The 63,141-nt window shown below is 33.4% G+C and overlaps 5 protein-coding genes across 6 annotated transcripts; 2 read left to right on the forward strand and 3 right to left on the reverse strand.

Annotated features, from left to right (window-relative positions):
- Positions 1-17,290: 17,290 nt before the first annotated feature.
- LOC137810871 (uncharacterized) lies at positions 17,291-20,211 on the reverse strand. Its single transcript, XM_068612348.1, has 7 exons — positions 19,980-20,211; positions 19,821-19,881; positions 19,637-19,731; positions 19,520-19,553; positions 18,833-18,887; positions 18,700-18,742; positions 17,291-17,529 (listed from the first exon to the last, which is right to left on the reverse strand). The coding sequence occupies exons 1-7, from the start codon at positions 20,196-20,198 to the stop codon at positions 17,458-17,460; spliced, it is 579 nt and encodes a 192-aa protein (XP_068468449.1). The 5' UTR covers positions 20,199-20,211; the 3' UTR covers positions 17,291-17,457.
- Positions 20,212-33,358: 13,147 nt separating this feature from the next.
- On the forward strand, positions 33,359-35,262 carry LOC137809168 (uncharacterized). The gene is made up of 5 exons (XM_068610305.1): positions 33,359-33,783; positions 34,126-34,337; positions 34,553-34,839; positions 34,915-35,106; positions 35,185-35,262. The coding sequence occupies exons 1-5, from the start codon at positions 33,359-33,361 to the stop codon at positions 35,260-35,262; spliced, it is 1,194 nt and encodes a 397-aa protein (XP_068466406.1).
- Positions 35,263-36,799: 1,537 nt separating this feature from the next.
- Positions 36,800-37,645, reverse strand: LOC137809169 (protein MAIN-LIKE 1-like). The gene is made up of 3 exons (XM_068610306.1): positions 37,412-37,645; positions 37,222-37,339; positions 36,800-37,179 (listed from the first exon to the last, which is right to left on the reverse strand). Exons 1-3 carry the CDS (start codon positions 37,643-37,645, stop codon positions 36,800-36,802), a joined length of 732 nt encoding a protein of 243 aa, XP_068466407.1.
- A 5,404-nt stretch (positions 37,646-43,049) lies between these two features.
- LOC137810872 (chaperonin 60 subunit alpha 2, chloroplastic) lies at positions 43,050-49,575 on the forward strand. Of its 2 annotated transcripts, none has more exons than XM_068612349.1 (9): positions 43,050-43,164; positions 43,252-43,414; positions 44,184-44,305; positions 44,404-44,611; positions 44,697-44,842; positions 45,234-45,540; positions 46,884-47,134; positions 48,005-48,205; positions 48,884-49,575. In XM_068612349.1, the coding sequence occupies exons 1-9, from the start codon at positions 43,084-43,086 to the stop codon at positions 49,169-49,171; spliced, it is 1,767 nt and encodes a 588-aa protein (XP_068468450.1). In that variant the 5' UTR covers positions 43,050-43,083; the 3' UTR covers positions 49,172-49,575. The 2 variants fall into 2 exon arrangements, with proteins under 2 accessions (XP_068468450.1, XP_068468451.1); XM_068612350.1 differs by having other exon boundaries at positions 43,065-43,164; positions 44,184-44,285.
- Positions 49,576-57,134: 7,559 nt separating this feature from the next.
- On the reverse strand, positions 57,135-59,368 carry LOC137809170 (uncharacterized). Its single transcript, XM_068610307.1, has 6 exons — positions 58,814-59,368; positions 58,530-58,724; positions 58,396-58,415; positions 57,982-58,131; positions 57,550-57,889; positions 57,135-57,467 (listed from the first exon to the last, which is right to left on the reverse strand). Exons 1-6 carry the CDS (start codon positions 59,366-59,368, stop codon positions 57,135-57,137), a joined length of 1,593 nt encoding a protein of 530 aa, XP_068466408.1.
- Between the last annotated feature and the right edge of the window lie 3,773 nt (positions 59,369-63,141).

Below are 63,141 nucleotides of genomic sequence, written 5' to 3' on the forward strand. Positions count from 1 at the left end.
GGTGATATCCTATCACATATGAGAAATAATCCACTTCATCTTTATCTATGCAAGCTTCTTTTAAAGACTCTTCTTTTTTTATTATGCTTGCAAGTGTTCCTTTACAAGAGGTAAGGCTAGGTTGTTCAACAAGAAGCATGTTTTCAAAGGTATTTTTAATTTGCTTGTCTTGTTGAATGACCTTGTGGGAAGGAACACTCTTCTCCCACACCTTTTGTTTCCCAAGGGTTTTCTCTTTCTTTTCTATTTTTATATTTTCATCACACTCACTAGCTTCTTTTTCTTGGCTACTATTCTCATCTTTGTCCCTTAAGATCATAGATCTTTCATTGAAACATTGAGATGCTAATTGATCATTGCCAAGGTATTCTAAACATGGAATTTCTCTAGCTTGAGTGTGAGAGATATGCTTGGTTAGGTTTTGGGAAAGTTCTAGAGATGTTTCTTGTATATGTTTTTCCCCTCTATGGAACTCATCCTTGCATAAGATACATAGTATGAACTTTGTTTTTGACTTGATTGTTTTCTTAAAATTTGTTTTTCAACTTTAATGCTAAGTTGAATCAAGTCATTTAAATCTCTATAAGGTAAAAGTTCAACTTTGTTTCTTATCTCAAGTTTGAGACCACTTAGAAACCTAGCTATGGTGGTATGGTTGTCTTCGTTAATCCTTGCCCTCTCAATATATGATATCATCTTTTGCCAATATTCTTCTACACTCATATCTTTTTGATGAAGTCTTTGGAGCTTTTCCATCAACTTCCTATTGTAATGTGAGGGAATATGGCGACATCTCAAGGCTCCCCTAAGGTCATTCCAAGATGTAATGGGAGGGTCCTTGTGGAGATGTCTCTCTCTTTTTAGGGCATTCCACCAATACATAGCATCACATTGAAAACTTAAGGTAGCTAAGGGTACTTTCTTTTCTTCACTCACATGGTTGTAAGCAAACAATTGCTCTACCCTCATCTCCCAATATAGATATGTTTCTACATCTTCTTTTCCATAGAAATGAGGTAGCTCTACCTTAACCTCCTTTAGGTCTTCTTGTCTCTCTTTTCTAGCTCTCCTAGGGGGTGGTTCATTTATCCCAAGACTTTCTTCCCCAAAAGAATCATAAACTTGAGAGCTATATGCGTGAGAATGTAATTTTTTTGAAATTTGAGACTTCTCATCCTTTGCTTTAGTCGATTTATTAGTTTTGGCCTCATTCTCCAATTGTTTAGATGAAATTGATTGAATATCTTTGGAAAGTTGTTTCAAAAGGTATTTGATGGATTTCATATCACTTTTCATAGACTTTGAAGAATGAGAAGACATGACTAGAGCTTTGTGTCTAGAAATGTTTTACTTTGAGAAAAATGAGGGAAGTTAAATAAGGTAGTTTTCCAGGTAAGAGAGGTGAGTCACAATGGACTACTTAAATACCAAGTCTTGCCTTAGCCAAAAACTATCCCTCAATGTCTTCACACAAATCTTTCTCTTGGTAAACCACTTAAAACACAATTAAGTTGGAGAAATCAAATTTTTAATGCAAGAAAACAATGCAAACTATCTAATCAACCAAGCAAAGTTAACAAAGCTTAAACAAGACAAAACAGTTTGATAAGCGTAGCTAATTAAAGGTAAAAAGATGCAATTAAAAAATTAACAATTGCTAAGCTAGATAGTTCTAAACTAGTCGGCCCTAGGTGAGGCTTCTTGGACACTTGGAGCCCTTGAAGACACACTCATCGTCTAATTGCGTAATTAAACAAGTAATTAACAAGAGTTAAGTTGCAAAGAAATTAGATGGAACTCCCTTTGTTGATTTTCTATTAGCAGTCCCTTTGTTGTCTCCTCTTTGTTGGGCCTTCCAATGTATGTGGTGTATTTAGAAAGTGTTTGTTTCTGCCCCTTGCCTTTGTTCCTCTTGGAATTAGGTAATTAATTCTTCAATCCAACACCTATTAAGCAAACTAGAATCCCCTCAAGTCAATCCCCACTCAATCAAGTACCAATTGATAATTAATCCACCACCAAGCTTAGAGGTCAAATAATTAAAGCAAGAAACAAATTAATTTGAAAAACAGTACCACACAAATGGAATTAAATGTGACAACTAGAAAGAGTTCCAATGAAATTAGACAAGCAAATAAAAAGGTACTTAAAGAAAGGATGGCACACAAAATGGAACCTATAGAATAACACTAGATTTGATTTCAAAATCAAAAAACAGCACCAGTGAAATAGTTGTTGTGGTCCAGAGAGCGTGATTTTCACTGATTTATGTTGAGCTGGCCTTTTAATATTTGCTTCTGAAAATTTATATGCAAACAAATCAAGATCTTAAAAAAATTATGGCGTTGGTTTCATTCCAAACGCATGCACCATTTTTTTTTAATAAATTTTCTAAAATCAGTGCTCAGTTACGCCAGTTGTAGCGTCAGGATTGCACACTGTTTTTATAATATTAATCATTTTTTTCTATTTGTTTTTTTGAACTGATTCTTTTTTTGTCCTTTCTCTAACACCTCAATCTTGCAAAACCCAGAGGCTCATAATTTTATTATGTGGGAAAATAATTTTCTTAAGCAAAGCAGCCAGCACAGAGTTATGCAAAACAGAGGATTCTGTAAATCTGGAAAAAACAGCAAGATATACCATAAGAAAAACACAATGGAATTGGTGAAATGGAATTTGTGTAGATCTAAACACAAATATGAACTCAAGCTAAAAATAAAAAGCACCAAAGGATAAAAAAAACACAGCAGATTCAGATCAAGCATTTATACCAAAAACAAGAAACAAATAAGCTAAACAAAGTATTACTATGATTTGATGACATTTTTGGAAGAAACATGACTAGACAAAACACATATAGATTCAGAAATTAAAAGACTCAAATGAACATAATATGAACCAATTAAAATTGCAATAATGACTCAAATACCTAAAATAAAAAACAGCAACACAAACTATATGGAATCCTACCAAAAATTGCACAAACATTGCTCAAGAACAATTGAACAAGATGCACCGATTGGAAATTCCAAACAGCACACCAATTCAAAACGAAAATTAAAACAGCAAGACAATATGGATTACAGATAAACAACTAGGAAATAAGAATAACTCAAAAAGAAAAACACAAAGAGATACTCATCTTTGAAGAACCATAGCTCATGATACCAAATGATGGATTTCCTATGAGCTCTTCTTGGATGTTTGTAGAAGATGGTGCGGAAGCTAATGGATGAGAGTGGGCAAGGTCCTCCTAAGAGGTGTGGTGACCTTGAAGGTGCATGAAAGGTAGGGAAGATTGAAGTGGTTCGGCCATCTCCATTTGGTGTGAAGGTTTGAAGATTAAAAGCCTATTCCTAAGAGAGTTTAGGCAAGGGGTGAGAATGACACAATTTTGGCAGCATTTCACTATTCAATTAATCTTGCAAATACATGAGCCAAGCCCTCTTATTTATAGTGTTTAGAGGGTTGGAAATTCAAAAGAAAGTGGAGGGAAATTCAAATGAGAAGCATTTGAATTTGGAGCCAATTCCTAGTCACAAGGGAAGTGTGACTTGGTTTCTATTTTTGGCACCTCCTAAATCTATACCTACACCTTCTTTTGTGTCACATGGAAGGTGTGACTTAGCTTTATACATTTGCACCTCTTATATTTATATCTACACCTCCCTTTATATTATACTAAAAATACTCAAAAGTAATTACAAAAGAAAGACATCCAATGATGCTTAGTTTGCCCATATCTTCTATTTGTTGGGCTTGAGTTGAAGCTTGAACTTGTATTTGGGCTTGGGCTTGGCCTTTTTCTATCATGGGCTTGGGCCTCTTCCATCATCCCCTCCCTCTTGAAAAGGATTTGTCCTCAAATCCAATGCTTCTTCTTCATCATCATTATGTGGATGTATGTGGCTGGATGGTTTCCATCAGCAAGGGCACATAAAAGCAAATTGCCCAAACAAAAACAAGGAGAAAAAGCCTAGCCACAAGGAAAAGAAGGGCAAGACAAAAAGAGCTTACATAGCTTGGGATGAAAATGAGGTATCCTCATCAAGTGAAGATGAAAGAGCAAACATCTGCTTGATTGCTGAAGGAGATGATGAATCTTGCAGCTCAAGTGAAGTAAGTTCTTGTGCTTCTTTAAATGAACAAAATTATAGTGAATTGCTTGAAGCTTTTCAAGAAACTCATGGTGAAGCTAATCGATTGGTTCTTTCAAACAACCGATTGAAAGAACTTAACAGCTGGCTGGAAAAGAGAGAGAAGGCACTTGAAGAAGAGCTAGGAAAATCTAAAAAAGATTTTAAAAATCTTGAAACACATTTCAAAAACTCTTCTTGCAAGTGTAACACTCTCATTTGTGAAAATTCTGAAAACCTTAAGAAAGTGCATTATCTTGTTAAGACTGTGGATAAGCTTTCAAAAGGAAAATCTAACTTTGAGAATGTCTTGGCATCTCAAAACTGTGTTTTTGGAAACACTGATTTAGGTTTTAATCCACAAAACAAACAAGATAAGTTTTCAAAAAATATTTCAAGAAAGCCAGAAAAACAACCGATTGTTAAGTCGAAACAACCTGTTGTTACATGCTTCTACTGCATGAAAAAGGGCCATTCGATTAGATTCTGCAAAATAAGAAAATTTTTTGTTCCAAGAGGCTTCATGAAATGGATTCCTAAAGGATGTGAGGTTTCAAATGAGAAAAAGAAATCAATTGGACCCACATTTGTGAAGGGGCCAAATCTTGTTGCTTGAACTCATGTTTGTGTAGAAAATCTAGAGAAATGTGAGGGACTGAGTCATTTGATCAAGTTCTTGGAAGAAAAAGGTTAACATTGAAGCTGAATCAATGTTTTGTATCTGTCCAAAGGCTCTCAATGGTCAAAAGGAGACTTCTTAATCAAAAACATATGGCTCAATGAAGGAACATCACAAAGGATAAAACCTTCCTTATCTCTAACCTTTATTCTTGTTCAAGTCTATACTCATGCTTAAATATCTCTTTTAAAATGTTCAAATTCATCTGCTTTGAACTCTTTCTGCTTAAAATTAAAAATTCAAAATCAGGTTTACTGCTACAGAAAAACAACTGATTGTTTCCTCGAAACAACCGATTGTTTTGTGCCTGACAGCACTGTGAAGAAATCAATTTAATTCTTTTTTGAATTTCTATCTGTTGTAGATCAAATTAAAGAAAGAATTCTTGGTCAATGAACTTGTGTTGAAACTGATCACGCTCAGAAAGAAGTTACAACAATCATAAAGGAATATATTCCACAATCTTGAAAATTTAAGAGCTTTTATGAGTAGTCAAAGATCACATGTGATGACCATGTGATTTTCTGCTTTTTCTGACATTTTCTGTGCAGGGCTTGGTCAAGTCTTTTCTCTCTGAAAATCTGGTACCCACTCACATCATTGAATGCATTATGATTTTGTTTTTGCTTTAAAATCTGTTGCAGCTGACCTCTTTCACAAGAAAGACCAATTGGGCCATCTCGTGCAACATCTCTTGCAATTTTTGTGTGAGTTTTTCTCTGCTCCTTCTCTGCCTTCATGAAATCAATTCCTCCCACCTCAAAGAGAGTTAAAACCATAGCAGTAAGGTCTGGAGGAAGGCTAGAAGGATGGTTTTCTGGTGATAATGATCTAATTGAAAGGTATAGGTTTGAGACTATCACAAAGATGATAAACAACCCCAAAGTTGTGTGCTTTGATTGGCTGAAAAGCCAAAAGTTGGATAATGTAAGGAGGTTGCTTAAAGATCAATCTCTCATAAAGTTCTTGGAGATGAAGGGGAACATCTACCTAGATTTGATTAGAGTGTTCTACACAAATCTCAAATTTGAGGAAAACAACCTTGTGTCTCATGTGAAGGGTGTAGATATGAAGATCACCTATGATGTGTGGACTGCAGTGGCGGGTCTAAAGTATTTTGGCCTCAAAATCAACAAAGGGAACCTTGGTGTAGTGGAGGATTTCAACAAAGTCCAATACTACAAGAGTTGTTTGAAGAATCAAAATGCTCAAGTTAGGACTTGTTCGGTTGGAGGCTTGAGGCTTGATGAAAGGTTGTTGGCCCTTATTGTGACTTGGATTCTAACTCCAAGGGGGAGCAATCATTTTGTTCTTACAAAGGAGGACCTTGTGTATATCTACTGCATAATGAAGAAAATCAAAATCAATTGGATCCACATCATCAAGGAGCACATGCAAAAGACAATAAGGTTAAGTGACTATCACTATCCATATGTTGTTTTGATATCTAAATTTGTGCTGTATTTTGAAGTGAACCTGGAAGATGAGACATCTGAGTTGGTTAAGTCAACTCAAGAGATGAACAATGGATCTCTCGGCAAAATGGGATTCACCAAAATAGGTGACAAATGGATAAGCAAAGATGGTGACCATGGTGCCTCATCAAGTGTTGCTGCTGATCTTGATGAAGAGGAGCATGCTGCTGATATGGATTTTCAACATGGATCTTGATGAAGGAATGCCAACCATGTCTTCTTTTGAGAGATACATGGTCAATAGGCTAGATGGATTTGCGGAGAATCAAAGAAATCTCCATGATCTGTGTATAAGCAACTTCCAGAGCATTGATAACAGGTTCAACAACATGGATGCACGCTTCATGATTTTGGATGAACAGATTGAAGCAGTCCATAATCAGATTTTTGATCTACAATATGCCAAAGATGATTAAAGAGGAAAAACAACTGGTTGATGTCACGGAACAACCGATTATTTTTATGGCTTGTATCAGTTTCTTCTGTTTTCTACTTCTGCTCTTTAATTCTGTTTTTATTAAGAACAATTATCCTTTTATCTCTTCTTTTTGTCTATTTGTGAAGACAAATAGAGGGATATTTATGTTGTGTGTTTGTTTTTCGTTATTAATTTCTGCAAAACAATTTGTATGGTTGGTTAAAGCCTTATAGGTTTTTGCTTTGATATTTTGCTCTGATATACTGTTTATGTTTCTGTACTAACCATATATAAGAAGTTTTATGCTTTGCTTAAAAATGTGTCTTGCAGGAACTGCTTCAGATTCAATCCAACACAAGCAATCAGAGATTTATCTTCATCAAATAGGGGGAGATTGTTGAACTAAGTGTCTTCAAGCTTTGAAGAATCCAAACCCTTTGAATGATGATGAAAGGCTAGTTGTGCTTGTTGTTGTTGAATTGTCTTTTAGTTAGGATCTGGGGTAGATTTTATGTATAATGCACTATTGATTGAATCCAAAGCATAAGCATTCTTAATCCTTTTAAAAGAAAAGTGTTTTTCAAACTAAGTGAAAAACAACCTGTTGTTTTGTCGAAACAACCGATTGTTTAATACTTAGGAGTTTTTAGAAAGGTTGAAAATTGTTTTTAATGGTTGACTTGCTGTCAAAACCAAAACAACTGATTGATTCGTGAAAACAACTGATTGTTTGTTTTGGTAGCATAACATAAAACTGTTTTGTGCTTTGACTGAGCATTAAATGATTTTCTAACTGTTTACGCTCCAGTTTTTAATGTTTTGACCAATCTTTAAATGAAATGAATAGTTTGTTAAAATTTGATAACAAACAACAACTTTGAATATATACAGAAAAACGGATTTGAGTTTTTCAAGAGATTGAGATTTTGAAAAGTTGAGAATTGCTTAGAGATTAAGTTTGATCAAAGAGTGTGAGATAGGATTTTTCATCTTGTATTGATTTCAGATTTGTTCTGTAACAAGTATAATCTTTTGTATCTTTTGAAAGAACCTTGTGTGTTTGCTGAGAAGTGTTGTGTGTTCTTGAGGGGATCAAGATCAACATTCTTAGTGTAGTTGTGTTGGACCAAAGGAAGTGTGTGTCTTGAGGGGATCAAGGTCACTTCTTTGGTTGTGTTGTAAGTGATCTAGGATTAATTGCTTAGTGGATTCTCCAGTGGTTTCTGGGAAGACTGGATATAGCTATGGGTTTAGAGTGAACCAGTATAAACCTCTGTGTGCTTTTCTCTCTATCCTTAATCTCTTTAAATTCAGTTTTGTTATTTGTAAACTGGTATAAACAACTGATTGTTTCTACGAAACAACCGATTGTTTTTCTGGTGCTGTGATTTTTTGCTTTGTGTTTTGGCAAACTGATTTCCTTATCAACGGTTTCTCGAAGTAATTTCATTCTTGACTTAAAAGTTTGTGAAAAATCTATTTAAACCATTACCCCCCCCCCCCCCTCTAGTTTAAAGTCATAGATTCTTACACTGTTGTGTGCTATTGAGGTTGTCAATATCAACATTCTTGGTGGTGTTTGTGCTGAGCCAAAGGAAGTGTATGTTTTGAGGGGATCAAGGTCACTTCTTTGGTGGTGTTTGTAAGTAATCTAGGTTTGGTTACTTAGTGGATTCCCAGTAGTTTTTAAGAAGATTGGATATAGCTCTTGGTTTAAGAGTGAACCAGTATAAATTGTGTGTGCAATCTCTCTCTCCCTTAAACTCTTTAATTTCAGTTTTGTATATTTTAACTGGTATAAACAACCGATTGTTTTTTTGATATTGTGCTAAATTGCTTTGTGTTTTTGGCAAACTGAGTTCTGAATCAAGTTTTCTCAAAGGAATTTCATTCTAGACTAAAAAGTTTGTGAAAACCCTCTTTAAACCATTCACCCCCCCCCCTCTAGTTTAAAGTCATACAACCTAACAATTGGCATCAAAAGCTTGGTTCTTGAAATTTATTCAAGTGTGATCCTAAAACTGTTTTTATATGGCTGATAGATTACCCTTTGGGAAGGGTGCTTCAATCAATAGACCACCTTTGTTTTGTGGTTTGAACTACCAATTTTAGAAAGTCAAAATGAAAATCCTAGTTGAATCTTGACAAAGGAATTTGGGATGCAATTTAAAGTGGTCATTTTGTTCCAAAATTTGAAAAAGATGGATCTTCCATTGAAAAACCTTGGTCTCAATGGACTGATTCTGAAAGCAAGAAGGCCAAATTTGATTGCATTGCTAAAAACATAATAACTTTTGCCTTGAATTCAGATGAATTTTTCAGGGTCTCTCAATGCAAATCAGCAAAAGAGATGTGGGACACCTTGGAGGTAACTCATGAAGGTACCAATGAGGTGAAGAGAGCCAAAAAGCATACTCTAATCCAAGAGTATGAAATGTTCAGAATGCTCAAGGGTGAGACTATTGCTGATGTTCAGAAGAGGTTCACTCACATCATCAACCACCTCATGAGCCTTGAGAAAACCTTTGAAAAAGAAGAGCTAAACATCAAGATCCTCAAATGTCTTGATAGATCTTGGCAACCTAACGTAACTGCTATATCTGAATCTAAAGATCTAACATAATTGAGTATGGCTTCTTTGTTTGGCAAACTTAGGGAACATGAGTTGGAGATGAATAGACTCAATGTTCAAGAAAGTGAAGACAAGCATGTGAGGAGCATTGCCTTAAAAGCTGTCAAGCACAAAAAACAAGCAAGAATCCAGTGATGAAAGTGATGAAGAGAACCTTAGTTTGCTATCTAGAAAGTTTAGCAAATTCTTGAAAAGGAACCGCAACAAAGACATCAACAAAGAAAGGTATGGAAACAAAAAATCCAAAGATTTTAATTCCAATAACTATACTTGTTTTGGTTGTGGTGAGCAAGGGCACATACAGGCAAATTGCCCAAATAAAGAAAGCAAGGAGAAGAAGTCAAGTTACAAAGAAAAGAAGGGAAAGTCAAAAAGGGCATACATAGCTTGGGATGAGAATAAAGTCTTCTCATCAAGCTCATCATCAAGTGAAGAAGAAAAGGCAAACATATGCTTGATTGCTTAAGGAGATGATGAGTCATGTAGCTCAAGTGATGTAAGTTCATGTGCTTCTATAAATGCTGAAAATTATATTGAATTGCTTGAAGCTTTTCAAGAAACACATGAAGAAGTTAATTGATTGGTTCTTTCAAACAACCGATTAAAAGAGCTTAACAGCTGGCTTGAAAAGAGAGTTAAGGCACTTGAAGAAGAGCTGGAAAAATCAAAAAGTGATTTTGAAAATCTAGAAACTCATTGCAAAAGCTCTTCTTGCAAGTGTGACACTCTCATTTGTGAAAATTGTGAAAATGTTGAAAAGAATGTGCATTATCTTGTTAATATTGTGGATAAACTTTCAAAAGGAAAATCCAACTTTGAGAATGTCTTGGCATCTCAAAACTGTGTTTTTGGAAGAGTTGGTTTAGGTTTTAATCCACAAAACAAGTAAGATAATTTTCCGAAGAATTTTTCAAAACAACCAGTAAAACAACCGATTCTTAAGTAGAAACAATCGTTTGTTACATGTTTTTATTGCATGAAGAAAGGTCATTCTGTTAGATTCTGTAAAATAAGGAAATATTTTGTTTTCAAATGCTTTATGAAATGGATTCCCTAAGGTTGTAAGGTTTCAAATGTTAAAAATAAACCAAATGGACCCACATTTGTAAGGGGACCAAACCTTGTTGCTTGAATTCATGTTTATGCAGGGAATCTAGAAGACCATGAGGCTCTGAGTCATCTGATCAGGTTCTTGGAAGGAAAAGATTAACATTGAAGTTGAATCAATGTTATGTACCAGTCCAAGTTTCTCAATAGTCAAAAGAGGCTTCTTGATCACAAACAAATGACTCATTGAAGGAACCTCGTAAAGGATAAAACCTTCCTTATCTCTATCTTTAATTCTTTTTTAAAGTCAAATTCATGCTTAAATATCTGATAGCTCTTGTTTTGCTGTCAAATTAATATGATTCTAGCGTAGACTTGTCTAACACTAGAGGGATGATAGTATAATTGTGGACAAATGTCCCCAAGTCGTCTCCCAACGAATCCAATAGTAAAATCAGTTGATCAGGGTTTAAAATCTATCTGCAAGCAATAAAAGTTAGCAATAACAATAAAGATAAAAAGGGGGTTTGAGATAGTTGTGCAGAAAATATAAAAGAGATTAAAATAGCAAATAAAAAGTGGTTGATCCCAAGTTCTTCCACCGTTGAATTTTTCACAGGTTCTCTAAAGGTTAATCTTTTCTCAATCCTCCAACAGAGTTAAACCAGATTGAACATGCGCCAATCTAATTCAACTGAAACTCACTAGTAAAACATGTGTCTACTAGTTTAATCAATACCCACTTTGTTCCATGCGTATACTCCATGGGAATGCTTACCTCCTCTTCCATGAATCATGCGCCCAAGAAATTAATTAGAACAATGCGAACTAACTAAGAAAACAAAGTTTAAGATAAGGAAGACTCTCAATCATGCGTTCAAGTACAACCTCTCACAAAAACCAGTTTTCCAGGAGATTAGACAATAAAAAAAACTGCTATAGAGAATTAAAAATCGAAACTTTTATTGAACAAAACCTCAGAATTCAATGGGAAATTACAAAGGAATCAACAAAAAAGGTTTAGCCTTCCATGCGGAGGCAAAACAAAAGAATTACTAAGACGAAAATAAACTAAGAAAACCCTATGAAGCTCTCTCTTTTCTCCTTGATGCTTGTGTCCTTTTATAGGGCTTTTCTGCTCCAAGGATCTTGGGAAAATATTGCAGTTTAGATTTTGAAACAGTTTCCACTTTCCATAATTCTTTTTATTTTGTAGAAGATTTGCTTCCAATTCTGTTTCTGGAATCTTGTAGCTTTTATTTTCTCTTTCTTCTCAGAATATTTTGCCTGTTTTGGTTCAAGAAGCAACTTGGACTTTTACATATTTGGCCCATTCACAAAGCTAGATGCTTCCTCTGGATAATTTACTCTAAAAACACAAAATTAACAATAATAATAGTTAAGGCCCAAATAAACCTAATTATAAGAATATTAATTAAAACAATGGATTTATTTATTATTATAGTCCAATAATCTATGAATAAGGCTAGTGAGTGTGAATAAATATATGCTCATCAATATCTCTTGTTAAATGTTCAATTACATCTACATTGAATCCTATCTGCTCATTCTTAATAATTCAAAATTTGTTTTACTGCTGCAGAAAAACAACCAATTGTTTCCTCTCTGACAGCACTGTGAAAGAATGAATTTAATTCTTTTTTGAATTCTTTCTGTTGCAGATCTCAACTTTGAAAGAATCATGAGTCAATAAAGCTGTGTTGAAAGCCTGATCTGGTTCTAGAGGAAGTTACAACATGTCATAAAGGAATATATTCCAAAATCTTGAAAATTTAAGAGCCTTTATGACTAGTCAAAAATCACATGTGATGACCATGTGATTTTCTGCTTTTTCTGAGGTTTTCTGTGCAGGTCTTGGTCAAGTCTTTTCTATTTAAAGACTGAAACTCACTCACATCAATTGAATGCAGTATGGTTCAATTTTTCTTTAAATTCCGGTGCAACTATTCTCTGTCACAAGAACAATCAATTGAGCCATCTCTTGCAACATCTCTTGCTCTCTTTGTGTGAGTCTTCTTTGCCTCTTTTTCTGCTATCATGGAATCCACTCTTCCTACATCAAAGAGGATCAAAACAAGAGTTGTGAGGTCTGGAGGGAGACTAGAGGGCTGGTTTTCAGGAGACAATGAGCTCATTGAAAGGTATCGCTTTGAAACTAGCACAAAGGTGATCAACAACCCCAAAGTTGTTTCCTTTGATTGGCTAAAAAGCCAAAAGGTAGACAATGTGAGGAAGCTTCTCAAGGACCAGCTGTTGGGAAGGTTCTTGGAGATGAAGGGAAACATATACCTGATTTGATTGATTCGGGTATTCTACATCAATCTCAAGTTTGAAGGAAACAATCTTGTTTCTCATGTGAAGGGTGTTGACATGGAGATCACTCATGATGTGTGAACTGCTGTAGCTGGCCTGAAATATGCTGGTCTAAGGATCAACAAGGGAAATCCTGGTGTAGTGGAGAATTTTAACAAAGTCCAATACTACAAGATTTGCTTGAAGAATCAACAAGCCCAAGTGAGAACTTGTTCGGTTGGAGGCTTGAAGCTAGATGAAAGGGTGCTTGCTCTTATTGTAACTTAGATTCTTACTCCAAGGGGGAGCAACCATTCTATCTTAACAGAAGAAGACCTTGTATACATCTACTGCAACATGAAGAATATCAAGATCAACTGGATCCATATCATTAAAGAACACATGCAAAAATCCATGAGGTTAAGTGATTACCACTATCCCTATGTTGTTTTAATCTCTAAATTCTTGCTCTATTTTAAAGTGAATCTTGAAGATGAGACCTCTGAGTTGGTTAAGTCAACACAAGAAATGAACAATGGCTCTCTAAGCAAGATGAGAATCACCAAAACAAATGGAAAATGGGTGAGCAAAGATGGTGATCATGGTGCTTCATCAAGTGCTGCAGCTGCTGATTTTGATGAAGAAGATCAAGCTGCTGACATGGATATTCACCATGAAGAACAACCTGCAACCAATTATGGTGATGGAACCAGTGCAGGAGATCAAGGAGATGAGATATCATCCATGTCTTCTTTTGAAAGATACATGGTGAATAGACTTGATGACTTTGCTGAGAATCCAAGAAATCTCCATGATTTGTGTGTGAGCAACTTCCAGAGTATAGACAACAGATTCAACAACATGGATACACGGTTTATGACCTTGGATGAACAGGTTGAAACTGTTCAGAATCAGATCTTTGAACTCCTGTATTGCAAGGATTATTAAAGGAAAAACAACCGGTTGAAGGCTCGAAACAACCGACTGTTTTTGCCCTATATCAGTTTAAGTGCTTTTGTTTTTTCAATTCTGTATAATCTGGAACAATTGTGTTTTATCTCTTCTTATTGTCTATTTGTGAAGACAAATAGGGAGAGATTTTATGTTGTGTTGTCTTTTATTGTCTTTTATTTTCTGCAAACTGTATGTTGTGTTTAAGTGTGTAAGTGAGCTTTATTTCTGCTGATTTTTCTGCTGATAGACTGGTTTTTAATACTGCTGATATGTTGTTTTCTATCAGAGATATTGTGCTTTGCTTAAGCATTGTTTTGCAGGAACTGCTTCAGATTCAATCAAATCCAACACAAGCAACCATGATTTGTCTTCATTAAATAAGGGGAAATTGTTGAATCAAGTGTGTTCAAGCTTTGAAGAATCCAAATCCTTTGAGTTTGATGGAAGGCTGTATGTGCTTGTTGTTGCTGAGGTGTTTTAGAATAGGATATGGAGTAGATTATCTGTGTAAATCCACTCTTGATTGAATCCAAAGCTTAAGTATTCTTAAACCTTTTGAATTGAAAGTGTTTTTTAAACTAAGTGAAAAACAACCTGTTGTTTTGTCAAAACAACCGATTGTTTTATACTTAGGTGTTTTGAAAAAGGTTGAAAACTGTTTTTGGTGGTTGACTTGTTGTCAAACCAAAACAACCGATTGATTCGAACATTCAATCGATTGTTTGTTTTCAAATCATAACATAAAACTGTTTTGAGTGTTGACTGAGCTTTAAATGATTTTATAATTGAATGCTCTCCTGTTTTAAATGCTTTGACTAGTCTTTGAAAGCTATAAAGAGTTTGTTCAACCTTTGTAACAAACAAGAACTAAGATTTAATCATAGAAAAACATATTTGAGTTTTTCAGTGATTTTGCTTTCAAGAGTTGAAGATTGCTTTGAGATTGTTTTGATCAAGAGAGAGTGAAATAGGATTTTCATTTGTATTGATTTCAGATCATTCTGTAACAAGTGTAATCCTTATGTACCTTGTGTAAACTCTGGTATGTTAGGCCGAGAAGTGTTGTGTGCTCTTGAGGTTGTCAAGATCAACATTCTTGGTGGTGTTTGTGTTGAGCCAAAGAAGTGTGTGTATTGAGGGTATCAAGGTCACTTCTTTGGTGGTGTGTGTAGGTAATCTAAGTTTGGTTACTTAGTGGATTCTCCAGTGGTTTCTGGGAAGACTGGATGTAGCTCTTGGTTTAAGAGTGAACCAGTATAAATTGTGTGTGCAATCTCTCTCTCCCTTAAACTCTTTGATTTCAGTTTTGTATATTTTAACTGGTATAAACAACCGATTGTTTTTCTGCGAAACAACCGATTGTTTTTCTGGTGTTGTGCTAAATTGCTTTGTGTTTTTGGCAAACTGAGTTCTGAATCAAGTTTTCTCAAAGGAATTTCATTCTAGACTAAAATGTTTGCGAAAACCCTCTTTAAACCATTCAACCCCCCCCCCCCCCATCTAGTTTAAAGCCATACAATCTAACAACAAGGCTCTACTATGGACGACATTGATGAACATTTTGCATTGTTGAATACTAATCTTCAACAATGTGTTTCATTAATGAAGGATGAAAATGAAAATGCCTCTCAGTTGGTGAATATTGCTTGTGCACAGGCAACGACAGCTCAAGATATAGTTGCCGAAATTAGACGAAGAAACGACTTATATGCTGAGCATGTACACCACCATTGACGTCATGCCTCATACCAATACTCAGAGTCTGATATTTGGGCAATGCTGGTGGAGCTTAACATCCCGGACGAACAAGTCATGGATCAGTGCTACGAGTTCTTATGTGAGCATCCAGGAAGAGTTAAGCAACTATTTGGGATGTCATATGAGCGTCGCATGACCAAATTGTTTGCATTCATTACTAGGCGTTGATTTCCTATTTCATGCGTGAACGGTTCCTCCATATCTTCTACTTCAGTTTATGATGTCTTAATTTGATTTTACTTGGTCTGTAATTTGTTTCTGTATGTTTCTTGTTGGACAATTATCACTAGAACTGTTATTATTGGCAATTATCACTATAATTGTTATTATTCACTTTTGCACTTCTACTATTGTGTTTGATAACTATATTTAATTGGTTTATGATATTGTGATAATTTTCCTTTACTTAAAATTGAGTTTCATATTTGATGTCATGAATATTTAATTTTTTCTATATATTGAATTATTTGTATTATAGATGGCATCATCATCCCAGGAACGCCACAGAACCCGTTAGGGTAAAGAGCCAACAGAAGGTCATGTCGTTAATCCTCCACCAGTAACGGGGATTGAAGAAGTACTTGATTATTCAAGATACTTTACTTCAAAACGGCAAATGATAGTCTTTGAAAAAATGTTTCATGGAAAACCAGTCATAACTCTCCTTTTTTTTGTTGCACCAGTGTTTGAATTTCAAAAGCTTCTAAACTTCCAACACTTACAAACTTTCCTTGGAATGAAACTTCCCTACTATGAGGAATTGGTGTGAGTGTTTTATACAAATCTGAAGATCACACCTCTTGGTGAACTTGCCATTGAGATTTGTGGCAAGCGGATACACATCAATGAAATGGATTGGATGAATATTGTTAATCTGAGGTATGGCGGTGTTAAGTTAACACTTGGGACGATCCCTGAGGAATGTAATTTTGATCGAGCCTTGTTTTAAGCTGTAATTTTTTCAAATGGTACAATGAAGACGTTGTCGATGACAAAGATGTAATCATTATCACACAACGGAATAAAATATGCCTTCTAGAAACACGTTTGAGGATTTCCACAAGAAGGGTTAAAATGTTATTATGTCTTTTCTTTTTCTAATTAACATTATTATGTTTTTAAGTTTTGCATAATTTCAAATTAACATGTATTTATTTCTCTCTATATCAAATGTAATGACTTTATATATTTTTTTGCAAACTAATTAATGTTCATGACATCTTTTCTTAAATTATATACTTTTTATAATAACATAACATTTATTAAATAATCATTAATAATAATAAAATTATCTACAAACAAAAATTTAACTAACACAAATTTTTTCAATTAATAAAATTAAAAATGAAGAAATCATATTTCATTTTTATATTCTATTTTCTAATTCATTTCAATTTTATATTATGTTTTAAGTTATAATTCAAACTTACAATTATTTTAATTATCAAAATTATGTAAAAAATTAATAATCTTTTTTTATTATTCTTTTACACATGGACAAAAGTATACTCATATAATGTAATAAAAATTAAATAATATAATACTAATTATTTTAATTAACTTAAATATCCTTTAAACTAATTAATATTTCATTTTTCTATTTATTTATATACTATGGTAAATTTGTAATCTTACAATTTACATTATTCAAAATATATTAAAATACTCTCACAACTATCACATCATTCACATTTTGCAATAAATTTTCTTCACACATCCACTCTAACATCTCCCAATCCAAACACCCTCAACTTTCTCCACACTTTCTTCACACTTCCACTTCCCCACACCCTCAACTTTCCACTCACCCACAACCTCTAATCCAACTTCGTCAAAATATTAAGAGGGTGTTAGTGTAATTTACAGTAATAATAATTAGTTGTAATACTTCTTTGCATTAAATGATCATATCATAATGCTCTTCAAAGTTGAGTATATATTCAGATTACATTATCTAAAAAAGGTAGATTGTAGCACAAATCCTGCTGTAAATTACAGAGCAAGTTTCCAAAAGCGAGATAAAGAACACAGAGCTTAAAACCTCATATTCCATTAAGAGTGACAACAACTCTTCGTGAGGTAGGATGATCTCGATGCTCGCATAGCCATATACCCTAAAACATAAAAGAAGAAATACGTTATTAAATTGGATATTACATTAAACCAAACCGTGAGCACCCAGATCCTATAATAAAATATTCTAAACCATCATCAACTATAGATATTAAACACTTCCATATTAAATAGGATTTATATGTCGAAATATAGTCAAAATTTCCCCCCTTTTTTACCTCTACACTATTATCCTTCCTTTAATTGTGTGAAAAACATCAACCAAAAACAACCTATATATATAGACCTCTGTATTACCCAAAAACTAGATTACATTTTGCATCCCAGTAATGGAAGTTGTAAATGTAAAAAAAAATGCAAGGGAAGTTTGTATAATTTTCTCTATTAAAACTGAGTTTCTCAAATTATAAAAATTAATTTCATTTAGGAAAACCCTAATGCACAATGATAGTATATGAAATTTCTTACTTCTTAGCAGAAATGTTTATAAACAATTTAAAATAATCAGTTTCCATTATTTATATTGTTCACAATCAAGCCCAAAGAAAATCAGTTTTTCATTTGCTCTCACAGGAGATAACCTACTCAGTCAAAATTTGTAATTTTATCTCCTCACGGAATTTTACAAATAAACTCTACGCTTTCATCCATGAACTTAATCTCCAGTTCGGGCATCGAGTAGGAATAGGCTATTCCAAGTCAAAATGAATTGAGAAACTTTCGCATAGACAATGTGAGGACTATCAATCTCGAAGGAGAATATTATGGAATTTCAAAATTGTTAGTCAAATAATAGAAGGGTTTTCCTAATCACAGTTAGTGTATCATGTATCAACCATTATGAAATATATTCCATCAGGGTATGGCCTCAATAGTGAATTACTGGAGGCAACAGCTTTGAAACACTATCCACAATGAAAGAATTGCTTTAACCCCTTGAATGTGCACATGCATAAGCATATGATAAACTTGGATAGCCAATGATTTTTTTAGTCAGGGCATGATGCCTACGAAAATTGGATAGCAATTGGATTGTTCCTCTTGGTTTCAAAAATACTCCAAAAGTGCTGAAAAAAAATTTGGTTATCCAAGTGTACTTTAACTCAGCACTTTAAAGTTGTACTCCCTCCCTTTCTTCCTCATTCACTCTGTATATAGAACCAATATAAACTTGAATGAATGAAGATCATTGCACACATGAATTTTATTACCTGCCACGTCCCCATGTTAAGCTTCCCATTTGTAATTGGTATCCTAAAAATAAAAGAAATCAGTAGATGATATTAGCATAGTCATAACTTTTCAGCATGATGAATCAAACTGAAACACTGTAGTATTTCTCACGTGAGTGCACAACCAAGCATCGATGATTTAATATGAGCCGGCATGTCATCTGGCCCTGAAAAATTTTCAAATCCAAATTAGATTTCCCGTTGCCACAGAAGCAAAACATAATACATCACTACAAAAAAACATATCAATATTATAAAAAGAAAAGCAATAGCTCCAAAGGGGCTTATTCGAATCAACTTCTCCATAAGAAAAAATCATATCAGTTTCTCCACAAGTTAAAGTAAAATTTAGTTTATACACAAATTAAAAAAAAATGAAAATTTAGAGAAATAATATGATAAAGCTTCTATAAATTAGCCTATGCATGAGCTAATTTTAATTTATGGAAATGCTCATTCATTTTTTTTCTTATCTCTCTTCTAAAAGTGCTTATGGAGAGAAACATGTCCAACGATAAGTAATAACTGACTTTGCTATGAAGTTATTTATGACGAATACAAGTAGGCAAAAAACTTAGCACATAATCTTCAATTAGAATTTCTACATCTAATACGAAAAGCAAGGATCATAATGGTATCCAATCAGAGAAGCTTTCTGAAGGATATATAAAGTAGAATAAGGACTAAAAATACTAAAGCTGGATCCATGGACATCAGAGTCGTAGATATTAAAAACATTAAGAAAACGATTATATATATATATATAGGTAATTAAAAAAAGAGAGAAAATAATACTAACCCTCAAGAGTATGCTTCCATGGAGCAGATGATCCCTGCAGCAGACATTAACTAACACATTAAAATTAGATATAAAGAAATTACATGACTAGAAAACATTAATGGACGAGAAAGAAACCTCAGGAACTATCCGATTGAGGAAGGTTTCGGTATCATCGCGAACATCAGAGTCGTAGTTCTCATTGATGGTGAGAGAAGCACTGGTATGCTGCACTGTCGTTTTGTTTCCCATGACAATTTCCAAGTTCAGTGAATAGAAAACAAATCATGCAACAGCTACGTGTGTGTGTGAGGATACTCACAGAAGAGATGAGCGAGGCCGCACTTGAATCCGGAGAGGTCTGGTTCGATTTCTTTCACAATCTGAATGGGAGCGAAATCCAGCAGAAAAGAAAAAATGAAAAGGGTTAGGGTTTTGGGAAAAGGAAAAATGAAGGAAGAAAAGGAAGAGGAAAAGGGACCTTGGAAGTAACTAGATGGCAGCCCCGCTTGAGAGGGGGCAAGCTAACGGTTTTCTGGGCCCACTTAGGGACGGTAGACTCCGCCATCGAATCCTTCTTAACGGTTGGGATTTGCGCCCTTACACCGAACGATGAGGCTTGCATCGTGCTTTTGATGTTTCCCAATTTTAAACCCAACGACAAAAGCAAGGGGATTATGCACCACCAGGTTACATCCATTTCTTATTCCACCTCCATAAATTTATTTATTGATACGCAGTTAATAAATATGAAAATTTAGATTGTAAAAAATACGTAATATATAAAAACTTTTAGACCGTAAAATTTAGAAATTATTTTTACTTTTTTTTAATTGTATAATTTGAATGACTTCCATCATCTTAATCTTATTTGTTATCTTCTTTAATAGTATTTGTTATTCAAAAAATTTTAATTATCAATTTTAATTTGAATGTTGTATTTGTCGGAGTCGAACCGACTGATGTCATTCAGTATTGGTGATCGGATGAGTTGGTTATATTAATCAATAAATAAAGAGATACAAGACATGTTAAGTAATATCCTATAAATTTAAATAAACATTCTATAAATCTGGTAATCATGTAATAAATCAACTATTACTCTTTTATTATAGATACATGTCAGATATAAATTTAAATAAACATTCTATTGTTTGTTACACAAGAGTAAGGTACACATTTATCAATATATCATTCACTCTTATATAAAACACTTAACCTTTTGCAGGTTAACTTCCGACCAAGTACTAGAGTAAGATGAAGGAGAAGGAGGAGCACGAGAACAAGGAAAAGGAGAAGCAATTGAGAGATAAAAAATAATTGTTCAAGTCGGTAGCAAGTATTATCTGTAGGAACTAATTGAAGGAAATAAGAGAAGACAAAAGGTTGTAGCAACTGATTGAACGTAATTGCACAAAATTGCAAAACTGGTCTTATACATTTTGATTTATTCAATCATATATAATAAAATTACAATTACTGGAAGCTATAAAATAGAGATACTAACAGACCTGTAAATTGACCATTAATGCAATATAACGGTAAAATAGTTTAAGGGTAATAAAATCTGAATTAATAATAATAAAATCTGAATTAATAACCAACATCCTCCCTTATGGGGTGTTGAATGGCATCGGCAAGTCTCACAGGTTCTGATTCTGCAAGAAAAGCAAAGTGAACCAAATATCCATTGTCATCAACTTCATCATCAAGATCTACTTTGCAATTTTGAAGATGTACAGGTTGTCGTTGCTGCCTTCTTGGTCGCTCCATCATAGTTGCAATTGGAGTTGCAACATCAGGTTGAATTACAACTTCAAGCTGAACTGCAGCTTTAGGTTGAACTGTAGGTGCTTCAAGAGTGACTTCATCTTCCACATCATCGTTCAAAACGTAAATATATCGTTTTTTCGAATCTATTTCAGTTGCTGCATTTCATTGTCATTCCTCATCTTCGGCAAATGTAACATCACGACTAATAATCACATTCTTTGTCATTGGATTGTACAGTTTGTATCCTCCATGCTTATATCCAATGAAAATGGTCTTCACTGCCTTATCATCCAACTTCGATCTTGCTGCCTTGGGAACATGAGCATAAGTAATTGACCCAAATACCTTTAAGTGATGCACATTGGGTTTGAATCCACTCCATACCTCAATCGAAGTTGTGTTAGGAACACTCTGAGTGGGTGATCTGTTTATCAAATATACCGCACATGTAACGACTTCAGCCCAAAAATAATTTGGCATACCTTTCGCTTTAAGCATGCTCCTCGCCATGTCCATGATTGTTTTATTCTTTCTCTCAGCAACTTCGTTGTGTTAAGGTGTGTAAGGGCAAGTTATGTTATGTTGCAACCCAAGTTCTTCACAGTGCCTCTTGAATTCATTAGACTTGTACTCACCTCTTCCATCACTACGCACCATCTTAATTTTTCTGTCACTCTCTCTTTCAACAAATGCTTTTAATATTTTAAAGTAGTGGAATACCTCATCCTTGCTTTTCAATACATAAATCCAGGTTTTCCTTGAAAAATCATCAATAAAGGTTAAAAAATACTTATTACCTCCAACTAATGATATGTTCATCGGGCCACAAACATTTGTATGAACAAGCTCCAAAGGAAATTTTGCACGCCAAGGTTCCTTAACAAATAGTGTCCTGTGATTCTTTCCAAAAATGCAAGCCTCACACAATTGATCAGGGTGATGAATATGGGGTAAACGATTCACTAAATTTCTTTTGGAAAGATTTTCCAAACTCTGAAAATTTAAGTGTCCAAAGCGTAAATGCCATAACCACGATTCATTATTCACTATTGCATTCAAGCACTTGAAATCACCCATTTGAATATCTACCGGAAACATGCGGTTTTTTGATAAAAAGGTTTTAAGAATCAAATTACCTTTTTTATCAAACATTAATAATTTATTTTCAACTATGTGCATCTCATAACCCTTCTCAGCCAGTTGTCTCATACTCAACAAATTACTTTTCATATCAGGTACATAGAAAACATCATAGATGTACCTGTGATCACCATTCTTCAATGTGATAAGAATTCGCCATTTTCCAGTCACCGGAACGAACCTGCCATCACCGAATTTCACTTTTGTGCGAAATGAGTCATCCAAATCTGCAAACAACTCCTTCTGACCACACATATGATTTGTGCAACCTGTATCCAAATACCAAGTCTGATTGTTTGGGGTTTCATTTGATGTGGCTGCCATTAGTACTGTATGATCCTCTTCATCTTGTATGTGATTACTGTCTTCTTGAGCATAATTGGCATCATGATTATCATCTTTTGATCTGCACTCATTTGCATAATGGCCACGTTTATGGCAATTATAACACTCAACATTTGATTTATTATAAATGCCTCCTCGTCCTCCGCGACCACGTTCCCCGTGCCAAGAGCGTCCATGATTCTGGCCACCACGACCTTTGCTGAAATAGCTACCATGTTTATGATAGGAGCTACCAATTGAGGCTTGTGCTTGTAAATCATGTTCAATTGGTTTTTCAATCTTATTGTCATTCATCCGCTGCTCATGCGCTCGTAGAGAACCAGACAATAACCTTACTGTCATTTTTTAAATGTCATTGGCCTCTTCAATTGTGGCAACAACATGTTCAAATCTGGGAGTTAAAGACCTCAAAATCTTTTCCACCTTTGCCTGCTCCGAATGTGTTTCACCATTGGTCTTCATCTGATTTGTCAAGGCAATAACTTTATTTATATAGACATCAATAGTCTGTGTGGTTTCCATCTGCAGCCGTTCATATTGGCGTCTTAAGGTTTGAAGACGCACCTTCTTGATCTTATCATCACCTTTATAATTGGTTGACAAAATTGTCGAAGCCTCATTGGTAGTTGTTGCTCCTTCTATCTGCTCAAAAGTTTTTTCATTCATCCCTTGATGAATGAGATACAAAGCCTTATTATCCTTCTTCTTTGCGCCTCAGTTGCATTAGCAGCTAATGCAGACACTCTACTTTCAGTGACATCCCATAACTCATGATAATCAAACAAAACTCTCATTTGCACACACCACCGATTGTAATTTTTTCCATCAAGGATAAGGACTCTGATAATTGGTAGAGTTCATGATAAAATTACAAATACTGAAAGATATAAAATGGAATATAACGGTAAAATAATTTAAGGGTAATAAAATCTGAATTAATAATAATAAAATCTGAATTAATAACCAACATTATCTAACCCTATCATCTATATAAATGTTGTTTTTATGTTTTTGTAGTTTTAATAATGTATCTAAAAACTTTCAAAAGGTTGTTTTAATTTTTAAACTAAAAACTAAATAGGTTAATAGAGTTGATTAGCCTGTTTATTAACATGATTTTAAAAGCTTTAATTTGGTACTCTATATTTTTAAAAATTCGTTTTAGTCTTTTTAAATAAAACTTTAAATAGGTTACGACAATTAATTCTAATAACTTGTTTAATTTTTTTTTGTTAAAATTGACCAAAATAATTTTCTTAAAAAATATAAGAGACCAGATTGAGATATTCAAATCTTAATGTATTTAAAAATATAGACATTTAGTTATTTGGTTATAAAAATTAATAAAACAAAAGTTTTTCCTAATAAGTAAACAGTTTTAAAATATGGTTCTTTTAGAATAATATTAGATTTTTTTAGGCTAAATGACTAATTTCAGTTCCTATATTATTAGTTAAATTTGGTTTTCATTTCACTAACATTCTTGAAGTTATTTAATGGATGAGTGCAACATGACATTGAAGTAGCTATTCTTGTTGAAGTAATGGAATTGAAGGTTATACTTGTTGAGTGAATGCAATGGGTTAATATTTGTAGACGGTAATATATCAATGCAAAGATCGTAATAATAATGAATAATTTACTAGGTATGACAAAGTAGTCCTGTACTTGTAGGTCTACCCATTATAATTAGTATTTTTTTAACATCTCAATTCGTTTTGGCCTACCTTACTTCCCTCATCAAATTAGTGTGTTAGACGATATAGCCAATTTACTCATGAACTCCTTTTTCTTAAAAAATAAAAATTAGAATAAAAAATAGTTTAAAAGATTCACTTTTTTATTATATTATTTGAATTATCTAATAATATTGTAATTTAAATCCCTAACACTAACAAATTAAGTTTTCATTATTAATTATAATAAAATAATTTAATATGGAAAAGTAATAATAGTTTTAATTTATCCAATTAGTGATATGGACGCCTTTTATTTTGTATCATTTTTTTCAATATATAGAAAACTATCATGCATAGTACATTATATTTCATTTATTTTTTCTCAGTGTCATAACAAAAAGAAGTTGTCTTCATCGTTGGCAACTTCTATTCAAAGTTGCCTTCAGGCTTGACAACTTTGCATAGTCACCAAATGAAAAAGTTTCACACATCGTTCACAACTTCTATTCAAACAACGTGCACCTCTTTTATTTCCTCACATGCGATCCTTTTTTTTGTCATATCACATGCCTATAGTAATTGTCACTTTGCTCATATTTCTTTCCTCACATAGCTATAATAATTCTTACTTTGTCATATGGGTACAATAATTGAATAACAATGCTCAAATATTCTTTATCACATTAAGTTTGAATTCAAACTTAATATTTATTGGTGTGGGTGGATGTTGCAATTTTAACATTCACAATTCTTATTTAAATAGACTCCTATTCCTCTCAAATATAACCACGTTGAGCTGAAATGTTTATGTGAATGTGCCAAATTTGTTTGAAGTGCATAGGTGTGCAAATTTACCTTCAAAGGTCATTTATTTCTTTACATGATATTGTCATTTAATTTTATATTAATTCTATATGAATATTTTTTTAAGATGTTATGAATAGTTTTCTATTATATTTGTTTTAGTCTTATGAATATTTTGGTATGATATTATATATGAATATTTTTATATTATATTACTGTATATCAATATTTTTTTCAGTCTTACCAGTATTTTTACATTACATTATGTATAAATATTTTTATATTTTCTATTACTTATTTATATTCTATATTATATTATATATAAATATTTTTTAAGATGTTATAAATATTTTTCTATTATATTTTTTTAATTTTATGAATATTTTCCTATGATATTATTATATATAAATATTTTTATATTATATCACTATATATTGATATTCTTTTTTATTTTGATCGTATTTTGACATTATATATATATATATATTTATTTCAGTCTTACTAGTATTTTTTTACATTATATTATACATAAATATTTTTATATTTTTCTATTACTTATAAATATTCTATATTATATTATAAATGAATGTTTTTTAAGATGTTATAAATATTTTTTAATTTTATGAATATTTTGTTATGATATTATACATAAATATTTTTATATTATATTATTACATATCTTTTTTTTCGGTCTTAGTTGTATTTTTACATTATATATATAAATAAATATTTTTATATTATACTATTATTTATGAATATTTTATATTATATTATATATGATTATTCATGTTATGAATATTTTCTATTATATTTTTTTAATCATATGAATATTTTTCTATTTTGCTATGATATTATATATGAATTTTTTATATTATATTATTATATATTAATATTGTTTTTTTCAGTCTTACCAGTATTTTTTTTCAATTATATTATGTATAAATATTTTTATATTATATTATATATAATATTTTATTATATTATACATGAATATTTTTATATTATATTATTATTTATGAATATTTTTATATTATATAACATGAATTTTTTTATCTTATGAATATTTTGGTTAATATTTTGATTATAATTTTCAGGATTTATCTTATTAGAATTTCATGACATCTCATCGCCTTCCCCCAAATATGTCTCTATTGTGACTTCAAGAGAAACATGTTATTAAATATCTATGGGAATGTAATGAAAGATTGATGAGAGTTAGAAGACATCCAATCTAGGTACTAAAGCATGAAGACATACTTGACCAACGAGTCAAACAATTAATTGATCATTATGGTTTTGGACATATGTTAAAATTTAAGAACATTGACTTCAACCACCTACTGCTTACAACATTAGTGAGACTCATACCTTTCACTTTCCTCTAGGTGAAACAACTGTTACATTGGAAGATGTGGAATTGGTATTGGGTTTACTTTTTAATGGAAAGGTTTGCATCGAGATTACTAATGGTGATTTAGTATCTTTGTTTGAGCAGTTGCTCGAATTTATACCACTCGCTAAGGGTAAAAGAAAATACAATTAATTTGTCTTGGCTTAACAACACTTTTCAGGAACTGCCACATCATGCAACCGACGATATTATTGCTCAACATGCTCGAGCCCACATATTAACACTTATTAGAAGTCTATTGATGTCTGATTCTTCAAGTAGTAAGGTACATTTAATGTATCTATTGATGTTGGTTGACTTGAACAATGTCAAGAATTATAGTTGGGGTCAGCTGTATTGATTTCTCTGTATCGTGCACTCGATCACGGAATAAACTTTAATCAAGATAATATTGGAGGTTACATGTTGCTTTTAAAGTGTTGGGCATGAAAACGCCGAACATGCATTTCTCCACAACTTCAACCATTGATTGATGAAGAAGTTGAACAAGGCGTTGGTTTCCCACTCGAAAAAATGTATGTTATTTTTGTATTAATTTTTTAGACAAGAAAAAAAAGTTCAATTCAAGTTATCTTAGTTGTAAATTTCTTTATATTCCTTTGTTTACGTTAGATGGTCTCGGAGGTTGCATAGGACGCACACAAGAGGAACCATTGTTCCCTAAATAATGTTTGATGACATTAAAGCTAGAGAGGTTGTAAACAATATACAAACTAACATACCATTTTAACTGAAAATTTCATATTATTGATGTTTTAAACATTTATTTACAGTTTCTTTGTCGAGTGGATTATGTTAGGCGCTTGATCATTATTAAGGTTTCTCCAATTGCACGGGTGGTAGTTCCTTTCATATGTTTCGCAACAATTGAATTCATCAGGTTGATAGGGTTATGTGTGGGTTTGAATTTCAACAGAGTATTCCAAGTAACCCATTAAACCTTTATCAACTTTACAGAGAGGGTATGAGAGGATGAATTGATCGATACTGGCCACAATATCATGCTGTATGGATAGCTATGTGGAATGACCATCATAATCATCTAATAAGAGGAAATTAGTTTAACGGAAATGGCCATTTGCATGACAAGTCAACATACATGCAATGGTACATCAACCATACTTTCCGCCACATCTCGCCTATGTAGTCACCGTCAGATGATGATGTAAGTTTAATTACAAAATCATTTATTATTCTTCATATACTCATACAAAATTAACACATATTTTCAAAACATTATGATATGCCACAAGAGACTACACAACCTCACTATCAACATCATGTTGGGTCTTCTTCTCAAGTTGAATTGTTTGAACAATAATCTTTTCGTCTGCCAAGTGTTCACCTGACTCAGTTGTTCAAATATAGGGATCAACCTCACATGTCATTCCAATCGTCATTCCATCAACTACTCAACATTTGCATCTCAAAAACAATATTTTATTGGTCCATCAAATCCCTTTGCAACCTCTACCATGACCCTCCATGTGCCTACAATCCAATGTCATTCATGCAGTATTACAGACCAATAATGCCTTCACAGGTGTCCGAAAATCAGAGTGAAGACAATGAAATCGAAGACACTGATGATGACATTCCACCTCCGCCCTTCCTACCGTTCCATCCGAACAACAATCATAAGGACGACCACAAAAACAACGAAGAAGACCATCCTATGGCACAACTTCTCATAGATGACAACTTTTCATACGTTTCTATTTTCTAATCATGTATAAATTGTACTTATTTATCTTTTTATAAATATTGTTTAAACGCTACCTCTTTTATTTATAATTGTATCAAGCATAAACGCTACCTCACAAACATAATTTCAATTTTTTCTAAAGCAACAAAAATATTTTTAATTTTAATAATATTTAAAAAGTACTAAATATTTTATATTTAGTGCACAACACAAAACAAAATTAAGTTTTAATTTTTTAAATATTTTTTATCTATAAAATACAAATTTTCACAGCATATTCACTTTATGTAAGTTTAAATAATTTTTAAATTATTATATATATTTTTTATTTTAAAAATATTAATTATTTAAAAATAATTCAACTAAAGTTGCTTATAGAATTGACAACTTCAATTTAAATAAAATTGTAAACTCAGTGTACAATATCTTCCCAATTTATTTAAACTGAAGTTGTCAATCTGATTGACAACTTTAATTAAGAAAATGGTAAATTAGTGGATTTAATTGATGTAGTTTACACCATGGAACATTTTGACTAAAAAAATGCTCATTTTAGTATTTTTTTTTTGCATTTGCCCATTTGTGTATTTTGATAAATTTTCTTATCGTATTAGAAGCCCACCAAAAATCCTCCATAATGACACACAAATACTATTTGCAGCAGCATCAACTATTGTCCACTCCACCTCAGTCCTAACCTTCAATCATAGAGGAAGAGACTCAATCAGAATGTAAAAAGTTTTAGGCAATTGCTTCTTGCACCCGATCAATTGTGACTGGCACCCGACGTTTTTTTTTAAATCCTATTATACCCTTGTGTTCTTCACTTTTGAAAATATTGAATGGTGAGGTGCAGAGTAACTTCATTTTGATTTGTTTAGGGTTTGAGCTGCAGAAGAGGTGTTTTTAGTGTGGTTATGGTCGGACATTTGTAGTGGAAGTTGTGGTTGCGAAGGTATTGAGGTAAGAACACATTGGAACTCGTTTTTTTGGTTTTCGTTCGAACTGATGCGGTCCCGGATATTACTGTCCGGAAGCTTGGACTTTGTATTACGGATGCAGGAGTCTGGAACTACTGTATTCACTCCGGATATTGAAATCCGTAAGCTGTTAGTAGTAATGTTTGTGCCTACTGGACGTCCATGTCCGTAACTGAAGAATGTACAACGGATACCAATATCCGGAAGTGTCTTATGCATACTGGATATTCATATCTGGAATTGTCTTAAGATTACCGAATTTTAATATCCGGAATAGTTAAATTGTTCCATTTTTGCCTTATGGATTTATTTATCCGGAAGCTAAGTGTTATTTTTGTTTTAAGCAGCCAAATGGAGACAGCAAACATATACATGGGGATTTAAGGGGAGATTGATGTGTGGGATGAATTAGATGATGTTGATCTGGAGCAGTAAAAGGTGGTCAAAGGTGGATGGTTGAATTAATTTGTGGTTCTCACAATCATGATTTGGAAGAGAAAATGGTGGGTCATCCGTATGCTGGGAGGTTAAGTGTATAGGAAAAGGTTATGGTTGAGGATATGACTAAAACTTCAGTGAAACCAAGAAATATTTTACTAACCATGAAAGAGAGAAATGAGAAGAATGTGACTACCATAAAGCAAGTTTATAATGCAATGACTACTCACCGAAGATCACAACGAAGTCACATAACAAAAATGCAACGGATCATGTTGTTACTGGAGCGAGACAGGTACGTGCATTGGTGTAGGTGTGATGCGGTGTCGAATGTGTTGGGTCTATTAGTGTCTAAGTTCAAGAGGGGAGGGGTGAATTGAGCTTATAAATTTTTTGAAAATACAAACAATTTTCAGTATATCAGAGACAAATGAACAGATTGTTTTTCAAGGAAACAGATTGATTCTTCATAACAGTCTTAGCACAATTTGAATTTGTTCAGATTAAAATTGCAATCAACAGAGAGGTGTCACAGAACAGCACCTTATAATATCTAAGAGATAGATGTTGTTTACCCTTTTTCCAGTGAACAACACCTTACGAGAAATTTCATTTGAAATTGTACAAGTATTGGCTTCGAAATTGACCTTGTATCCCTTGTCACACAGCTGGCTAATGCTTAGAAGACTATGTTTTAGCCCTTCAACATACAGTACATTCTCAATAGTGATTGAATCTTTAGTACCAACATCTCCTCTTCCAAGGATTTTTCCTCTATTGTTGTCCCCATATGTGACATGCCCTTCAGCTTTGGGTCACATCACCAGTCATGTGCTTTGAGCAGCCACTATCCAGGTACCACTGGTTTTTCCTGCTGTTTTTTGAATCAGAGTTCAATTCTTCATTATTCACCATAAAGCACAGATTTGCTTCCTCACTTTCGGTTGAGGAGTCACTAGATGAGGATACATTATTTTCTTCCCATGAGATGTATGCTCTTTTGCCTTTGCTTCTTTCACTCTTCTTGCTTGCTGATTTTTCTTTGTTTTGATTGTTTGGACAATCAGCCTTTATATGACTTGGTTTACCACATCCAAAACAAGAGTAATTTGAAGAATTTGAATCATTGGATTTAGAGTACCTCTTTCTTTGTTGAGTTCTGTCACGGTTTTTCTTTCTAAGAAACCTACTGAATTTTCTGGTGAGCAGACTCACAATCTCATCATGTTCAGGATCAACTTCTTCCTCACTTGTATCATGTTCCATGGTAGTTTTCAGAGCAATTCCTTTGGCCTTCTTCTCCACAGTTTCTTGTTCTTTCAATCTTTTCAGCTCTATTTCATGCTCTATCCGCTTTCCAAAAAGTGCAACAGTGGACATCTTGGATAAATCTCTAGATTCTGAGATTGTTGTTACCTTAGGCTGCCAGCTCCTATCAAGGCATTTTAGCACCTTTATGTTGAGCTCTTCCTTGTCAAAGACTTTACCAAGGCCAGTGAGGTGATTTACAATATGTGTAAATCGTTTTTGCTCATCTGCAATACTTTCTTCTGATTGCATTTTGAACAGCTCGTACTCCTGAATTAGTGAGTGCTTCCTTGCCCGTTTCACATCATCAGTCCCTTCATGAGTTACCTCTAGTACCTCCCACATCTCCTTAGCTGAGTTACATTGAGAGACTCTAAAGAACTCATCCATATTCAGTGCTGAGGTGATGATATTCTTGGCTAAGGAGTCATATTGGGCCTTCTTCTTCTCGGTTTCACTCCATTCAGACCAAGGCTTCTTTATTGTTTCATCTTTGACAACCTGCATAGGTATAAAAGGTCCACTGACCACTGCATCCTAGATTCCCATGTCAATAGACTCCATAAAGATCTTCATTCTGATTTTCCAGAAAGCATAGTTAACACCACCAAACATAGGAGGTCTATTAATAGACGCACCTTCAGCAAAAGGCATTTTAAACTCAGACATCATGCATACACTTGAGCAAAATACAAGCCCTAGCTCTTGATACCAATTGTTTGGTCTATTAGTGTCTAAGTTCAAGAGGGGAGGGGTGAATTGAGTTTATAAAATTTTTGCAAATACAAACAATTTTCAGTATATCAGAGACAAATGAACAGATTGTTTTTCAAGGAAACAGATTGATTCTTCAGAACAGTCTTAGCACAATTTGAATTTGTTCAGATTAAAATTGCAATCAACAGAGAGGTGTCACAGAATCAGATTGATTAGATTTTATGAGTTTGAAGAATACAGCTATGCCAAGAAATCAACCATGTTCATCCAACACAAGGTTTTAAAGAGAATGAATCTTTCTCAGGTTTTAATGAATAGACTATTTGTTCACAGACCAATTAAAACTTCATATACAACTACCTTGTTTGTGATTAGAGAACTTTAACAGATCAGGAAGAACAGTTTTTATTAAACCCAGAATTAACAGATTCAATTTCAAAAGAACAGATTTAGTTCTTGACAGAATTAAGCAAAACCAGAAACGAGTGCAGGGATGAGAGGAAAAGACAAGCAAGTTTTTATACTGGTTCACTCATACAGAGCTACATCCAGTTTCGCCTTACTCCAAGGTGGAATCCACTAAAAACAGTATCAATCACTTACAAACACAACAGTTCTTGAACACTACAAGAACAATACAACCAATGCTGAAAAACCCTATTTCAGCACACCTTGCACTCCAAGAAACCCTATCAAGGAATGACTAACACTTACACCTTTACAAACCAGAATAAAGGAAAGATAACACCTGAAAAGAAGATGCAAGAACTCAAAACCAGTAGTTCAACTTTGCTGCAGAACTGCACCAGCACCTTCACCGAGATCAAAGTTTTCCTAGAACAAGCACACTTGAAAATCCCTTTTGGAAAACCTTTCAAAAAAACTTTTCAATCCTTCTTCTCACATAGAAAGTGTTTAATCTCTGTCAAAAACGTAATTGCTCAGCATCCTTTCATGTGAGAGAGACTTTTCTTTATATAGAAAACAGTTTCTAACTTCTTTTCAAAAAACAGTTGAAAAGCTGTTATTAAAACAACAGATTCAGTTTTAAACTGAACAAATTTATTTTATGAAAACTGCCAACTCAGCTAACTGGAATAATTGTCTGAGTTGTACCTTTGGTGCCCTAACTAACTTTGGAAAATCCTTTCAGCAAACCAAAGAATAAACTTGTTCTTTTACAGAGAAACAGATTTATTTTTGTGCAGAGTCCTGATTTTTGAAGAAACCTCTAGAAAGCTTTTGGAAAAACTTCTAACCACTTCATGTGCTTATTCTAGGCTTGGTTAGGCATCTAAGATAGAGCATGTAGCAAAAGGCAACCTTACACAAACACAAACCTAAATACAAGATCATCTAAACCTATTACAAACATAAAAGCAAACTAGTTATTTTCTACATCCAACACACACTAAAACTAAGTAGAGAAGAAGCTTCATCCATCTTCAACAGAATGTTGTGCAAGATATCTTTTGGACACATCCAGATTCTGTAAAGCTAGTGAACTCATTTAATATTGTCATATTAATGGATAGTACGTACAAGACGAACAAGTATAGAATGTCGTTACTTGAGGTTGTTGGTATTACGTCAACTGGTTTGACATTTTCCGTTGCATTTTGTTTACTAGCAGCAGAAAAGGAAAATAATTTTTTGTGGGCCCTTGACAGACTTAAAGGTTTGTTTTTTAGAGTTGATTCATACCCTAGGGTGGTAGTATGTGATAGAGATATTGCCTTAATGAATGCAATCAGAATCGTTTTTCTTGAAGCTTATAATTTGCTTTGTCGATTTCACATTGATAAAAATGTGAAAACAAAATGTAAAATGTTGGTGCATCCAAGAGAGGCATGGGATCAAGTAATGGAAGTGTGGGGATCTATTGTGGATTGTGGTATTGTTGAGGCATTTGAAGACCGTGTCAATGCTCTTGAAGCTGTTTGTTCTCCATGGCCTATATTTGTTGATTATGTGATGACTACATGGTTACGTCCACATAAAGAAAAAATTGTGAAGGCATGGACAAATAAGGTCATGCACTTAGGAAACACAACAAGTAATAGAGTTGAGGCGACACACTAGAGCCTAAAGAGAGTTCTTCAGAATTCCATGGGAGATTTATGTTTCTGTTGGGATTCGATCAATAAGATGATTATTTTACAACATAATGCAATCAAAGCTTCATTCCAAAAGAGTTTGCATGTGGTCAGATATCGGTTTAAGGTTACAACTTACAAAAAGTTGTTTGGTGAAGTGTCAAAATATGCTTTGAACCTTATTTTGGAAGAGCTTGATAGGGTTAAATAAGTGGGGTTTACTAAAAAAAGGTGTGGAAGTAGTCTTACATCTACTCATGGTCTTCCTTGTGCGTGTCAATTGGCTTTGTTTGGTGTGGGTAGCATACCACTTAAATCGGTACATGTGATGTGGACTCGTTTAAGCTTTGAAGATATTGCAACTGAACAATGTTCATCCGAGTTGTCAATTGATAAAGAGTTTGAGGTGATCGTGAAGCGGTTCAAAGAGTTGGACGTTGCAGGTAAGTTTACATAAAAAGTAAATTGCAGGAGATTGCCTTTCCAGAGAAGACATCTATTTACGCACCCAATGATAAGGTCAAAACAAAAGGTGTTGTAAAGATGACACGTCCTACCAAATTCATGAGATCAACTAAGCGAATCCCTTCTTATTTTGAACATATGGATTTATTACACTCACAACATGATAGTTGTGCAAGTAAAAAATCTAATGAAGGAATCTTACCAGAAGTTGTACCACCAAAATCTATTCCTTTCCTTTATCAGTTCCCTGTGGGGTATCATCCATACATTCTTGATGTTGTCGATGTTAAGGCTGATGGTCATTGTGGGCACTGTGTTGTTGCTGCCGAATTGGGCATGGGAGAGGAGTCATGGGCTATTGTTCGAATGAATTTGTTAAAACAACTAAGTGAATGGAGACAAGAATATGTTGAACTGTTTGGTGCTGATGAAAGATATGAATACTTAAAGAAGTCACTTCTAATTGACCACATGTCTATGGTACGAACCACTAACATCCTTTTCCCTGTAATTTGCATTTCTTCATTTAACTTTGTTCCTCAATTGTACTTGCAGGCAGAAACAGATAAGTGGATGACAATTCCAGACATGGGATACGCTATTGCAAATCGGTATAATGTCATTCTTGTTTCTTTGTCCATGGTACAATCATTGAGTATTTTTCCTTTACGGACACAACCACCAACTAACTTTCGTCATCACCGAATCATTGCAATTGGTCATGTCCACGGAAATCATTTTGTCCAGGTATAATCTAAACAAATAAAAAAGTTACCCACAGTACTAAATTACAATTTATGTAACTTATGTTTATTACCTTTATAGGTGAAGCTCAAAGATGGCTGTCAAATTCCACCTACGGATATATTGTGGGCATCGCATTGCAAGTTTATACACAACTAATGTCGATTAGACGATACTTGTAAATGTAAACATTTGTAATGTATGTGTTGACAACATTTGTAATGCATTTAATCGCTTATAGAACCATTATGGATGCCAAAACCAAAATTGATTTCCTCTGTACGGATTCCTATATCCGCAAGTCATGAAGCTACCTACGGATGAAAATATCTGGAAGGCATGGAATGTGCTACAGATGAAAATATCCGGAAGGCATGGAATGTGCTACGGATTAAAATATCCAGAAGGCATGAAATGTGTTACGGATGAAAATATATGGAAGACATGGAATGTGCTACGGATTAATATATCCGGAAGGCATGGAATGTGCTACGGATTAAAATATCCAGAAGGCATGGAATCTGCTATGGATGAAAATATCCAAAAGTCATAAATAAGCCTACGAATGGCCACATCCGGAACTGTCTTTCGATTTCGTTAACATCAATTTTTAAAGAGTGAATAACTGAATATCTATCCCAAAGCACAGTAAATAGCAATACTAAAATCCAAATTCAATAATATAGATAAGGTTCAAACATCGTCACGCAAAAAAATATTACATAAAAAAAAATCCTAATAAATTATTCAATATACATTATCATTATCCTAAAAACATTATCAGTCATTCCTACGTGAATGTCTCCTGACATATACAACTCTATCATCAGTCGCTCATCGTGCTAACATAATGGTTGCTTGTATGCTTTCTCAAACAACGTTGCCCTCCATGACATCAACATCATTATGTAATGGTTGCAATGTCTTTACGGCAAATACCCTACAAACATGAATGTCATAATATTAGAAAAAGATAACATAAATTAATACGTTAATAATGTTACAACCATACTAGTACAGGATGTTCAGGATGTGACTCCTTAGGATGACTTGGCATTGCTCCGTGGCCAGGTGCATGTAAGGGTACTAATACAGGACGCTCATCCTCCTCCGCATTAATGACATATGGATGTGACACAGATCGAAATCAAGACAAGTACTTTTCAACGCAGGATAAGGTGCTATGGTCATATCATTTATGACATAGTCATTGAAATGTAACCATCGACGGTCAATTTCATGTGTATCCGGATCACCATGTCTAAGTACAGATGGGATGCGAGGGATGATCTGTGTATATCCATACTGACGCAGAACACTCTCTGGCATATGCAATTGTGTCAAATTTCCAAGTCTTAAATAACCAGAGAATAAGGAAATCCACTCGAATTGACGTTCTTCCCTGTGCTCGTCATATGGACAGAATGCAAACTGGTGACAATGCATCTAACTGCGATTGAACAACAATTGAAGTTCCTTTTCCTGCATCATACATCATACATCGATGTTCGTCTCAGTATACAATGCTTGCAAACGTATCATCCCTATAGAGAGGAAGTGCTAATAAATTCACCCCTGCAACAATGTGGCATAACCAGCTAATTACTTAGTTTTTGCATAACTACAGTCTCCTAGTTGCTCATACATGTGAGTTAATGCAGCTGTCTCCCAAGAATATCCCTTGGTCAGCCTCAAATCAATGAAAAAAGCCAAGATAAAAGACATTAACTGATGTAGCACTCTTGTCGGCGAAGATAGTGCAACCGACAAGGTGAAGTAAGTAAGCTCTGATAGCCACAATCCACTGCCTCCTTGAGCATGCATCTTCGTAGACATCTCTTAACCAACTTAGGCGCATATTAGCTCCCCGGTAGTGTTTTGTTTCTTCGGATGCAACTCCACGATCAACACGGATGGATTCTACCAATAAATCATTCACTGAATCTGCATCCAAGGTTTCCTGCATGTAAAATTGACCCACAATGGGTAAATGCAACAAATTTGGCATATCATCAAGACTGATGGTCATCTCCCCAACTGGTAAATGAAAGTTGTTTGTCTCAGCATGCCACCTCTCTACAAAAGCACACAGTAGTCCTCAGTCTATATTCTCATAACTGGCATGAACCAGACCACCTAAGCTAGATATTTCTACAACAGCCTGTATGCGCTCATGAGGTGCTCCTAACTTATTTATCTTCCTCCTATGTGAAAAGACCTTAAGTTCATCACAATCCTACAATAATGAACATACATCATCAATAAATACATACATACCAAATACAAGAAATTAATTTTCAATACTTACCACACCATCCCACAATTGTCTGGCTACATGATGTTCATAATTAATTAGTAACGACTTATCCACTGACCCTCTTGGATAACTGTCATCATCAATTTCAACTTCTTCTTCTTCAATATGATATTCAAAGTGTTCATTTTGAACTAAAGTACTAGCACCACCACGTCTTCTTTTCACCGATGCAGTTGGTCGCACACGGTCTAAATTAAAACTTCCTCCACCTCTAGTCCTCACCATCTTACTTTTCATAAAATTGACATTCAATCCAAAAATATAATGGAACACAAATAGTATAAAAAAAATCAAAAATATCATATTGCCAATTTCCAATTGCCCCAACTTCCGGACAAAACCATCCGCAGTTCAAACAATGTATTCTGGATAAAAATATCCGTAGCTCAAACCATCAATTCCAAATAAATATATCCTGTATCTAAAGTTGAATTCTGGATAAATATATTCGATAGGCACAAATGAGTTCTGGATGAATATATCCGTAGACATACATGAATTCCGAATACATAGATCTGCAACACTTACCTTGTCTTCTCCGACGATGTTTCCTTCTCCAACATCCGCTCCTGGGTTTCGCTGCCTCAGAGGTCCTGCTTTACCTGCGACGGTGGTGCTCCTACGACGGTGCTACCTGCGACGGTGGTTGTGACGGACGAAGATGAGTGTTCCGTCATAAGGTTCATTGCGAAAACGAAGAAGAAAAAACATTGGGTGCATGTATTGGGTGCAAATCTCACACTAACCTAATATCAAGTTCCTTAAGGGCAGTTTAGTCTTTTCCTATTTACAATTGGGTGTCAATTCAAAATGATTAGGTGGAGAAAGAATCAGCCAAAGTTTTCTAATACATTTATTAAGAAAAGTGAGCTATATTAACCAGTTATTCCTTTAAGAACAATATAAAATCGTATATACATTAAACTTGAATTCCTTGAAAAACGTTTTAAACTTGAGAAGCCAATATCCACTATAATATCCCTGGTTGCTTTTCCATGAAAATGTGACTACTAATTTCTTAAAATAAAATAAAGATGGGGAAAAGAGGTTAAGTTTAGGAAATCTTAAACCTTTTATTAAGAAAAAAAAAGTAGAATTCTTGCACTCATTTAACTCATACATACATGGATGTCAATTAAACATTTTACTCATGAACTTGTTGTGAAGTATAGTACAAAGACAATAGTTAAACCTGCAACTTGAGAAAACTGGATCCGTCAACAATGTTTTTTAATTTAATAAACACACAAGCAAGACTGTACATTTCTATCTCAATGTAAGCCACTATATTTAAAATTAAAATAAGCATATAAATTATGCATCATGCCCCTGAAAAAAGATTCAAAATCACAAAGATTAAACATTGTCAATACTCCAATGGAAACATAAATATAGTACTTTCCACATTTAAGATGAAGGTTTCTCGGCTCTCACTTTGCTCATTTTCAAGCTTAATAGGTTACTGTTAAAAAAATACAAGACATTATAACAAAGGCACATCATAACTCACTAGGCATCAACAATTTAACCCTACCCACACAATGACTAACACCTTTTAGAGTATAAATTCATCTAGCGTTATCACAAAATGAAGTTTTATTTGCAAACGAAAATTTCTATTCCATGATGTTAATACAGGAAGAGATTGAAACCTTAATCTATATAAATATAAACCCTAAATCCATCATAGAATGGTGCTTCATATGTTTTATTATGTATTTACAAAGTAATAATTATGCTTGTGCAATAATAGGAAATCATGACGCCATTCACAACAGTTAATGATATTTTGCAAACTGAAGGATCAAAGTGAGAATTTCATAATTTACAATCTTAAGACTAAAATGGGGTGTTTTTATGAAAAGAATGTACCTTAAGTAGCCAATTGGGATTCTAAGGTATCTCAGGTTTCGAATTTGAAAACTAATTTGAGTCTCCTTATTGTTCGCCAGAGTCAAACCAAATAATTTGAGTCTCCTTATTGCTCGCCAGAGTCAAACCAAATGTTTTCTTCTCTGTCTCCAAAAATGCTAGAGTTTGGAAAATTAAAATTGAAATTAGAGAGACTTTGTTGATCTTTTTCAGCAAGTGTACCAAGTCAGAAGTAATAATTTGTCTTTGAAAGACAGGTGTCAACCCATAAGGAACAATTATTTAAAATTCTAATCGTAGCATTCAGTAAGTATAAGAATATATGTTATCTCCTAAACGTCAATGTCTCGCATCTTTAGAAAAAACATTCTTATCAGCAAGAACATATGTTATATAGCAATTGATACATTCTAATCTATGTCTAGCATAAGAACATATCAAGTATTCTCATTTAGGTCAATTTTTTATAAGTACTTTCTAGTCAAGTTCAAGAAACAGGTTCATGAATAAAAATTCAAGCTTTAAGCGCAAAATACAAGATCCAATAATCAAGTTCATGAATATAAAAATTAAAGATTTAAGCACATAATACAAGATCCAATAATCAAGTTCATGAATTAAAATTTCAAGCTTTAAGTATAACATGACAATACCAATATCAAAGAGTAACAAAGATTCATATACAATTACCACCAAAATACATTGGAACTTGAACAAATTACTCTCAATACCAAAGGAAAGAATTAATCACTCATGGTGGCCATTACATGTACCAAAGTCAAAGAAAAAGATCGAAATGTTTCTCCTTGTCAGTTGCCTCTTTTAGGGTTTCCTTCCTTTGGTTTCCCTTTCAGGTCACACCTTTTTCTCTCTTATGCCATTATTTAACCTAATTGGACTTGGGCTAAGTGACATATCGCTCAAGCGAGGAATAAAAACAGAAAATCCATATTCTCTGAAACAACCTCTAATCCTTTGCTCTATCTTTCCTTAAATCCCTAAAAATAACACAAATTTGGGATTAAATAATTTCATTAATCTCATAACTTCAAAATATATTATTAGATTCAAATTTCTCAAATTGAGGTTGAATTATAACTTTACCAATGACTAAAATCCATAAGTGCCTAGCTTCATAAAGTCTCACTAAATTATGACACTTATCATACTTCACGCTCATAGTATGTGTTTATGAATGTGCCAAGTGAGGGTTCAAAGAAAGAAATGAAAGGGTTTCGAAAGAGAAGAAACAAACAGAACCTTGGATTCCAGAGAGTTCAAAGAAATGAGAGGGTTCAAGGGTTTTAAAATACAATGTTTGACAAAATTATTTCTCTAACATCCATGTCCCAAAAAATGTGGTTTATAGTGATTTATAGGTCATATTTGTAAAAGTTTTTCCTTTTCCACTTTTAGGCCACATTTATATGTATGTGGCCACTTTTAGGCCACAATTTTATTGTTTAGCCCACACATTCTAAGACATCACTTAAAAAATATGGAATAAATAAACAATGGTTTTACAAATGTGGTATTTGGTAGTCCTTAAACCACACTTGTAAAATCATTGCATCTTCTATGTTTAGGAAATGATTATATAAGTGTGACCTAGTTCAATGTTGTCTAAAACAAATAGCATTGAACAACTTTAGCTTGTTTGAAGATTTTCCTTGTATCAGAATTTGTATTTAAACACTTTTGGAATTTAGAATGACTAGGAATATTTTGACAATTTAATAGAGAGAATATATCTTTGTTAGGGTTATTCCCTCCATCTTGCGATCTTATTAGGAATTCTCCCTCTTGTGATAATCATCCTTAGGCTTATCAAATCTTGTTTGTGGTGCCTCTCTTTCTCCAGGTTTTCATTGTTAATGTTTTAATTGATTCCATTTTGTAACCCTAAATTCCTAATTCTAGTGTTAGTTCTTATTTGGAAACATATCAACAACAAAAATGAGCGAGTTGTTGATGCAAAACAATTTTAACTCATTCACCGTGTGATCGTTGATATGACACAAACTTTTATGTATCTTCTTGGCAGATGAAGGAAACAAACATTTTTTGCAACAGATAAGAGACATTAAAAATCTTTTACGAGAAGTACAATGTTAACTTAAGATTATTTTGGTATCGTTTGAGCACAAAAAAGTTTCCCATACATAAAAAAGACTGCACAATTTTATATCGTTTAGGAGACGAAAACTTACGTTTTATATGATATGTTGTGAACACAAATATTGTCTTACAAATGAAGTAAGACAATGTTTTATACTTTGTTGTTTTTCTATGCTTTTCTTCAAAAGAGTTTGTCACACCAACATGTAGTTTGATACTTAAAAAAAAGTTAAAACAAAATTCAATATTTCTCTTGTGATATTTTGTACAGTTTAGTTTATAGTTCAACCTCTAAGGATTAAACACTATATTAAATAATAGAGAAAAAAATTCAACGAGAAAGTTTAACATATCACCCAAAAAAATTTATAGGACTATATCTATCATATAGACAAAATGAAAATAAAATCAACTCATTATAATTTGTGGAATATTATAACTCGTGAAAATATACTTATTATGAAACTTGAAGCATAATACACACAAAAAAGAGTTAGATAATCTTAAGCAAAAGGCCAAGACATATAATAAACTATACACTGTTAAAATCTAAATATAAAAAAAAATTCGCATGTATAAAACGACAAGAGATACCATTAGGATTATACATGAAGATACAAATGATTTAAAGGAAAAATAAGACATGTAGGATGAAGAAGTTAGAAATGATTTTAAAAGATATTAAGTCCCCTAATTGGTCTTTAGAACTTTGGAGCAAAGTAGTCCAAGATGCAACATAACATGAAAATCTTATTGTATCTATCAAAAGTGTGGGAGTCCAAAGTTACAACTATAAATGAAGTTATGAATGTGGAAACCATGACCTTAGATGAAGTTATTAAATCTTTTAAGGTTCACTTGTATTAGTGAAGTTGAATTCCTTTTGATCATGATGACTCTTCTTTCAATTCTGACTTCTCATCTTCGGTATTTGGTTTTTAGGTCTGTGGGAAGTTTACTTGCAAAAGGTTGTTTGACGCTCACATGAGTTATTTTGCAAGTACTTTTGTTTTGGTTGTTGTGCATATAATGATATACTTTTGTTTTGGTTGTTGTGCATATTTATAAGGTCTTATTGTGCTAAAATTAAGATATGGATCGTGATTAACATTTGCATTACCTAATTTTTGTACAGTTTAACTTAGGTTAATTTACTTTTACTTCAATATATTCCTCTTATGATGGTCGATCGATACGAAATAACAATAGATCCTAAGGTCATTCCACCCTCTAACTATACAATTAGAGATGACAAAACAAAATATATCAAATAAAAAAAACTATTGAAATATCAATTTTAATCTCTCAACTATTTATATATCTAGTGTAAGTCATCCACGTTACATATGTGATACAATATGAATACGTGACTCTAAATTAATTTCTAACTTTTCAAAATAAATGTTATTTATTTACTCTAAGGACTTAAAAGAATTACAAATACCTATATAAAACTTCAGTGAAATTAGAACATGAATTTTTGTTATACTTAAACTACAATTAAAGAAATACTTATTTTTAACAACATGAATAAATAAATTTAAATGTTAAAAAATTAAAAAATTCATGGTGAACAGAATGAAAATAAATAAAGTGAAAATTAAACCTTACAATCCAAGAATATATATCTTGGAAACTTTTCGCATAGAATTCAAACTGTCTGAATCTCCGAGATGAATAGCTATACACATTCTCACGTCTCTCTCTCCTCACTCCTCTTCCCTCCCAATGGAAACCCTTCTTTTACATTCCCAGTAAGTGTATTTACTTTGCTATGCTATGCTATGCTATGTTCGTTCTCCTCTATTTCTACGTCTTTTTCTGACTCTATGCTGGTGCAGTCTTTTCGTTGGAACCAAATGGCATTTGGGGTTCGTAAAGCCCCGCGCTTTGTGGTAAGGGCAGGTCCTAAGAAGATACTATTTGGCAAGGAATGCAGAGAGGCCATGCAAGCTGGGATTGATAAACTCGCCGATGCTGTCTCTCTTACCGTTGGACCCAAAGGTATTTCTTGTATATCACTATTGACTGCAGTGACCAATTGGGTCAGTTACATGACTGTTCTTGCGTTTTCAATTTGTTGGACTGCTTAATTACTATCATATTCAGCTGCTTTTCTGCCTCAACAGTGGCCAATACCTAGAATATATGCTGGCAACTCATTAAGGGTGTTTGGGTGAGCATTTGGAAAAACTTCATAATCGACTTTAGACCCAAGAAAGTAATTTCCAAACAAGGGGCTTAACTCGTGAATATGTTTGCATTGATTTTCGCTTATCCAAAATTATGTTGAAATACGAGTTAATGTATTTTTACGTTTGTTCATTCATATGTTTGGTCCAAAATCGATTGAGGCGAAACAACATCAGATTATTTTTGCGTCAGATGAAATTTTTTATTGAGTTTACTGCTATCTTGCTTCTAAATTTAGAATAAAGAATCCAAACATAAATTACATCACTTTGCAATCGTTCAGCCTAACACAAACATTTATTTAGAAATCATTTTAGCTGGTATTTTTACATGTTTTGGTTTATCAAACATGAATTCAAACAAGCAACAAGTGCATGATTTCTTTTGATTGGATTTTGTTGTTGTTTCGTAAACATATAAGTTAATATGAGGAAACACTAACAAGGATCACAATTGCTTTTAATTATCTTTTGGCTGAAAATTGCTTGCTTTTGAATCTCAATATTATGTGGTCATTTGGTTGATTCTGGTCCAGTGATTATTGACTGTTCTTGCTTATATTTCATTCCTAAACATGTAGGACGGAATGTTATTCTTTCTGAATCTGGAAACCTTAAAGTGATTAATGATGGTGTTACAATTGCTCGATCCATTGAGCTTTCAGATGCAATTGAGAATGCAGGTGCCGTCCTAATTCAAGAGGTTGATCATAGTTGTTATTTTACCACATGTTAAGTGGATAAAATTTGAAACAAAAGTAACCAGAGATGTATTTATGTTTTTAGTTTTCATGCTTGTAGGTTGCAAGTAGAATGAACGAGTTGGCTGGTGATGGTACTAGCACTGCAATTATTTTGGCTCGTGCCATGATTAAATCTGGACTATTAGCAGTTTCTTTTGGAGCTAATCCTATTTCTTTGAAGAAGGGGATGGACAAGACTGTAAAGGAGCTGGTCAAGTTCTTGAAGGAGAGAAGTGTTCCTGTTGAAGGGAGGGAGCATATCAAAGGTCTTTGCTTCTGCTTGTTTCAGTTTTGTCAAATTAAGGGTTATCTTCACAAGAAAATATTGAAGATATTTCTTCTCTTTTGCAGCTGTGGCATCAATTTCTGCTGGCAATGATGAGTATGTTGGCAACTTGATTGCTGATGCTATGGGGAAGATTGGTCCGGATGGGGTGATCTCTATTGAGTCCTCCTCAACATCTGAAACCTCTGTGATAATTGAAGAAGGGATGAAGGTATGGACAATTCGAAATTGTGGGTTTAGGCGTAGAGGAAGGAGATTAAGAGAAAATACACTTTGAGTAATAATAATAATAATATATTGATTACTGTAATGTATTACAACGTCATAATATGTTCTTAAAGCTAGAGCACCAATTTTACTCCTAACTAATTAGGGAAGCAAATCATGAGATAGTGAAATATGGTAATCGATTTTAAGAGATAATGGGGAAAAAAGAAACTAATCTTAAAGGATAGTCTAATATACTCTAAAAATAAGATATTTTTACATATTCTAACAAATAATATTACTCAATAACCAGTGTCAGCTCTTCTTCTTGTTCGGATGTGCACAATCCTTGTGTTTCTACCCTATTACAGTTGTTGTTTGTCTTTTATGTACAGATTGATAAGGGTTACATGTCTCCTCACTTCATTACAAACCAGGAAAAGTCCATTGTAGAGTTTGATTGGGCTAAAGTTTTGGTAACTGATCAAAAGATTTCGAGTGTCAAAGAAATAGTCCCATTGCTAGAAAAGGCTATGCAGTTGAGTGTTCCACTCTTAATTATTGCAGAGGATATCACAAGGCAAGTGCTGGAAACACTAGTAGTGAACAAAATGCAAGGATTACTAAGAGTTGCAGTTGTAAAATGTCCAGGATTTGGAGGTGGAAAGAAAGCTTTGTTACAAGATATTGCACTTATGACTGGTGAGTTCCTACAGGCTTTGATAAGCTTGGTTGATATGTCTGCCAACTTCCTCTATGCTAGGGTTATGCTTCCTATTGAATTTTTCTCTTGAAAAGCCTATGAAATTTGTTTGTGTCAAACAATTTGACAAGGAGAGGAATAATCTCAATATTTTGTTGTTATAATCTCAATATACAAGGTTCCTATTTATACATCTACGAGGGTAAATTCCTTCCTAGAATCATGGGATTCAATCTCTTGAATCATGGATTTCAATCTTCCCTCATTATGCTAATTATACTAATTTATAGGGAATAAATAAGGAAACAATTTTTTTTTTATAATATTCTCAGCTTGTTAGTTAGATCTTGAATTTTTTTTGTAGGTAGTCCCTTAGTGAGAACATCTGCCAAGTGACTTCCCAATGGTACATATGTTGTCTTGACAAGCCCACTATCTAACTTCTCCTTAATGAAGTTTTGGTCCACCTCTATATGCCTCTTTCTACCATGTTGGACAGGATTATAAGTAATGCTCATGGCATATTTGTTATCACAAAACAGTTTCTTGAGACCATTAAAAATGTTTCTTATCCACAACAGCTCACATATCACTTGGGCCATAGATCTATATTCAACTTATGCATTTGACTTTGCCACAACACTTTGTTTCTTACCCCTTCACGTCACCAAATTTCCTCTCAAGAACATACAAAATCCTCCAAATGTACCGACTCCACTACAAAGGTTGCTTGTTTGAGCTAGGCACATGGGCTACATGCACCAATATTGGTGGTGGCGCATGATGGCGTGTGGCGACTTCGTTGGTGATGCAAATGTCAACATTGTGATTTCTAGTGTAGGGTGCTCCTTTCTGGTCCACCACTGACCTCAAAGGGCGACAAAACAGTGGATAGTGGCAACAACAATGGACAAGGGTGGGGATTGTTTACGTGGTAGTGGAAACAAAGTTTCCACGATTAGAAGCTCTAATATCATCTTAGAAAATAAACTTTAAACATAACTCAACCTCATAAAACCGACATTCAAGATGAGGTTTGCATCTATTTTTATACTATAGGTTGGTTGTATCTTTAGACAATGTGAGATCTCCAACACATATTATTCTTAAAGACTTGAGTTACTTATATTATGTGAGATGATGTTAAATTTTGGAGTTCCTTTTTGTGCGTCACATGTGACTCTATCTGTATGAGGATACTTTGAGATTTTGTTTTTCTTAAATATACTCAGGATGTATTTTTTTGTTGCCATATCTTAAAAAGAGTCTTCTGTCCAGCCTCATTTAATCAACAACACTTTTCCAACTCTGGCTGTTTGATCTCTTGTTATTAACATCACAGGTGCTGATTTTCTTTCTGGAGACTTGGGTCTCACACTTGATGGTGTAACATCAGACCAGCTTGGCACTGCACTAAAAGTGACAATAACCAGCAATGCGACAACTATCATTGCTGATCCTAGTACTAAGGCTGAAATTCAGGCCAGAATTTCACAGATAAAGAAAGATCTTAGTGAAACAAATAATGCAAACCTTTCAAGAAAGCTCTCAGAGAGAATTGCAAAACTCTTGGGCGGTGTAGCTGTTATAAAGGTGCCTAATTCTGCTCACCCCTTGTTCTTTACTTTGTTAATGTTTCTTTAATTCCCTTACTCTATCTTATTTTATATATTATTGGATTTTATTGAATCATTGCGTTATTTGCCTTGTATTTCAACTTGCTTTGTTCTTGTAAGTTGTAACTTGAAAAATAGAACAATGGCAATTTGTCACCTATTAGCCTTCTTGATGTGTTTTCTTCAGAAGAGGGATCCTATATAATATTTTACTTCTATACCATTCATTTTATATTTATCTTAACTAGCATATTATCTATTTGATACTTGTCTTCTCTGCAACTAGTTTTTTTTTTCAAGTTAATATAATTTTTTTGTAAGTTAAATCAAATATTACAAACCGTTGTGGCTTGTGACTTGGAACATATTTAAATTCTTGAAACCGACACTCTATGTGGTGGGAGCCACGTGCATTGGGTTGTCATTTTATTCATAATATTTTTTATGAGGATTTCAGAAAATAAAGAATATTAGTAAAAGCAGATTTGAATTGATTTCTTCATTCGGTTAGTGTAGCAAAGTTCCACATTGCCTACCTCAATTACTGGTATCTGTTGGCAACTTGACTTAATGCCAATTGTTTTTAAAATGAAATTTAACAATTAGCTTGGATCCTATAATAGACAATATTACCACATAATCCTTGTATATGTTAAGCATGAATTAGACAAGTAGGACATTCTGTTAATTGCATGGGTCTTACTTCATTTGTTTTCATGCACAATTCTAGATTGCAATTTGTTGCACCGAAAGAAACAGCTGTCCTTAAATTTGCCAAAATACTTTACATTAACATTTTTTTTTCATTCTCAAGTGTTCATTACATAATGCAATAACCATTGTGTAGGTAGGTGCACATACTGAGCTAGAACTTGAAGATAGAAAACTGAGAATTGAGGATGCAAAGAATGCAACATTTGCTGCAATAAGTGAGGGCATTGTTCCTGGAGGGGGTGCCACATATGTCCACCTGCTGGACTTGATACCAACAATAAGGAACTCCATGGAAGATCTAGATGAGCAAATTGGTGCTGATATCGTAGCAAAAGTATGGCTACCTTTATTTACTCAACCGGTTCTCTGTCTTATCTTATATTTCTCCTCATTGATTTTACATTGTAGTGAATGCTCTATGATTATTTTCATGTAAAATGTTTCTTTCCATGAAAAAGACATCAACTTCTAATTAGTTGACTTATGAGTTTTGCATCTTTTGAAATCCAGGAGATTTGTGAGCATTCTTTTCTTAATTTCTTGTTTGGATTGTAATTTTCCGCTTCAACAAATACACCTCATTATTTTAGAAGGAACGTTCACTATTCTTGGAAAAAGAGCACTAGCTAGACAGTGCATATTAGGATTTCCACCATGTTTTCTGACATTTTGGCTATACTTTCTTTGATGAGTCTTAGCTACTTCGAGGAACATACTCTTGAATTATACGAAGCATATTGATTTGCAAGGTTAACATAAAAAGCAAATATTTAACTCTAAAGCAGGTATTGATTATATTAATGTGTCTAAACCTATTAAAAATATGTAGTAGTAGTAGTACTAATGTTTTTACACATATTATAACTACCCAACCCATACATCCCACTCAAGCACATATTCACATAAAAAATGTTGATTTCTTTTTTACTATTTGTCTTTTTAAAAACAGACAACATCCTTTTGAACATGTCTGGAAGGCTTTAACATATGTGGTTACACATGATCGTTGCAGGCACTCATTGAACCTGCAAAATCAATTGCAACAAATGCAGGAATTGATGGAGACATTGTTGTCCAAAAGACTAGAACACATGATTGGAGAACTGGATATAATGCAATGACGGGCATATATGAAGATCTTCTGAATGCTGGAGTAGCAGATCCTAGTCGTGTTGCAAGATGCGCTCTTCAAAGTGCAGTTTCTGTTGCTGGTGTGGTTCTAACTACTCAAGCTATATTGGTGGATAAAATAAAGAAACGCAAGCCACCTGTGCCCTTGCTCCCTGGCATAACTCCCTAAGATGGAGAAAACATTTACAATTTTGCAAACAGAGTTAAATCTTTTACATACCATTGGTTGACTCCAAGCTTGGTTGGTTAATACTCCAGCTGGGGCAAGAATAAGGCTCGTTTCAAGAATAGGAAAGTCAGATGTTCATGCTGCTTGCTCTTGCTTGAGTTATGACTCGATGAAACCCATGTACCATGAATGGTGAAGTGCAAGTACCTTCCACAGGGAATTGATTAGAGTTCTGTTGGGTTTCTTTCTCCATTTACCTATTAATTTTGTGACACCATAGTTGATAATAGTTTTGTTCTAGAAAACTGATAATACGATTTTATCAAGATATTGTAACACCATAATTGATGAGACAAACTTACGGAAGGCTAGTGCGTAACATAATGAAGTAAGTTTCAGACAAATCTTGATGTATTAGTAAATTGTGTTTTCAATTTTATTGGATGGATGAGTAGGTACACCCGCTAATAGATCAGATGTTGAAGCCTTACGAGCTGCGTGGACTCGTGGTTTTGTTTTTTAGTAACAAGTATCAAATCAAATGAAAAACCTTTCTCAAGTTCTTGCTTGTTTCTACAATTTCACAGCTTTCTTCCTTTTTGTCGTAATTCATATTTTGGACTTATTGACATCTCTGTTTGTAGTATACAATTTTATAATGCAAAAATAAACTTCAAAGTAATTTATGTATAAGCTACTTTGTAAAAATGCTATTATATAATATTTTAAAATTTTCATTTCAAGTTGTATATAAGTTAATTTTATCTTATAGAAAAATCAAATTTATTTTTTTATATATTTTTTAGGATTTAAGGTTTAGAGTTTATAAATTAAATTTATTTATTTATTATATTTTTTTAGGATTTATGATTTAGAATTTAAGATTTAGGGTTCTATATAAAATTAACTTTAATTACTTTTACTGTATATTTAATGTATAATTAGAAGTATGTAGAATTAATTGCTTTAGCTAACAAAATACTATATGTGGGAAATAACTGTCGTAGCAGCACCGGATCCTTCTTGTAACCGTTATTCTTTTATGTTGACATGTGTTTTACTTTTCCAAACCTAACTTTTTATTCAATCTTCTATTTGACCAACTTTGTCTTAAACCAAAACTAAAACACTACTCATCACACTTGTAATTTTCTTGTAATTTTCTTTTATTGTTTTTGTTGAAAATTGGTATTTTTCTTAATTTTAAAATAGTGACAATCTACATATGACAAAACCCTTTTGTTTCAACTTTAAACGACTTCTGTTAACTGCCCTTCTTTTAGCCAAGTTATTAATTAGCATTATAGTGATTGATCAACTACTACCATTTGTTTGCGTTGGTAAATACTAGTAAGTAGTCCTTTGAATTATTAAAAATAAATTAGGATGATGATTTTGTTCAGTGTCCTAAAGAAGTCAAAGTATATTTTTTTTATTAGAATATATATTAAAATGCATTGGAAGTCAATTGGATATTTGGTTATTAGTGTCAATTTTCATTGAAAGTATTCTATTTTGTATTCCTTAATAGGATATTTGGTTAACATAAGTAAAACATAATCCTACTAACTGGTGTATTGTGCATAGTGACCTAAGTATAGAATGAGTAAAATTATTTAGGCAATTGCTTCCTGATCAATTTTGATTTGCATTTAACAAATTTTTTAAAATCTCATTGTGCCATTCTCTTCTTCACTTTGAAAAATAGTGTATGGTGAGGTACAGAGAAACTTGATTTTTGTTGGTGATGCTTTGAGCTGGAAAAGAGGTGTTTTTAGTGGGGTTGTGGACGAACGTTTTCACTCTAAGGTATGGTTGCCAAGGTAATGAGGTAAGAACACATTTGAAGTCGTTTTTTGCGTTTCGTTCGAACTGAGGTGGTCTCGGATATCGTTATTCGGAAGTTTGGTTTTTGCATTACGGATACAGGCGTCCGGAAGTAGTTATAACAAATTTCGGATATAGAAATCCGTAAGCAATCAACATTTGTTTTTGTAGTTTGCGGACACCCAGGTCCGTAGGTGAAAAGTGGCTTACGGATACGATTAACCAGAATTGTGTTATGCATTCTGGATATACATATTCAGAATGGTTAAATGGTTTCAAAATTTGTGGATGCGGAATGATTTTTTTTGTCTTATGGATTTATTTATCCGGGAGCTAAGTGTTATTTTTTTTCCAGTAGCCCAATGGATATAGCATACTCATACATGGGAATTGTAGGAGAGATTGATGTGTGGGATAGATTAGATGATGTTGATATGGAGCAATCAATAAGTTATAACGCGTTAGATAATGAACATAAGACACATGAGTGTAGTGAGGCATTTACTACAAATGAGGTATGATCAATGTTAGGGTTGTAAATGTTTTTTTTATGAATGATTTTAAAATTTGGCATATGTTATTGTAGGTATTTCGTGATCGAGATGAGCTGTTAGAGTGGACGAGAAGTGTTGGCTATAATTATGGGTTTATTATTGTTATATTAAGGTCGAATACATGGACGAGGCAACGAGAAATGATGACCTACATATTGTTAGGTTGTGAGAAAGGAGGTAAATACAAACGGTATAAAAAAGACGTAGATATCAGTTGAACGGGAAGTAGGAAGTGTGAGTATCCTTTCAGATTGCGAGGCAAACCAGTCAAAGGTGGTCAAGGGTGGATGATGGAATTAATTTGTGGTTCTCACAATCATGATTTGGCAAAGACAATGGTGGGTCATCCGTATGCTGGAAGGTTAAGTGTAGAAGAAAAGGTTATGGTTGAGGATATGACTAAAACTTCAGTGAAGCCAAGAAATATTTTACTAACCATGAAAGAGAGAAATGAGAAGAATGTGACGACGATAAAACAAGTTTATAATGCAATGATTGTTCACCGAATTTCCCAACAAGATCACAGAACAGAAATGCAATAGTTCATGTTGTTACTGGAGCGAGACAGATACGTGCATTGGTGTAGGTGTGATGAAGTGTCGAATGTTGTGCAAGATATATTTTGGACACACTCAGATTCAGTAAAGCTAGTGAACTCGTTTAATATTGTCATATTAATGGATACTACGTACAAGACAAACAAGTATAGGATGTCCTTACTTGAGGTTGTTGGGATTATGTCAACTGGTTTGACTTTTTCCGTTGCATTTTGTTTACTATCAGCAGAAAAGGAAAATATTTTTTTGTGGGCCCTTAACTTAAAGGGTTGTTTTTTAGAGTTGATTCATACCCTAGGGTGGTGGTATGTGATAGAGATGTTGCCTTAATGAATGCAATTAGAATGGTGTTTCCTGAAACTTATAATTTGCTCTGTCGATTTCACATTGATAAAAATGTGAAAGCAAAATGTAAAATGTTGGTGCATCCAAGAGAAGCATGGTATCAAGTAATGGAAGCGTGTGGATCTGTTGTGGATTGTGATATTGTTGAGGCCTTTGAAGATCGTGTCAATGCTCTTCAAGTTGTCTGTTCTCCATGGTCTATATTTGTTGATTATGTGATGGCTACAACGTCCACATAAAGAAAAATTTGTGAAGGCATGGACAGATAAGGTCATGCACTTAGTAACTTCCGTCATCACCGAATCATTACAATTGGGCATGTCCACTAAAATCATTTTGTGCAAGTATAATCTAAACAAATAAAAAAGTTACTCATACTGCTAAATTACAAGTTATGTAACTTATATTTATTACCTTTATAGGTCAAGCTCAAAGATGGTTGTCCAATTCCACCTACGGATATATTATGGGCATCACATCGTTATCCTACGGTCCAATCTTGGTCAACATACTACACTAGCCGAATACAAGTTTATACACAACTAATGTCCATTAGAGGATATTTGTAATCATAACATTTGTAATAGATACTTAATGTTTTGTTTAGGGATGTTTAGCGTATTTGAATCTATGTATTGACTACATTTGTAATGCATTTAATCGCTTATGGAATTGTCGTATACAATTATGGAAGCCATAATCCGGAATCAATTAACGTGCCTGCGGATGAGAATATTTGGTACACGAAATGCTATCTACGAATGAGAATATCTGGAAGTCATGGAGGTGCCTACGGATGGAAATATCCAAAACTCATGAGGTCTCTACGGATGACGATATCAAAAAGTCTGGAAGTGCCTACGGATGGAAATATCCAAAACTCATGAAGGTCTCTACGGATGACCATATTCAGAAGTCTGGAGGTGCCTACGGATGGCAATATAATGGCTACTTGTATGCCTTCCTAAATAGGGCTGCCCTCCACGACATCACCATGATTAAGTAATGGTTGCAATGTTTGTGTAATTCTACGACAAATACCCTACAAGCATTAATGTGATAGTATTAGAAAAAGATAACACAAATTAATACGTTAATAATGTTACAAGCATACCAGAGCAGGATGTTCAGGATGTGACTCCTTAGGATGAGTTGGCATTGCTCCGTGGACACGTGCATCTGAGGCTACTAGTACATGACGCTCATCCTCCTCCGTATTAATCACATATGAATGTGAATTTGCCAAGTATAAAAGAACACAATAAAAAAATTAATATCATATAAAAGAACACAGATAGTATAAAAGAACAAATCAAAAATACCATATTGCCAAGTGCCCTAACTACCTAACACAAATACAAATATTAATATCCGGAATTAATTCACAAAACTTCTGGACGAACCCATCCGCAGAACAACAACAAATTATGGATAAAAATATCCAAAAGTCAAATATCAATTCCGAATAAACATATCCAGAATAAATACTTCAATTCCAAATATAAACATCCGGAAGTTACAACTTAAATTCTGAATAAAATTATCCAGAAGCCACAATAATTACCTTGTCTTCTTCGACGATGGTTCGTTCTCCGACTTTCGCTGCCTCAGAGGATAACTGAGAAGTCGAAGGTGGCCGTGGCGAGTGCTGCTCTGCCTGCGGAATTGAACGAACTAACGAAGGTGGGTGACGGCTGCGCGTTCATTGCGAAAACGAAGAGGAAGAGGGTTGGGTGCATGTCATTGGGTGCAAATGCCTCACTTAACCTAATTTCAAATTCATTAAGGGTAGTTTAGTCTTTTCCTATCTACAATTGGGTGTCATTCTAAAATGATCGGGTGCAGGGAGAATCAGCCAATTATTTACGCCTAAAATACTTATAACAAGTTATACATAAAAAAAAGGAAGAAAAGTAATGAATACAATACGTTTTTGATGGAGAGAGAAAAAATGAATAAATAATGATTGTTGTAAATATGAAAAACTTTAAGTAAATAAATAAAATGATATGGGGTTACCGTGTATGATAAGCTTAATCACTTTTCAATTTGCTCTCCTAAGATTTTTGGAGAGAAAGTACGATGGCTAGGATTTTGTGGGTATTTGGTGGTTGGCGGCTAGAGTTTTGTTCTCCTATGGTGGTACTCCTTTTCTAAGTGGCTAAGGTTGTTTTTCTCCTAGTGTCGTGAGATGTGGACGAAGTTTTTCGATTTTCATATTTCTTGCGGGTGTCTCAAGGATTAAGGTTGCTCCCAAGCCATCTTATGCGACTCAAACACAAAAAGAAGACTTTTGCATAAGTCTTGAATAATGCATGTGATATCCTCTTTCACAGCTGTCTTCTCCTTGCATTAAGGAAGATTTGATATTTGTTCATATTGATGAAGATTTGTATCTCGCAGGTCTTGAAAATTATAAAAATCACTTTCATGAAAGAATAGTATTATCCAAAGGTGACAAACCTCTTACTCATATGGACATGTGCAAAAAGTCATATCTTACCTAGAAATCTCTAGGATCTTGGAAAGTTATTCCTCTTGGAAAAACATTTTATGAATTTGCTCTTTCTTCCCTTGAAAACTTGAGAAGAGTCCTAACAGTGGGAATCTCAGTATCTTGACATCTTTGCTTGGACTAGATTTTGTGTCATCTTCCATGAAGCTCACCAAAGGTCAATGTTGGATCAGGATTCATGATAATATTGACAACCAAAAGCATTTTTTTCTATAACAAAAGGGATTGGCTCTTTATGATTGCACCATAAATAAATCTAGAGGTTTTGTTTACTAGAGTGTTGGTTGATATTGATATGCTATTTGCTTTGCCTAATAAAATTTGGTGGAAATACATGTGTTCTTGCCGGTTGACTCTCCCGCCGGTTGACTAGGTTGAACGCCTTCTCTTGGATATGCCGCAGTTGAGTATTGACTTGTGTCTCTCTGTTGAACTGAAATGTGTCTCCTTTGGGTTAACAATTTGGTTTGATAGGGATTGCGGACTCAGGTTGACCACCTTGAACATCTTCTTGTGCCAATTGGTCTTCTTCATCGTCTTCTTCGTCTGCCTGGTGAGGCCTACCGAGTTGCCATACACCATTGACCTGGAATATACTTAATTTCGTCATACTCTTTTTCCCAAAGTAATGATTTCATCATAGCATTATTCCTTGCTCATTTGACAAGTCGAAGTCATACACCTGCAAGATCCGTGTTATCAAAATTCCATATGGTAGAGGCATGTTGTTATCCCGACATTTGATCATGTGTTGCATGATGTAATGAGGCCAATTATTCATTACATTATTTTTTATTAACCACAACATGAAAATATCTTCATTCAATAGTTGTGCGAAGTTGCTTCCATGAGGGCACAAGATATACACCATCTGTAATGTAATAGTCGGTCATTAATTTTCAGACTACCGACATTTCTTACATTTTAACCTTGAACATCTTCACGAATCATGGACGATAATGCTAATGCTCAATCAAAATTCACTTCCTCAGGGATCGTCCCAGGGGTTAACTTAACACCGTCATACTTGAGATTGGCAATGTTCATCCAATCCAATTGATTAATGTGTATCCGTCTTCTGCAAATCTCAATGGCAAGGTGACCAATAGGTGTGATCTTTACATTTGTATAAAATAATCTTACCAAGTCCTCATAATACGGAAGTTTCATTCCAAGGAAAGGTTGTAAAACTTCGGAATTCAGAAAGTTTTGGAATTCAAACCCTAGAGCAACAAAAAAATGGAGAATGCATAGCTTTTGGTGATAAGATTGGTCTTCCGTGAAACATTTTTTCAAACACCAAAATTTTACGTTTTGTACTAAAGTATCTTGAATAATCAAGAACTTCTTCAATCCCCGTTGCTGGGGGAGGAGGAACGACAAGATCTTCTGCTCGAGTTTTACCCTTATTGGTTATGTGGCGTTTATGGGATGATGATGCCATGTATAATGCAATTACTACAATATATAAAAATAAATAAAAAATGTTCATGACATCAAATATCAAATTGAATTATAAGTAAACGAAAGTTAACATAATAGAATGTGTTATCAAACACAATAGTACAACTTCGTAAAGAAAATATTACATCTCCAATGAAAACACAATACTAGAAGTCCTCAACTAAAATACTAAAAGTTCTTATCATAATTGTCCAATAAGAAACATACACAGACAAATTACACAAGAAGTCAAATGAAATAAAAGGACAACATGTAATTGAAAGACATGAAGGTAATGCAAACGCATGGATATGAAATTAATGCCTAGTCACAAATGCAAACAATTTTGTCATGCGACGCTCATATGGCATCCCAATTAGTTGCTTAACTCTTCCTAGATGCTCACATAAAAAATCGTAGCATTGATCGATGACCTGTTCATCTTGAATGTTAAGCTCCACCAGCATTGGCCAAATATCAAACTCAGAGTACTAGTACGATGCATGGTGATGATGATGGTGTACATGCTCGGCATATAAGTCGTTTCTTCGTCTAATTTCTGCAGCTATATCTTGTGCTACGGTTGCTTGTGCACGAGCAATATCAACCAACTCAGAGGCATTTTGATTTCCATCCTTCATTGACGAAACACATTGTTGAAGATTTGTATTCAACAACGCAAAATGATCATCAATTTCGTCCATGTTGGGCCCTTTTCTTTTTTATCCTCGAGATGAGGATGTGCCTGTAGAGACCACAAAAGGTATAGAAGGAGTGTTTGAGGGAGTGTCAGAAGGAGTGTCACTTGATTGAATATGAGGAGCAGGTGACCGTTGGACGTAGTCATCTGCCTCTTCAAAGTTAGGTTGCTCGGGTATATAATCCATCTTATTATCGTTAAGGTTGACACCAAAATTACTTATGTCAGGAGGTGAATTGATGTCACGGGTTGTCCTAACCCGACTTCCGGTGACTCTGTCATTAGACCACAACTCCTCCATTAGGTTATGATGGCGAATGGGATTGACACACCATTTCGCCGCAGATGGTTTGGCCTACATAGATGTGACATATTAGTACATTATGGCTGAATGTGCAGTCAAATCTATTTGTTGTAAAATATACTTATCATTATACCTTGATCATGTCATTCCAAACTTCGTCCTCCACTTCAAAACGGAGGGTGGTCTGGTTCCATGCAAAGCCATTCAATCCACCGAACAAATCATGTACTTCCCTCCACCTGTCCTTCAGGCTTTTATGACGATTTTTGACATGGTTTTTCTTAATAGCCGATAATCCAACCTCGTGTAGAGCCATAACAATGTTGGTATATCCCTTAGTGGTCCAACTACCGTCAATTCTGCATCCTCGACATACCTCTTCAATCATTGCATTTAGCATAATTAGATCCATCTTCGTCGTCCACTTAGTGAACTCTCGATAACCACCTAATGAATCTGGAGCAACATTCTTCCTGCGATCCATCTAATTTACTTAAATAAAGTTAGGATGGCAAACATTGGAACAAAGGAGAAAATATATTATTTCCTCAAATTAATTGTTTACATAATCTTGTCATATTTGTTTGCTATAGTATCCCTAATATGACACCCTAGCCTATAATCATGCTCACGAGCATGGGTAGGGGTTGGTTGTATATCTTCTTGTAACAATTCATGATCTACTTCTTCAATTAGAGACTCATCATTGCCGACCCTGTAAAGAAAGTTATGCAAAATACAACAGTTAAAAAAAATTTTGTCATAGTATCGACATCATAATGTGGCTCAGTCCCATTAGCTATACTTAAAAAATAAATTTCATCAACCCAAAAGTTCTCTCAATTACATTTCTAATTGATGAATGTCGAAGATTAAATAGCTCTTTAGCATTTTGTGGCCCTCTTCGCGAATATTTTTTTAAATGGCATCTAACCCCGCGATAAGGTGTTATTATATTTGGTTTTAACATAAAATCTACATCACCAAGATAGTATTTTCCTACAGAGATTGTGGAAAGTTGTGTTAGTATATACTACTATAACCTATTTATTGTTCTGCACACCCAATCCCCTAAAACTAACATTTTGGAATAACCAAAGGATCATCTCGTACCAAAACATCTTTCAATATCCTTGAATCAAAGGCAATTCCTTCCCTACCGGCCAAGACATATGTGAACTTCATGTCAAAGTCACAACCTGCAAATATGTTTTGGATTGGCCAATCTTTTCTCTCTCGAAAATGAGGTGCATCAGAACGTGCAACCTTAACACGTACATGAGTCTCATCTATGGCCCCTAAACCATCCTAATGTAAACCAAATTTCATAACTTTAATTAAACACTAAATAAATAAAAAATTATATATAATTTAAAATAATGTGTTCATAAACAAACCTTAAAGTGTGGGTAAAATCGACTATTGTTAAGGATGTGCGATTCTACAACCATTCCATTTGGTTGAATTAAGAATTCCCCCTCCAACCTTAAAATTGCACTCAAAACATTATGAAAGTGACATGAAACTGTTTCTCCAAACCAATGGAAAAAGAATGACACATTTCGATTCTTCACAATGTGTAAAAATTTCGCAACTTGTTCTTTCACGGTTGATCGATATACATCTTTAACAAGTCCAGTTCCCTGTATTTGTTGACATAATTGAAGGAAAGCTTTTGGTCCTGTGCGAATAAAATCACGACATTGTTTAGTGTGAACCAAGTACTCCATCAATTCTTGTTTGCGACTCTCTTTTTGTGGTTGGAACTCACTCATATTGCTTCTAGTACGCACCATGCATAACAAATTCAATCCAAAAGCAATTATACAAAGGATCATCACTGATGCACCTTCAGTATTATTTTTAATTTGTTGTTGGATTTGTGAAATTAAATTCATGTTCACCGTAACAAGATCGTCATAAATTGCAATCATTTCCTTAAAATGTACCATCTCTACCTCATCATAATGTCTTGCCAAATTCATAATGTTATCAATGTAATCTTTAACTTTCATCCAAAACCATGATTACGGGTAAGTGTCAATACAACATACCGACTGTAAAAATCTATGTACAATATAACATTAATAATTTATGTAAAATCTAAAAAAAAAACTTAAACATTAAAAGGTTTTTTTTTCATTTTGTAAAAATATTAATTTTAAATAAAATAATCTATTTCTTATAAACAGTTAAATATAAAAAAAAATAAGTATTGCACATATTATTAAAAATTCAAATTTTTTCTCAAAACTTTTTCTACTTTTTTTTTAATTATTACAACATTTTTTATAATCTTTTTAATTATAACATTAATAATTTATGTAAAATCTAAAAATAAAATCCTAAACATTACAAATTTCTATTTCCATTCTATAAAAATATTCATTTCAAATAAATAAATAAATCTATTTTTATAAACACTTAAGTGTTAAAAAAATAATAATTATTTACACATATTATTAAAAATTCAAATTTTTTCTTTAAACTTTTTCACTTTTTTTAGTTACTACAAATTTTTTATAATCCTTTGAACAATAATATTTTTAAAATACATATTCATATTTATAATTTCAATTCATGTCACATAAAATAAATATTGACATTTCATCAAATTTTTTCTTACAATTACATAAACAACTAAACACAATAATTAATTTATTAATATAATTAATAATTTTTTTCTAAACATTAACATCTAAAATTACAAACTAATTAACATGAATAATTTCTTTAAAGAAATTTAAACAATTCAATTCCAAAAACATTAAACATCCAAACACAATTTAAACATAAATAAAATATACAATTAAAAAAAACACAAATACCTCAAGAGAGCAAAACAAAATCACAAAACAATGCAACTGTCTAGCAAGATCAAACTGTGCCTGAAAAAAAATGAGTAATAAATAAAAAATCTAGAAAAACCATGAACATAACCGATTATCAGTTGCCTTAAAAAAACCACATAATTGATTATCCAAATATTTAAGAGGCATAATCGACTTTTCTTGCAATTAAAAATCCAACATAATCGATTATGCTCCAAGATAATCGATTAAGTTCATAATTATACAGCCCCCGTAATCGATTATGCTAAGCAAAAAATATCAGATAATCGATTATGTCACAACCATAATCGACTATCCACTATTTTTAACTACATAATCGATTATGTAGTGCGTTATTTTTCAATGATAATCGATTATGCATGAAACTAAAATCAAAGAAACGTAACCTGAGGTCAGAGATGAACAACCAAATTCACTCTCCTACCTCTATACTTAGTGACGACCCTCTCCAAGCACCATAAACCAATGCAAAACTGTGTAGGAAGATTGGAAAATGTTGTGTGCTTGCTTAGCTTCGCACAACCCTTTTATATACTCGTGCATCACAATTATGATGTAGCTACTCTCTCACCAACTCAATGATGCAATCAATTGGCATTGAACTTGGTCAAAGAGATTCCTGAACCAAAGTCAGGAATCTCATGTGCAGATTGGCCACTGTTGGGCACTTTGTTGGCCACTGTTGTGCACTGCTCCCATGCAAAGTTGTAATGGCAGTGTGTAAGTCCAAAAACGTGAGAAAGTAAGGGCACTTTGGTCTTTGCATACATCCTACGTGGCTTTCATTTCATTCCACTCTCATTTCTCTTCAATTATGAGAGCACCCTCAATACCCCTATCTTTCTATTCACCCTCACCCTCAACCTCCCCCTCTCACAGAAACAAACGGGGGTGTTACCCTCTAATCCATCTGCGGCTACAGTGTCACCCCCAGAAGCAAACACACCCTAAGAGTCGAAGTGAGTACATATACTTTCCTCCTTCATCGAAATTAAGATTCCCTAACACCAAAAGTTAAAGAGAACTATCCTTTAGAGACATTTCAACATAAATAGATTACATTTCAACATAAATAGATTACATTACTCACAAGTGATAGAATTATAATCTTTAATTTTTTTACACACTTTTTATAGTTAATTAAAATTTAAAATCACGAACACACAAGTTAATAATTCTTAATAATTTTTAATAAATAGTACAAAGGTTCTTGAAAGGACTGAAATTACTGAATAAACAGTGGAAGTACTTGACGTGCATACCCGATCACATACAAAGAAAAAAAAAGTTGTGACAAGGAAATGAAATGATATTGGCTTGATGTGCAAGCCAAGTGTGGTAATCAGTGGCAGCAAAAAATGCTTCAAAGATACAGCACTTGGCTTCAAAGTATCAAATATTTCCCATCACACTAATCACAATATAGCCCCACTAGCCACTACCTATGATCCTATTAGATATCTATAAAAAAAATACACCCATAAAGATTATGTGTACCCTATGACCCTACACTATCATTGTTCTACAGATATGCTTCCAACCACTGCACCTTACCATTTACTATGTGTGAATTGGTGATCTATCATCGATACTTTTATATGCAGAAAGCTTAAATTCATTCATATGATGATCGAGTACACTATTTATACACACATTTTTCATATATAAAATTGTACAGTGGATGTCTCACTATATTAGATGCAGTGGAGTGGTTATTACTCTCTTTTTGAACATCATGCCATTGTTGATGTTGGTTGATGTATTTATGACGTCTATGCAACATAATTATGGAACCTATAAACAATAGACTATTTTTTAATTTCTTTTAATCACTGTTTTTTTTTTAATTCTTATAATATTTTATTCATTTTGGATTAGTTTATTTAAAATCTTTAATTCTCTTAAAAAGGAAACAAGTATGATTTACAAAATTAAAATGAATAAAAGTGATATTTAAAAGAAAACATAAATTTAAATGATATTTTTTTCTCTCCTGAAAATGGAGTGTAAGACTGTGAATATATTATTTGACTGCATTAAAATGTAAAATCTTCTATATTATGTATTTGCATGAAAACTGTAAATTAAATGAAAATCTTTATGAAAAAAATATCATTTAAGTATTTGAAATTAAAGATTTAAAAAAAAATATATATTTTAAAAGATTAAAAAAAATGTATTTAAAGTGTTTTAAATAATAATATGTGACGATTATGAATATTATATGACATTATGTGTTATTGAGTATTTTTTGGGTAAAAATATGAAAATGAACGTATATATAAGTATTTTACTACTTTTACCAACCTCATATTACATGTACTTAATACATTATTACAACATACTAACCCAAACACGTGTGAATTGGTACGTGTTTAGGCATTTTATATTAAAATATTATAGTTTTAAAGTATAAAAAATAATTTTTGTTGTTAAAGTAGAAATTTTTGTAAAAAGTTAGGATTAAAAGTTATTTTTTATTAAGGAATCATGATTGAGAAATTAAGCTGTTATTTATGGATTTTTCAATTATCTATCTTATTAATTAATATAATTATTTTAATTAAACAATGAATAAAATAATATAATTAAAAAATGACAAAAAATAGTTAAAAACAGTATTATTTTATCTAATAATATAGATTACTGAAAAGAGCATTTCACGCTTCTATATTTGAAAAGTAAATAATAATAATAATAATTACATAAATAACTACAAAATAACATATAACAAAAAAAATATTATATATTATAAAATATAATATATATAGTCGCGAGTTTTCAATTTCTCATTTAAAATTTTTAATTCATTTTGTTTTAAATCCACTATTAATCACTTAGCATCTATGTAACACAGACACTGACACTGATAC

The sequence above is a fragment of the Phaseolus vulgaris genome, chromosome 2 (genome assembly GCF_000499845.2).
Source record: "Phaseolus vulgaris cultivar G19833 chromosome 2, P. vulgaris v2.0, whole genome shotgun sequence".
Lineage (NCBI taxonomy): Eukaryota > Viridiplantae > Streptophyta > Magnoliopsida > Fabales > Fabaceae > Phaseolus > Phaseolus vulgaris.

Excerpts from the sequence above, each read along its gene's own strand:
- LOC137810871 (XM_068612348.1), bottom strand. The coding sequence starts at position 20,198 with ATGGATGTAACCTGGTGGTGCATAATCCCCTTGCTTTTGTCGTTGGGT. Across the intron at positions 19,732-19,820 it reads CGGCCTCGCTCATCTCTTCT|TGCAGCATACCAGTGCTTCT; the intron begins GTGAGTATCCTC and ends ACAAAACGACAG. Across the intron at positions 18,888-19,519 it reads ATGGAAGCATACTCTTGAGG|GGCCAGATGACATGCCGGCT; the intron begins GTTAGTATTATT and ends AAAATTTTTCAG.
- LOC137809168 (XM_068610305.1), top strand. The coding sequence starts at position 33,359 with ATGTCGTTACTTGAGGTTGTTGGTATTACGTCAACTGGTTTGACATTT. Across the intron at positions 34,338-34,552 it reads CAAAGAGTTGGACGTTGCAG|GAATCTTACCAGAAGTTGTA; the intron begins GTAAGTTTACAT and ends AATCTAATGAAG. Across the intron at positions 35,107-35,184 it reads ACGGAAATCATTTTGTCCAG|GTGAAGCTCAAAGATGGCTG; the intron begins GTATAATCTAAA and ends TTACCTTTATAG.
- LOC137809169 (XM_068610306.1), bottom strand. The coding sequence starts at position 37,645 with ATGGTGAGGACTAGAGGTGGAGGAAGTTTTAATTTAGACCGTGTGCGA. Across the intron at positions 37,340-37,411 it reads GACAATTGTGGGATGGTGTG|GATTGTGATGAACTTAAGGT; the intron begins GTAAGTATTGAA and ends TCATTATTGTAG. Across the intron at positions 37,180-37,221 it reads AGGTGGTCTGGTTCATGCCA|AGAGGTGGCATGCTGAGACA; the intron begins GTTATGAGAATA and ends GTGCTTTTGTAG.
- LOC137810872 (XM_068612349.1), top strand. The coding sequence starts at position 43,084 with ATGAATAGCTATACACATTCTCACGTCTCTCTCTCCTCACTCCTCTTC. Across the intron at positions 43,165-43,251 it reads ACCCTTCTTTTACATTCCCA|TCTTTTCGTTGGAACCAAAT; the intron begins GTAAGTGTATTT and ends ATGCTGGTGCAG. Across the intron at positions 44,843-45,233 it reads TAATTGAAGAAGGGATGAAG|ATTGATAAGGGTTACATGTC; the intron begins GTATGGACAATT and ends TTTTATGTACAG.
- LOC137809170 (XM_068610307.1), bottom strand. The coding sequence starts at position 59,368 with ATGGTACATTTTAAGGAAATGATTGCAATTTATGACGATCTTGTTACG. Across the intron at positions 58,416-58,529 it reads GGATATTGAAAGATGTTTTG|GAAAATACTATCTTGGTGAT; the intron begins GTACGAGATGAT and ends CAATCTCTGTAG. Across the intron at positions 57,890-57,981 it reads AACAAATATGACAAGATTAT|GAAGAATGTTGCTCCAGATT; the intron begins GTAAACAATTAA and ends GATGGATCGCAG.